Source organism: Strongylocentrotus purpuratus, unplaced genomic scaffold (assembly GCF_000002235.5).
Source record: "Strongylocentrotus purpuratus isolate Spur 01 unplaced genomic scaffold, Spur_5.0 spur5_scaffold_5, whole genome shotgun sequence".
Lineage (NCBI taxonomy): Eukaryota > Metazoa > Echinodermata > Echinoidea > Camarodonta > Strongylocentrotidae > Strongylocentrotus > Strongylocentrotus purpuratus.
The window spans coordinates 6757482-6812524 of NW_022145611.1; the positions used below are offsets into that span (position 1 = coordinate 6757482).

Here is a 55043-nt window from a genome sequence, read left to right on the forward strand (position 1 = left end):
AGCAGCGTAAAAGATTCAACCATATTTGTCACGCTGCCAACAAATTTCACACTCAACATGAATTTGTTATGATTAATGTTTTTGTCTTCTTTCTCCAGGTCGCGATCGGCATCCACGGCATTTCGACTCCATCTTTCCCTCTCTCTTTCTCTCTCCTTCCAAAACACACGTCTGACATTGACCCGTAACTGCCGTTGTCATGGAAACGGCGTCATCAACCTCACGCGGGTCGGGGCGGCAGGTGAAAATAGATCGGAGTGCTCCCCGACAGGAAATTTATCAACCAAACACAGGACTATTTTTATCACACACTATCACACATCGGGGCAGTCCTGTACCGATGTTTAATACAAAATGGCATTCCGCTGTACTATTAGATGATCTTGGCAAAAGGTGTAATTTTCGTCTATAGATTGTTTTATTAGCGGAGATAGCTTTAGAAACACAAATTGTGCATCAAATACAAATTGCCGTAAATAAACTTGACCTACATTATTCTGTATAGGTCACCAAAATACGGGTCACAAGTTTTAGTGAATGCAGGTATTTGTGTGACAGCGAGCATCAAAATATAAATGCAAATCAACCGGAAATTCGTTGTTATTATTACCAACGGAGTTTTATGACGAGTATGGTGACATAAATTCTAAAATATCTAAATAAACATAGGTACATTCAGAAGGTGGGGAAAAATGGCTGCGGTCACCCTAAATATTGAGAGAAAAAAAGAGAGACATTTTGGGCTAATAATTGTTAACATTTCGGGGGGGGGGGGGGATCCCGCCCTCCTCTTTTTGATAAAGAAAGGACCGACGATGTTCCTGATATTTATTTATTTATTTATTTATGCATGTTCACAATTTCACAATTCATTGAAGTTAACATCACATGAAAAATGAATATAATATAACAAATCATTTCAATTTTAGTTTACAATCCATTTGAATTGACCTCACATGAAAAATAATATAACAATGATTTATCAAAGACATGTTGCAACTAATAAACAGTTTGAAGAAAGAACACACAAAGGTGATGAAGCATAAGCAAATAGAGCTTGAATCGTTACAACACCTTTCAAATATATAACATATGACAAATAAAATTCCTAAAGTTTTGTAGTAAACTATTTACACTATTTACAAAGAAAAAAAAAATTGTTAAGCCTAGTAAAACAAAACAAAAACATGTTCGATATAATTTGAACTGATATATAGATTATATAATGTAAGTAATATCTTACATCTGTGAAATGATAATACAATTAAGTGCTCTTTTAAAGGAGTTTGTTGACTTTATAATTATTTCGAATATCATTAGGTAAAGAATTCCATACATCTGACCCTCTATGTCTGAATGATTTCTGGGCTAATGTAGTGTGAGGATTGACCACATGTAAACTCATTTCCCAAACCTAAAAATGATAACAAACCCCCTTTTCTTGCATCCTTAGTTCCGCCCCTGTCCATGACTATCGTGCATATATACTTCATCCGGATATCATAAAACCTGGAGTATTTTACATGTTTCTGTAAATCCTCTTCCAGTCACGAATTATCGCCTATTTCCATAAACAACGAATAAAATAATTTTATAAAGGTTGTAATAATAACAGACGTCTGCTCCTGAATGGCAATAAATGTCTGCAACACACTTTAACACCCTATTCAAAATATCTTTTCTTCTGTCAGAAAAGTTGGGGAATTTTTAAGATGAGTCGCTAAATGAAAACGATTTTAGGCCCTACTTTCTTTCTTGTTAAATATTTCGTCATGAAAGAGGAAATTTTCTGAAATCTTTCATTAGAAACTTTTAAAATTTAATTCTTGTTCTTTTGGTGGGGTAATTTTAGCCAACCTCCTCCCCAATAGATTTAATCTGATTCCCTACTCAAATTGTCTCCCAATGCCGATTTTATTTAAACATTACATGGATTCTGTGTCTAGGCTGGCTATAGCAGTCTTTCCGGTATAGATTTTATTTAAAGTGTTTACAGATCAATATGGATCTTGTATGGAATATTCATTAAAGCTTGCATTTACCATCTTCGCTGGATCAACTGATTAAAGGAATATCGACCGGCCTGTCTGATATGGAACTAAGGATGCGTCCATGCCACGAAGTTTTTTTCCTTATTCATTTTATGAAAATTCGGGAAATGTGTATGATTCCATCGGAAAAGGGGTACGTATGGACAGCAAATAACACTAAATCTGATTAAAAAAGAGAGAATTATATGTATCTGGCCATATTTTTCTCATAGGTATTGCATTTTTCTTTGCTGGAACATGAAGTTCCTCATCGAAACTCCTAAAACAGCACTTATCAAAACATTGTTTGAAGTATACGTTCTTCGAAAAGTGGGTATTAGCGGGGCGTAAAATGGGGTGAGCTTTGTGTCTTTTTCAACTTTGGGTGAATTACTACCGTCTGATGTATTCTTACCCAGGCGCGTACGCAGGATTTTTTCAAGGGGGGGGGGGGGCTTCAAATTTAAAATTACGCCGAAAATTTCGCAACGACTCAGCCAGCCGCTGAATAAGCGGGGGGGGGGGGGGGGGGGGGGGGAGGGTTAAGAGGACAAATTTTTTTTTGTGTCCCAAAATTTGAAAATTTGGCCGATCGGTCTTGGGGGGGGGGGGGGGCTTTTTGGGGTCACCCATTACCATTTTTTTATTTTAAAAAGGGGAGGGGGTACGCGCCTGTTCTTACCACATGACAAGCCGTCAAATTACCCCATTTCGACTTATTTAAAATGAAGGACGTGCACTCATGTACTTATAACCAATTTTCAATTTAGTTTTCTCACAGTGATCATTTTTACATTACAAGAATATTCTTTAATTACATTCGAGAGACAAATTCATCTTCTCCACCCCAGAAATTTATAATCTGGTATGGACAAACTCGAAGTCTTTGTAAAGAGATAATGAGAGATGAGGAAATGGGATGTGTACATTGAAGGACGGGGGGGGGGGGGGTGGGGGGAGGGGGATGTAACGGGTCGGACAAGTGGAGGGTTATTTTCTAAGCTATTACACTATAGACAATAACCCGAAACCGCTAGTTGGAATAAAAAATGATTTTGTTTTCTTTATTTGACCTGTTAGTGAAATCACTATGCTTACCAGTTTTGTCTAGCAATAATATTTGTACGAGGAGGCTGCAGCCCCCTAAACACACTGAACATTTTGTATTTTTTTCTTCTTCTAAATACCAAAATTCGGGCAACGTGATGCCCGAATTATGATCCGATTCCGTCAGCGGGGTGCCGTGATATGTCATTTTCAAAAGGTTTATATAGTGTACTTTAGGGACAAAGTGATGAATTTAACAATAACAAAGTGCACGTCGGATTTTAAAAAGTATTTTATTGTTCATCTGCAAAATAAATCCTTACACAACTTAAATCGTAAATAGCTTATGAGAACTATTTGGACAGACATTTGTCTTTTAAGCGAAAATCTATTATCTTCATGACATAAAAGACTAGACAACTCGTAAAATCAAACTACAAATAAATGGTTCCTGCGGCTAGAAACCCCTTTTTAATGTTCTATCAGCATGTATATGTACCTGTGTATAAACGACATTCACGCTTCGGCCGCCCCCGCAGACTTAACAACATTGAGCTCGACCATCGCGCGTTGCCTAGCAACCGCATCACATTGTCACGTATGTACATGCATCATGGCTATACTGGAGTGTGGAAAAAGTATGCGGTGAAAAACAACCTGCCCTACTTACACGCTCATCAGATTATGTAAGTCCATCTGTGGACTCTGGCCGTACCTTGGATGAAACAAAATAAAGGTATGTTGTGAATAAACAGCGTGCCCTACTTACATGCTCATCAGATGATATAAGTCAATCTTTTCGATCGCGTTGACCGCAAGCCACTTTCATGATTTTGGACCCAGGGACTTCGCCTAAGGCCCCCTACTCATCAATTTTACAATTAATTCGTCCTTATCATCATTACTTTACACTTGTATCAATTATTAAACAGGTGTCGGGCAAGGCCGGGGTGTATTAGGGGCAGGGACGGCGATCCCGGGACACGTACCCCCTTCAATTGTTTAGGGAGGGATCGTCCCCCCCCCCCCCCCCCTGGGAGATTTGAAAAAGTGCCAACAAAAAATGTATAGCAAATACTGACTAAAGACTGCAACACACTTTTAGGGCCCAAGAGTGCAGCGTTTAGGCAAAAGAAAATGCGAAAATCTTCTCGCTCGGTAGCTCCGCTCCCTCGCATAATATCCTTCAAAATATACAAGTAAATTTGTAGAAACGTAAAGTGTGAAACAATATATTGCTTTTTTTTATACTAGTGTTTTGCTAAGGAATGTAATTTTTAATATTATAAAACTTCAAAAAAACATGTGAGGGGGTAGAACTTCCGTCACCTTCGCCCTCTCGTTTACTATGTTCCATCGCATTGACGTACTGATGGGGTTGGGGGAACTTGGGGGCAGTCGTCTCCCCCAAAAAAAAACAAAAACAAAAACAAAAAATTCAAACGTGGTTTATTTCAATTCAATATCAGTGATTTACAAATGTTGCTGAAATGGCATAGTTTTTCCCAGAGCTTACGCCGATTTACGCTTCATTTGCTTCGCTCAACGTGATCGTAAATACTTCCCCCCCTCCCACTTTGAAAAACGTTCCACGGGGCCTGTTTTTAACATGTAAGAGTGGAGGTGATGCGGATTTGTTTCCTTCCCCCCTCCAAAAAAATAAAGAGTTTTTGCTCATCGCATTTCGCCCCCCGGTCATGAAAAGTAATCGCCGCCCCTGATTTGGGACAGTTGCCCCCACCCCTACCCTCATAAGTACGGGATTGGCTGTGTATTCGAACAATCAAATCAAATCAAAGTCAAATCATGTCATTTATTGATATAAAACCCGGGATTGTCTTTCTAAACAAACACAAAAACAGATGAAAAGAATTAAAAAAAAAAAAAGCCAAAACAAGTTCATGACTAACAAAACTGACAAAGGGCACATTGCCTTCCCTTATCCCTTTCTCTCCAAATTTGCTTTTTTTTTCTCAAATGACGGGGCATATGCCCCCAGTGGCGGATCCAGGGAGGGGGCCGGGCCCCCACCTCTGGGGAAAAAACGTGTAAAAACACGTTAATTTTACCCTTTTTAAAATATTATTTATAGATGGCCCCCTTCCCTGGCGCTCAAGGGGGGGGGGGGGTGCGATTTTTCAAATTTTCGAAGACCCCCCCCCCCAAAAAAAAAAGTGCTTACTACGCCCCTGTGTACTCCAGTGCCCCTTAAATCTATGCCATAGTGACTGTACCCGATATTAATTGCCCGGCTGAGGCTGGCTCAATTACACACACACAAATCTTGTTTTCCTTATAACCATTTCCCCCAAAGTATCATCTCTCATTTTTAAACTGTTCCACCGTCGAACCAATTCATATTTCTTAGCTTGTGTTGCGCGTTGTTTACAGTATGGGTGCATTTAGTGTCCATATTGTTGTTGTTGCTTTCTAAAGATTTCTGGACTAACATTTTTGTACTTATATTGCTGGTTGTTTGCCAAATATCATTACAGCAAGCTTTACGAAAGCATCACCTCATAATCGATCAGGTTCTATTCAACCAGCCCAACCACAAACCAATATCTTTGGGACGACTCGCAAAACTCTCCACACCGCGAATCAAAGGATCGACAATCCAAGAAGAGAGTATTAATTAATTTCCAAGATTCAACAAAACTGCCCTAGATCATGTTTATTTTTTAATTTTGATGAAAATCTAGGATATATATTTTTGATTATGTTCCATTTATGTTGCGTTTTGTTTTGTTTTCGTTTTTGTCTTTAACCATTACGCTTGCCCCAACCCCCTTCCTTTGCAATTTTGTCGACAATTATAAATTACCCGGCATTTATTTCCTTGGCAGACGAACCAAGGTTGAACCCACGCTCACCCATCTTAAGAGAACACGGTCAATCAATTTCAATTATCATATACACTAAAGTAATGGGAGCAGACGTGACCGTAATCGGATGATCGACAACTTTTTATCGATCGCGTATTAGTTCATGGTTAGGTTAAGGTTTTGGCGGTTTTATGGGGATGATTCATAAGTTGCGCTCAGACATTTGCCCCGACGCCTTGCGCTGGACTTTATTTCGTCGAAAGTATAGGTTAGGGTTTGGGTTAGCATTGGGTTTTCGGTTAGGCTTAGGGTTAGGTTTAGGGGTAGGTATACTTTTGGGTTCAGTGTTAAAATTATAGGAATTAGGTTAGTGTAGGAAGAAATTAACGCGGAGCAAGTGTCGTACAACCTCCAGGGTTGTTGTATGTGACGTAACAAAAGATGGGGGTCACTGCACGGATAGTCTGGTCAATGCCGGGTCCTTTTGTTTCAGGTTTGTTTATTGGAGTAAATCAAGGACGTGTTTTAAATGCTGGCTTTGTATGTCTGTAGACAACCGTGTTAACAACCAGCTTTTACGTGTTGGGGAGGGGCGGCTCCTGACAAAATGTATTGACCAACAGGGAAGGTTGTTATGCAAGTGCTAATAATCACCACGTGATCGACACAACATTTTTTTCTAGTCAATGATGATTTTGATGATGGTGGTGGTGATGATGTTAATGATGAAGTTGGTGATGATAATGATGAGGATGATGATTGTAATGAAAACACAATTTTCCCTTTTACATAATTGACATAATTGAAGAAAAAAACCCACATAAAACCTTCCTGAAAAAAAAAAATCACCACGACCCTCCCCACTTCTACCACCATTATTATCATCATCATCACCATCAGCATCATCACAACCAGCACCACCATCATCATTCTAACAAGCATCTGGTCTGGGCTTACACTTGCATTTTCAAGAAATCGGACGTCTAACGGGAACAAGAATTGTCTTCAAAAGAGAGAAAAAAGCAAGAGTAAAACTGACATTTACAATAGCATTTATAAAATGACTTTTATTTATTCATGCATTTACAAACAGCATTATGCGAATATGCTCAATAACATGGAAGTGCTCTGAATATCCGTAGTGATGAAAGTATAATAAATCTATACATTTTGACAACAAAATAATAAACAACGCTTTCTTTGGTTTCATTACATGAAATTGATCATGATTAACTCAATCAGCGCCAAAGCCCCTCTACAAGACGGTATCATTGGGCGTCCCTGGCTCTAAGAGGGTTAATAAGGAGCTCACCACACACCTCCCTTCATCCAAAAACATACAAACAACATTATTATTGACCGAAACTGCTAACGGTGGAATTAAATCTTCATAGAAAATGTGCCTCAGTTGGGGAGACCCCAAGAAACTGAGTAGTGAAAGTTAGAGCAAAATCAGACAAAGACTAAAATAAAGTTATCACTTTTTTATTCTATAGTCAAGATGATGAAAGATAAAATAAATCTTGCAAAGAACTGTGTGAACTCTTAGAGGGAAATCTGTCAATTTTGTAAAAGCAACTTTCTATGAAGGCTTGACCTAAATTTACTTGAATGTTACACTGCACTGGAAAAATGTAGCTATTTGCTATCCTCATAATATTAAAGAGACTATTTGCAATACAAGACAAATACATTTATAACCACTTTTAAAACAAATCAATTTTGAATCCCAGGCAACATATACTTGAAAAGATAAATACGTTTAATTTGATTAGATCACAAGAAGGTTGGTCAGCGTGTGGTGTGCTTACAATCTACAAATAACAACAATAATAAATCATTCTTCATTCCAACTTTATCATACAATTTAATTAATAAAATATACCTCAGATTTTTAGATTACAAAATCATGGTGCACTATAACTGTTTCTTTTTTTACTTTTTGGAGTCAGAGCAGCATTAATTCTGAATTAAAAAATAAGAAAAATGCAGCAATTTCTGTACATGCACGCAAAACCCATTTCTATATTTATACGCAGGAGAGTACAGGGGAAGGTATATATCTGCTTCAATCTGGTATACTTGGTATTTCTCTGAATATGGCAGTAGAAATACATATTCCATAATAATCAATAAACCAAATTGTCATACAGTCATTGCGAAGATGAGAATTTTACTTTGAAAGTTAAAGGGGAGGTCAATCCCGTCATTAAGTTGGCCTCAATAAAATGAAAGAAACAGATTAATAAAAGCTTGAGGAAAATCTGACAGAACTTGTTTTAATTTGCTGCTACTTATCTACCCCCCCCCCCCCCTCCTCCCCCAAAAAAGTATAACAGAGTGGACTTTCTCAGTCACACATATGCATGAATAATAATTTTCACCTTTCTTATTCAACACACATTATGCAAAGCTTTTCATTTTTATATTATTTCACTGATAACAAAAACAAAAAAAACAAAAACAAAAAACAGAAAACAAAGATGGCTTCAAAAGTCAGGGAATTAAACAAAAAGTAAAAGATATCCTTCTATATAAATGATAAGAGTAAGATATCCAACCATCATTAACAGGAATGATTTCTATACAAAATTAATGGTAAAATTTACAGTTCATTTTGTTTAAAGTTACAAAGGCTTGGAATGTGTTCTCAATGTGGTCATATCAGTCCTATTATATTACGTACACAGAAATGGCGTTTTGAAGTTTACGTGTGTGAATGCATTAATGACAAAATGAAATCTTTGATGACCAGACAAATCTGACAGTTTCAATCATATACCAGTATATTGTTTCTGGTAAGAACTATAGGCATGATTCTGCCTAGTAAAAATAAAGGAAGAGGTGCATTAGATACAGCTCATCTATTTCTGAGATAATGCACCATACAGAAAATACATGATTGTGTATATGCATTATAGTAAACAATAAGTAAGATACATGTATGTTTATGTACATGAGTAAGAAATGAGTAAGAAGTTGGAATAGGTGCCTATTTTTGTTTTGAACAATTGGCATAATATAAATACTTTGTAAATATTCACAATTTAGACACGATTTGAATGCAGTAAATAATCAAGATTTTGAAATAGCAATAGCACTCTAAAATCAGGATAGAACACAAACTGAAAATATAAAAGCATGAATATCAATGTTACTGTTAAATGCAAAATAATTTTAAAAAAAAGAAATATCAGGTAATATTCATATTTCACAATGATGGAAGAAATGCAGAAGTAGATTAAAAAACAAATGTTAAGCATTATTAATTTTAACCATTATTTCACAATTCTTTTTACGACTGTCTGCCTTTGCACTTTGCATGATTTTCTAAATAAAGCTTTGAGTGAAATATTTACATATAACATCTCAAATTCAAAGTTATAAAAAGGAGAAAGAAAGACAATAAAAAAATAACAGAGGAGAGGGGTGACAAGTAATTTAAGTAGGACATACCCCAATAATAGTTGGAAGACCTTTCCTCTTGTAACAATCCACACTCATGCATTGCTAAATGAAAGCAAGGAGATCTAGAAATGATTATTTAGACAAATAAACCTTAGCTTGTGGAGTATTTTTACACTATGATTTGCTTTAAAACTAACTTGATAGTCACACAGAGAGTTGTCAGAACAGAGTTGTTTAATGTAATGCTAAAAAAAAAGGGTAATGCTAAAAAAAAACGGCCCCATGCATTATTTCTTATGATAACAACAATGGTGATGGAAATTTGCGATAAAGCTCTATTTGTCTTTTTCTTTTTTTTTTCTTCTTCCAAAAGGCAACTTTACCACTGTAAGATGGCCTTACTTCAAAAGCTATCCTCACATTTCAGAGGAATATACAACAATTCTATTTAAAAAAAATATATATTTCAGAAGCCTTTATATCATACAGAATGTTAACATCAACAAGAACATTATCATGAGATAGAAATGAAGACATAAAAAACTGCATAATTTTGGTCTTAACTTGGAAATGAAATTAAAGACTGGTAGCTGGGATAGCATTGTATGAACAGGTGGGAGATCAAGGGTTTGCCTTCATCGAGTCCTAATATCCTTCGGCAAGAATCTTGTTCTCTGATGACAAAAATGAAAAACAAACATGTAAAGGTCAACTGAAAGGTCATTTGTAAAAGAATACAGTGACGTATCAAGAATTTGGTAATCAGAGGGAAAGGGGGGGGGGGGTTGAGGAGGGTGATTCTATACCCATCCATGTCCCAAAGACTTTATAAGTTACAGAGTTAAATCTGCATAACTCAAAGTCACACAAGTAAAATCTAATTTTTGGACCAAAATATGCAAACCCACTTCCTAAATCAAAATTTGCATAAGTCAAACTACTATTTTTTTGTGCTGTTCCAACAGATTTGACATATATGCAGTTAACTGTTTTACATGAAGTTGCAAGTTTTAGTAAATGAATCTAGGCCATCTGGTGGGGGAGTGGGGGTTGGGAGGGGGCATATGCTCACTCTGTGTGTTCGAAAGTGACCTACAAGCACTCATTAATCATTGCAATCATACAATGTAGAAATGACCACACGCCCAACGCAAAATTCCCTCTGAACTACTTTAGAAAGTGGAAGCATATTGTCTGCCCTGAGCCAGGAGGGCATTTCACAGTGTTAATGTATAAGATGATGACGTGGATCCTAATCAAATGATTGTTTGTAAGCGTACACGTGACCAGGCATTTATTTTGTCTACCGCGTAATTTGGATAATGACCGGTCATTATCAATATCATTTTATCAAACAAATAAAACACAATCTCATAAAATCTTACAAATAATACAATGTAATATAATGTTTGGGCATTAGTGAGAATTACCCACACTCGGTACCTTCAAAACAGTCCAAACACCCTCGGCTATCGCATCGGGCGTGTTAGACTGTTCCAAAGGTACCTCGTGTTGGTAATTCTTACTAATGCCCTCACTGCTGTGTATTATTTGTATACTAACACCTGCCTGGCTCTCAACGTTGGACACAACTAAAGATTTAGAGCAAGATTAGGCATACCTGATCAAATATTCACGAAGCGGTATCCTCTCTCTTTGGTCCATCGGTCTCTTCCTTCTCACCTTCCTTGTTGTTCAGGTTCATCATGGAATACTGCTGCTGAAGTTTACTTACATCTGTTACAAAAGAGCCAAGGTACAAACAACTTAAGTATTGTGGAGTTTGGGTTGAAGAAATAAAATGATCTCCTAATATTGCTAAGTTTAACAAGCTAGGTACAAGCAAGGAATGGTGAAATCCTGGTTAAAGAAATAAAATGATACATCTGTTACAAGAACAAGGTAAAACTTCAAAGAAGTGTCGAGATCTACTGGGCCCTTGGGAATAAATAGGGAGTGAACCTTTAAGGGTAGTTGAATTGTCTAGAAATACAGTGTACCATCGGAAATATGGGGCCTAAGAACAAAAATTGAAAATTCCCAAGGATAAGGCTCTGTTCAATGGGAAGAGCCCAACAGTATTCATAAGTAGTATCCCCCCTCCCTTTCAACCTCCATTTATATCATTTTTGAAGAAAATCAAGCTGTGGTTTCTAGCAGTTTTAATACACCATTTTCGAAATATAATCAGATTTAATGCATAAATCTTTGGTAAGTGACAGGTTACAAATAACGTCATTCACCTTTTAAAAATAATTGTATTTCAACAATCAGAATGCAAATTGCATAGGTAGGACAAACATTATTGCATGTCCTACCAAACAACACTGAATGTATGCAATTCGCATTCTGACTGTTGAAATATAATTATTATTGTAGAAAGATTTGTGCATTAAATTTTGATTACATTACAAAAATGACCTATTGCAAAGAGATATTCTTTCTGACCTTCACTGGCTTCCGAGGTGGCTGCCATTCTAGCCTCTAATCGCTCATGTTTGTCCAGATACCAAACTGTGATGGCATACCTGTTGATAAAAGATTAATACAGAAATTTAATTCAGTGGTCCTCTTTTATACATAAATAAATTGAAATTTGCTCTGTTTTGACATGGTATGGACTAATAAAGACGTAGTGATTATTTTAATGCAATCAATATGTTTGACAATAAACATTGCATAAGAATATAATTTAAAAATAAGGCACGTGATATTCAAATTCTTTTATTTTATTTTCGGCCTAAGCTTTCAGGATAACCTTTGGTTACCTTATATCTAAACCCCTTTTATAACAACAAATTAAGATACATGTATAACTACCGGTACCAGTTTTCAATAAGGCAATCTAACTTTAATCCTTGTCTAAACCAATAAAGTGGGCCAAGTTACTCAACTGCTTTAATCAAAATTTAGGCCTAAACTTTAAGAATTAGGAACCCGATCCAAGGACTTAAGTCAAGCTATTAAAACAAGGGGAAAAACTTATTCCTTGGTCTTACATCCTTTGTTATACCCCATTTAAGACCAAGCTCAAACCCAGTTTAGGATTTAAATTTTTAGTAAAATACAGACCTTAGTGTCAACTACAATTCTGCAAAAAAAGCCTATCTGCACTGGTTTAGCCAGGAGGGATAAGACCTCCCTGTGTGGTCACTGGCAGGTGGTTATCTCATCAAATCAGCTCTCAATTAACTAAGTAAAACTGAAAAAGGGGACCATGGGGATCAATGGGTACTGCTTAGGCATTGTTGGCTATATAGAGGGCGCAAGTAGCTACATGTAGTGCACTCCTGCTTTAATAAAAAGAATGCAAGTCAATATAATGTGAATTTCTCAATTTTAATTCATGACTGTGTGCTCCATAAGTCTGCAGACTTGGTCAAGCACAGTAATACAATTAAAACCACATGCATAGATAATCTGACAACAGACCTGGTCTTGAAGGCAGGCTGAACCTCATGCGGATTCCTCCTGTCTGACCAGAAGAAGATGGCTCTGTTCAAGATGGGTTCTACGTCCACGTAATCATCGTTACCTTGGAAGAGTCTCAGCAATCCACCACTCTCCTGTGTAATACGACAATGCAGTTTCAATAAATATGAAAATAACTGGTTAAAGAAATAAACACTGTTTTGTTTCCATTATTCGATGTACATGTACATCTTATTTCCTTACTTATTGACCACCCATACATTTCTTTCAAATAAAGTAAAATATAATAGAATTAAGTAATATTCATAAGTGAGTAAAATCAGCTCTTTCTATTTATTTACTTAAAGATATATGCAGGTTATGCTCATTGATGTACGAGAATACTTTCTTATGACTTGGTATCTTTCTTTTTTGGGGGTTAATTCCTAATAAAGTGAAATGAACAAGTTGACATGAGCCTTGGGTCTTCCCTTGAATGAGAGAAGCACAAGCTACCCGATGTGCAGCAAGGATCCAGCCAGACAGTGCCGAGGCAGTCCTGTCAGTCGAGTGGGGCACCAAACTTACCTGGGGAGTGTTTCACAAAGACTAAGGTTGACTTTAAGTTGGACTTAACTAAGGCAGGCCGTTCATGCCACTGTTTGCTCTCACCATTTACTGGCATTGGTTTCTCAAGGGACGTACAAATCATTGTCACAAATCTACAGAATTTGGGAGAAAAAAAAACATTATCTAAAGATCATAATGGTGAAAGCAAACATTGTCATGAACGGCCTGCTAATGTTAAGTCCAACTTAAAGTCGATCTCAGTCTTTGTGAAATACTCCCCAGGAGAATGAAGTGAACTAAGACAAAACCATCAAGCGAGGGGAAGGTAAGGAAGGGGTTTTCATGATGCCTTTCCCCTGTCCTTTTGTTATCATTCTTTCTCCCTTTTTCTACCCCCATCAAATATTTTCTCCCTCGATTTGCCATTCGATATGGGGGTGGGGGCACATAGCCCCCATGAGCCCCTGTAGCTATGCCACTGCTTCCATTGCTTACCTTGACATCCCAGCCCTCGTTGAGATAGAACAGACAGGTGATACAGCGTCCATCTCTGTTAGGGTTGTCAACATGGCAAGCGTAACCTGTTCCATTGCCCGGATAGCAAGCAACCATGGCCTAGGATACAAAGGAAAAATACAGGAGGATCAACCTTTGATATTTACTTGAAGTAGGCTGAAAATTGGCTTTCTTTTATTGACAAACCATCTCTGTTAGGGTTGTCAACATGGCAAGCGTAACCTGTTCCATTGCCCGGATAGCAAGCAACCATGGCCTAGGATACAAAGGAAAAATACAGGAGGATCAACCTTTGATATTTACTTGAAGTAGGCTGAAAATTGGCTTTCTTTTATTTCCTTTGTACATCAATATCATTAAAATCATAAAGTTACTCCAATGTCAAAATTCTCAACGTGCCAAGAGTTTACAAACAGGTCTAAAGACCCAACACAAGTAAAATAGTAAATATGTGAATCAATTAAAAAAAATCACATTGTCAGCTTTTCATAGTTCATCTTCATACCATATAAACAATCTATATTCACATCATTACCCTTTTTGAATTTCCTGGAAGGTATGCAATCATTATCTTTTTGTCCAGAATATATAAGATGCAGTATCAAAATCTGAGTTCTATTAAACTCCTACAGGACTAAAAAGTTTAAGTGACTTATGTCCCACCAAGAATGTTGCAAATAAAACTTACCTACAGCATCTACAAGCACATATAAATTGTGAACAAATTCACAAATTGGATAAGTTCAACTTTTGAAAAGAAAATGTTGTACTTATTTATTATATTTACCTTTGTTCTTCCTCCAACATCACATTCCCCTTTCAAATAGATGTTCATTTTGGAGAGTAATCTATCCAAGGTCTTCACCAACATGCAGATGTACGGGAACTGCTTCTCGTTTCCCTCCAACCACGTGATTTCATCTCCACGAATAGTCTTCTTTGTGACGATTGTGTCGCTGCTGTTACGCCTCCCACCGCTCAGCTGCCCATCGATAAAGACGCCCGAAGAATGCAGGTCGATGACCTCCTTCAAAACCTCATTGGCAAGGGTGGGGTTGAAGATACTGTCCACGACACAGATATTTTTGCTTTTCAACTGGCTGGTCACATGCTGGGCGAGGGACACCAGGTCCCTGCCGGCCGGTTGGGGATGCGTCCTAGGCTTGTGGGGGCGCTTGTCGAATTCAAACGAAAGGTTAATGGTGGCACTTTGGTCAGGGTTGCCATCTTGGCTGTCCGTCTCTTTTACTTTTAGGGGGGTGGAGTTACTGATGGGGTTGCTATCATCGTTCTGTTTCACTTTTCTAAGTTTCTTGCAATTCTTGATATGTTTTTCCCAGTCTTGTACCTGGTGATCTTTGCAGCAGTAAGCAACCGACAAGCACTTGGCACACTGCTTGAGGTTGTCGATCGACCCGCATGTTCTGCAGGAATCAGTTTCCTTTTCAGCACTCGGCGGATCCACTTTCACATGCTTCTCAGCCATTACAAAATCTCTAAAGTTACATTTCACTGTCAAAGTACGCAATATGAAGTGTCTAGTGCTGTACAGGCACTCATGTATGTGTAGTTTGTCAGTTTTGTGTACATAGGTTTACACATATATTTCTTGCAGCAACCTTAGTGATTTCCTCCTCCTTTGTTTTGAGTAATTACAGCACCTCAACAAGGAATGCATAACACCTGAAATTGAAGAAAAAAAGGAGTAAAGAATAAGTTATTAAGATTAAATACCGGTATTGATTTCTCACTAATTTCAAAAAGAATTAAATCAATAATTGGTGTTAAAATTGGTGTTAAAAAATCATAAATTGTCTTAGGATAAAATTTGACATTTAGTAGTTCTATGTAAAGAGACGCTTTGCTAGACAGAGGCTGCCGGCTGAGCTAGACCAAAATATTCAGTCTCTGACACGACGGTTGTTCTGCCGAGACTGCATCTGGCTCCACTGATCGCCTCCAAACAGAGATGAACTCACTGAAGTATTAGTGAGGGAGGTTTTGCAATAGTGTATTTCAACACCACAAGGTTGCATTTCCACCATCAAGTCTCCGTTTCATCATCGCGTGAGCCCCTTTAGATACTCGTTATTACCCGTCATTATTTCAATTGGACTTTCGACATCATTTCTACTCGGTCAAAAGCTTTATTGATTCACTATACATTCATTCATGTCCATCTCATTTATCATTGGCCAATTTATTTTTGTGCAATATTCTCAATCTAATTTCTCATTCATGTCATTCTTATTCTGATATTCATTTTTAGGGAGTCGGGCTAACTCGCCCCACGGGACATCTCGCCCCAGCCTCAAAGACTGGGGCGAGATGTCCCGACGGTAGCACTAGCAGGTGTCTGCTTATTTACGGCCAGGACGAAAGAATGTGAACAAACATCAGCCATCTCGTCTAAAATGTAGTACATTCGACTTCTTAATAACAAAATTTATACCAGGAATCAAAAATAGACCTTCATACATTATGAAAATGATATTTTTGCAGTGATTTACTGACAAAAACATTGCTCGAATTTCAGTGATCCGAGTCGATACAACGCACATTTAATGTACGTGTGGCAATCGAATTGCGAGCTGTGAGTAAATTGTCCGAAATGCCATTTTTTGGTCATTTTACCTAAAGAGAAGTTATAGATTGTCTTCAATAGTTTCATTTAACACAATTCCATTACAGATTGTGGTTTGAAATGGCATTATTAAGTCACAATGAGCACAAACATATACATTGGTATCTCTCGATCGGTGAATCTTGTCTGGACATCTCGCCCCAGTCTTTGAGGCTGGGGCGAGAGGTCCCGTGCCGTGGGGCGAGTTAGCCCGGATTCATTTTTAGTTGCCGGACGTGAACACGCAAAACAATCACATGATTAATTTACAATACACCACGCACTGCACTGGTGGTAATGTTACACTGCACTGCACTGTCTGTGACTGTAGGTCTACACTGTGCATGGGAAAGGTTGACAAATGTCAGTTTCATTAAAGAATTCCCCATACCAGATGGTTATAATACATTGAAGTTAGCATTGTGGTGAAATATAGGAAACCACCATTCGCCCCGTGTGCAGTGTCAGTAGCCTAGCGCTTCTTTGGGTCACATGCAAGCAATATACGCATTGCATTGCATTGCCATTGCCGTCTCGTTGTCGAATCGATTACGCACAAGAACGAGTGGTTTCCAAATCCACGATGTAGCCTTCAAGTTTATGAAATTTAGAAAACGAAACAGATGATAAGAAACCTTGAAACCATGAAAACTGTTAAATGACTTACCAAATATTGGCGGTAGATATTGAAGGTAGATATCTACGTTTATTTTCACCACTTTTTGCACTGAAACCAAAATTTCGAAAACAGTAGACTTTTCTATGGTATCTCAGCCAGCCAAATAGAAATGGAAAAAAAATGAGGAAGAGGATTATCGCTCTCACAGGAAGAGAAAGATATAGAATCTAAAAAAAGACGAACACGAAGAAGAATAACAAGAGGAACAAAAGTAAGATGAGAAATAATTATTAGAAAAATTATCCTAAAGGAAATTACAGCAAAGGTAGATGGGAATATGAATATAAAGTTATTAATTCTACTAAAAGAATGAAACATTCGAAAGTCAGAGTGAATGTTGAAAAAGCATAACAGTAAAAGAAGGAATAGAAGGAATAGAATCCGGAATATAATATAATATAATAACGAACAAAACAACACGGAGAAGTTGACACATAAATTTCCAATATAATGAGGAGCTTTCTTGATCTTATTCTTTTCTTCTTACTCTCTCAACTCCACACTACCTCCTCACAACTTTTATCATTTGCTTTCACTCTGAACTTTATTTGCCACTCAGATCAGTTCTTCATTTAAAAATTATAAATCACATGAAGTTTGCGGGAAGTTTGTATTTATAGCCTTATAGGCGCACAGAGTTTGGCATTTTGAACACATGTTTTGGTAGATATCAATAATATGTTTTTATTAATTTTCTGATACAAACAACTTACATTCAGGCTAGACTGCGAACAAAATACAATCAAAAAATTGAATACGATAGCAATTTTAACCCAAGGACAATTTTAATACACTAGCTGTCGCATATCCCAGGATAGATGACTTTCGGATTATGTAATACCTTATTGTAATGTTTGCATATTACAACAGGTGATAGGCACGTCTATTGAAATTTCCTTAGTTTGTTCTTCAAAAGTCTTAAATGACGATTATCTGTTGAAAGATATTTGTTTAAGGTACAAACAGTAGTTTGAGAAAGGTGGGAATTCAATTATCATTATCACTTGACCTTAGTTCCGAATATTCATTACGATTAAGATTGTGAGTCAAATTATTGGTATAAAACAGTAAATATGTACAAAATAAGCACATTAGTGATAAATATATGCATAGCAAGTTTTAAAGAAATCTGCAAGGACATAATTATATACAAATTCAGTATATAAACGATACAACACAAATATAATACACATAATGAAAACAAAAGTGAGATGGCGGCATATTGCCGTGGACTTCATCGAATTAATTGAATTAATAAATAAAATGAAATAAATGACTTGAGAGTGAGAGAGAGAGAGAGAGAGAGAGAGAGAGTAAGGGATTTTAATGCAGATAAGTAATGAGTCAAGGATATACTGTATTTGCTGTGGTATTCACTATCCAGTCATGCTGTCTGTCAGGGGGGAGGGGGACTCTTCTCTCTCTCTTCTCTCTCTCTACCTTCATCACTCTTCACTCCCTTGTTTCCATTTAAGGGGTGGGGCATACTATATATATGCATAAGGAAATGTTACGATACAAGTATTCATGAGTCAAAATCCTACGGAAATTAATTGTTACAATAACTATTGCACGTGTATGTCACGAAGAATATACTTCCTACCATGTCAGCATTATATATCTCTTGAAAGTCACTTTAACAAGAGAAACAGAATCCAACATTATTTCGTATTTATTATAAAAATAGAATCCTTTTCCACTACTTGAAATGGATATACATGGCGTGTTATGATATCGAAATGTTATTACATGCCTGTACGCCTATTTACAGCCCTGCGTGAAACTTACTTTTCAGAGAAAATATTAATATACAAATATATACAATTCACATTGTCAGAAAAACGTTAACAAAGTTGTTTAAGTTATATGCCACGTATATGCTTTACTAAACATAAACTCTATAGCGATTCGTAATTAAGACTAACCATTAAATCTATTCCATTATAGAATTAGCCAGATTCATGTTCATAAACTTTTTTTTTTAAAGACAGACAGACTGAAAAAGATGGTTCAATGATATCAAGGTAATATCGCAATGCAGCCTTTAATTTAAAAAAAAAAAAGGTGCCACGCCCATTTCTGCAACGCCCACTTCTACCACGCCCACTAATGAACCATGCAGTCAAGAATTTCCGTTTTGCATCTGACTCTGAGGCATGGTAGATTTTTATCATAATTATCCTCCATTACCAGATAAGTGTTGTCAGATGTTATCTGTTGAAGACTGTTGTACCCAAACAGAAGGAGGAGGAGGAGGAGGAGGAGGATGACAAGGTTATCTCTAGGTGAAATATAGAGCTGTGTCCACTGCGGTACACAGGCATTTTGAATGGTAGTATATAGCTATAGTAACAAACAATGTTTATGGCAACCTGTAAGGATTGTACAAAATTATAAATTCACCATCTTGACCTTTCAGGACTCAATGTGGAGCTTCGAGAAAGACCCGTTCCGATTCACCACGTTCGGGATCTCCATCACGTGAAAATTCGGAAACAGTCGTTCCAGTGCATAGACGGCTTCGACATTTTTCATCGACTGATCGGCAGAGCTCGCCAATTTCCGGTCCTCTCTCTCAACGTACATCTCGACGTATCCAAGATAAACCTTCATCTTCGGCAATTTTGTCCGCAACCCATCTAGGAGCTGATCTATGAAGACGAGGCAATCCTCGCAAGGGGAGAAGTAGGTGAAGAGGTACAGCGAATGTTGGGCGTGGTCGTTAAGGTGTACGAGGTCTTCGAGATTGGATATCAAGTGGCACAGAACCCGTTGCTCGGCGTGCTGGATGGTACCATTAGGCTCTCGGTTGCTGGTTGCGACAGCGAAGTCCCAACTGAGGAATCCTCCGCCACCGAACGGGGGACCTCGGAGGATCGGTCTTTCGCTGTACAGTCCAGCCATGTCCAGGGAAAAGGCGGCAAACTGTTTGCGACCAGGCGATCGCATCATGAACTCATCATTGAAAGTCAAATAGAGCAGCTTGAAATATTCCTCCACACTCGTTGCTTCATAAAATGCCATTTTCCCCCTGGTCTCCCGCCAAATTTTCCAAATCAAGATTATGCCCGAAGTTATAGTAGCGAATAGGATCCAAGCTTCAAAATATTTTCAGATGTCAGTTTTATTCGCTCAAAAGCTGAGTTCAGAGCCGCTCGTATGAATTGAGAAGATTTCAGCACCACTTATCTTTGTTTGTGTTGATGAATTAGCTGTAAAACCAATACAAACGGTGCCTCGACTAGACTCAACAAAAGTATGACGTTGATCAGTGTCAAAAAAGGCAGTAAGAGTGTAGTTTCCAGTCATCTGCAAATCTGCAATGGTCGGCTTGCCACAATATTTTCACTTGCAAATTGTGTTCAGTCACTTAATATTTATCCTGGCTGAATTGTCATATGACACTGCTCTAAAACTGAGGCAAAACATCTAAACGTTAGTAAAGTCGTTCGGGGAGCGAATATCAATATTTCGTATGTTCTGGATGGGGAATCCCACGTCAGCTTTGTCACACGGTGTTTCTACATTGCAATCTATTTCGTGCACAGTGATCGAATCACGGTCAGTTGCGAAACATTAAAATTGTCCACATCATAACATTTTCTGCATTACGCAATAATCTCATTGTTACTATCAAAATACGTTCACATATAGACTAATGAAATAAAGTATTTCGCAATTTTCGTTTATTATGGGGCTTCAATATTCATCGCTTGAAAACATCGTCGTGTTGTAGCAGTTTCAATAATATGATGGTCTATTTGAGGCTAAATTATCCATACGGTATTCGTATTTATCGAACGGAACACTGTTCCATTATAAAGTTGCATATAGATACATAGGCAAAACCAATTTTATGTTTATATGGCAGTAAAATATGCAGTGGAGTGAAGAGAAAGAAATAAGAATACCATTCAAAAATTGTAGAGTATAAAATACGGCATGCATGCAAATGAAGCATTAGCTAAAAACATCTCAACGCAATATATAACTCAACACTGTTATTCTGTTCAGAAGGAAAGAGGATGCAGTGAAATGAAAGGGACAAGAAAGTATGAGAGAGAGAGAGAGAGAGAGAGAGAGAGAGAGAGAGAGAGAGAGAGAGAGAGAAATCAACATAATTATGTTATGTTTGTGGACAGTTATTGTGCAATGTCTGTAGGTGTCGGATGCAACTCGGGTTACGCACATTGTATTCTATTGTGTGGGGGATTCCCCGAAATCGATTCAATGACGTCATCGGGTATTACACTAACATGCAGAATATAATTAGGTTCAGGCATTGCCATCAAATTTTTCTCACACCTCGACAAATACCATTATCTGCTTGATTCATTTATGAACATAAAGGCATACAAAATAAAATGCGGTCACAGTAATTAAGTTTGAAAATAGGAGATCTATTGTTTATTCGTTATCAAAACAATAAGTATATATTTGAAATGTATTTCAGAATAGTCATATAGAAATCTTAATCACAAAATCAATGTAAATCAAAACATCATGTACTGTACATGTGTCACGGGCCAATATGACTTATATATGACCATACATGTATATTTTATAGAGTTGGCGGCACAAGGCAACAGATCTGTGGCAAAGATTTTCATGAAGAAAAAACAAAACAGATATGTAATCTAAACAATGACACTGTCGCACATTACCTCAATTGCTAATCAATGATGGAATAGCAACATCAACAAAAAAGAGATATATTGGATATAAAACATATGATGATCCAACCATTTTGTAACTTGCTTTCGTACTTATCCATGTTATTTTCTTGACTTTATTTGCAAGAAATCTTTATTTTGTATCTTTGACTATGTATGTTTGAAAAAAAAATGAAAGTAGAGATGTATTATTATTTCAACTCAAGACAATTAGATATACCTGTATAAACAAATATCTGATTTTACAGCCTATTTTCATCTTCCCAAATTTTATTATAAGAATCTATTGCAATTGCAAGCAGATGATTAACTATTTGTCACATTGTTGCACATCCTAACAGTATTCAGATGACACCACAGAATTTAGTATCAACTATATAGATGCTCAACAAGAGATGGGGCTAGAGTATTATTGATTCAATTCAATTTTCAAATTCATTTTATTTTCACATTAGAATAAAAGAACAATCACAATAACATATACATTAAAAGAGAAAATAAGTATAAAACACAAGAAAATTCAAATATGGAGGGATTTGCAAAGACCATAGGCCTATCAATTACAAACCCATTACAAAAAAATAAGATATGTAGTTGTATGTGTATATGAAACAAAACACACACAAAAAAAAAATCTGCTCATAGTCATCTCCATAAGTTTAGCCAACTCAATTTCAATTCTTTTGTATGCTAGTATTTGCTTTAGAGTCTGAAAACAATGCATTTTTGGTAAAAAAAGGTTTCACATGTTGCTATGTTGGGCAAGCATACCACAGCAGAATATGCTCCATGTTGTATCCAACAGAAACAAAGTTTGCCAAATTAACCTGCTACAAAGTTTGGCCATCCAAAAATCATTACATCACACCTTATGGTATATATGTTGTCTGCTGTATCCCAGTATAGAAATTAAAGGGAAATATACAGATAATTCTGCTAGTAAGAGTTCTGTATCAGTTAGAATTTTTAAAGGCAGTGTATCAGTGATGCCAAAATGAAGGCCATGTGAATATCAAAAAAGGAATAGGGTAAATTTGAAAGTCTATTACATAACATTTCTAACAGAATCTTCCTAGTCTATCTAAATGAAAATTTGAATACAATAACAAACATGAAACTAAGTAAACAGGAAAGATAGTTTACAATTCCTGAGTTGCATCATTTACAAAATAGAAACAACACAAAATCTACAATACAAACATAACAAGGTTTTATATAATTCCTTTATATGGCTTTTCTTCAATTCTTATCCTGTTGCATTTATGAAAACAGAACTTATTTCCCACATCATAAATAATACTAAAATTTGAAAGCTGGGTAAAATATAAAACACATTCACTGGTTTTGGAAGACAAATCAAATGAAATATGAATACGGGATTAAATAATCAAACCTTTTTAATAAACATTAAACTAATAATTAAATTCTTTTTCCCAAAATATCAAAATCAATTACAAGTACCGGTATCTATTGCAATGTACAACGTTGTATTATGCATATCATTTATGAAAAACAAAGCATAACAGAGTTAAATGAGATGTTATCAGTAACAATATGACTTACATATTTCAATGGAAACTTTGTTCTACCGTCAAAGCCATCACTGGCTTTTTATAATTTCTCCTTTTGCATATCATATATATTGTAAACTGAAATATTCTTTACAAATTGCCTACATTATTTACTTGTGGTTACCTCACTGTTTTACTAAGTAGATATTTGTATATTATTATTATTATTATTAACAAAATATATTAAACCAATTACCATAACACCAATGTGTTAGTATCCATCTAAATATATAACAAAAATAATCTATCTGATTACAATGTTACTTTAAAAAGATGTGTATTTATTTCTCATTTCATTAAAAATCTATAATAGGATTGAATTTATTTCAGCAAATTCCTGATGAATGACTATTGATTGATATTCTCTTTTGGACCGGAACATAATTGTCCCCCAGAGCATATGTCTGGTCACAAAGCACACTTGTGTCTTGAGACAATGCTGTGTTGTCATCATGAATGCAGGAAGCCATGGCACTCTTCTGGTACGCTATCAAATAGACCTAAAACATTAAAACAAACAAACAAACAGTGAGAAACAACTTTTAATACGCTATCCAAAAACAGACAAAATAATTAGATATATTGGTACTGATTTCAATGATGATTTCACTCTTGGGGTATTATAGGTGGTAAAAATTGCACAGAATTAATTACTGTTTCTCATATTTTTGGACAAATCAAAATAACAACTTCCTGAAATTCAAACAAATTAATGAATAATGAGGCTAGAGGTCATAGAAAGTGGGTCGCATCAAGATAAACAATGACAAGAAGCAACAAACTTTAAAAATTGTCTCTTTTAATTTGTAGGATTGTTTGTAAACCTGGTAGTTCTATAAGGATAATTGTCTGTAAAACTCACCCTTTTCTTTGAGCCAAGTTCTGTTGAAGAGCCTTGCATAATATCGTTGACCTGTGTCACACAGGCAGGAAGCTACTACATGTCCAGGTCCGAGTTGCTTAGCAACCTAAACACAAAGTAAAGAAACACTTATGAGGTCAAAGAAGTAATGGATACAAAAGGTTTTGGCACAGTGATGCAAATAATGAATACTCTTATGCTGAAATTCATTACCATTCACAAATATAGGTACATTTGCAATATAGTTACATAATAATGATAATAATAATGATAATAATAATAAAAACAATATTAATAATAATAATTAAACAAGTAATAACATTAATTATTCATTTTATCCTTTAAAAAAAAAAGAAGCAAAAATACATAAGAAATATTGAAAGACTAGGATCTTATTGTTATTATTTTGTTAGTAATAATATCAAGTTATCAACTTACTACCTTGATCAACAATGCCATTGACATTCTGAGATAAACATGCATGCGATGTGCAATGCTGCCCTCTTGTGTTACTTAAAGATTACCATAAAGGGGGTTTATAAAAAAAGGAATGCCTCCCCTCTTCACAATGTAATATATTGGCAAGTGCTACAAGTACTTTTAATAGGTAACTTAAAATATACCAGTAATTAAAAAAAAAAAAAAGAAATTCAAGGTTTTCACATGATTATATATTAAAGATGTATCCTGTAGGTTTCATGATGAGTTATACCAATACAATAAATTAAAAAAAGAGATTCATGAAACAGTTATCGTTTACACTCACTGTTGAAAAATACTTTTATATTTCAACTTTGCATATTCCTTTCTGCTATGCTTACAGTTAGACTTGAGTTCCGGCAAAACAACGGCAGTACAAGAGGACTGGCATAGAGTCTGTCTTATAGTGTTTATTAAGCAGTATATATAAATGTTGTATCAATATTGCTTAAGATTTCATTGACTCAAATGGAATATCAAGCAAGAGGTAGAGCCAGCGCACAATCTCTCCCTCCTTTGTTTAAAAACCCCAGAATGAAAACAAATAATACTAGAGAGATAGCAGGGGGCTAATTTGTTTGTTTTCTAACTGGCAACACCTGCACAGATTGAAATCAAAAGTATAATTAAGACAGAAGTGATTACCTCACAGTGACTATAGGCCATAAATTGTTTTGCTACCACGTACCAAAGAAGCCTGTTACCAAATAAGTTATTTGTTTAACAGTTTATCGTCAACACATCCCCTTAAACAAATTGTTGGAATATAAAGTGCTACTTTATAAGGCAATCAAAATACAACAAGCTCATCATCAAGTAATTATGTGCCATTCGAAGGTAAATTAAGCCCGGTTCTTGTTGATTTTTGACATTTACGATCATCACATCACGCTGTGTAATCTCGGTCAAGGGTCGCTAGTTGGAAAGAGGCCATCATTTGCTCAGAATCATTTTGACATCCTCCCACAATATTTGAAATACTTCAAATTCTTTCTTGGTGTTTAAAAATCTTTCATTTTATTCAGAAGAATTAAACAGTGAAAAAAAAAGTTTAGAAAGTCACCTTCAACAGAAATAAATGAGAAAGAGCATTGAAGAAATTAATAAGCAAATGGCTGAATCTATTAGTGAATTAAGAACTATGTCTTAAAACATATGAAAGTCAAATTTACATGTACTGAAATGTAATTTAGAATTCATTACCGTATAATCTGCTTCTTTTGATTTTCCTGTCTTACCTTTTTCCCCTTTTCATTACCGGTACCTATTCTTAGTATTTTTCATAGAGCATGAACGGTCAGTTAAACAAACTGCTTCTATGCCATGACTACTATCTCCTGGTAATTACTTATCAATTATCACCAATTGTTAGTCATGTTTACCGCTCTTGAAGCATCTTAACATACTGGTATTGTCATGGTAACAAATGAACAACATCGTTGGCAATATTTGCCGAATCCTTCTCATGCAGCCTTGCTACTGTTCCAGTATGGCTAAAAAGCTGTTCACAGAAAATGCAAACTTTGATGATTTCTGCTTCAGCCTTGTAGAGTATTAAAGCACATTTTTTTTTCTTTCTAATCTGATGGACTACAGTACAGTTGAAGAAAAAAACTACAAAACTACACTTACAAAAAGTAACCTCTAAATTCGTTAAGCATTGGGATAGGATAACAAAGAAATGAAAAGGAATAAAGTAGAGAAGTCTAATATATCTGATAAACTCTCTTCAATATAAGTAAAACAACCAAAATTTCAGCATCCATCGATTTGTGTACATAATTTCTTCTTTGTTGTCCATGTTATTTTCATAACATGTGTAGGAATTGGGGAGAATAAACAATAATCACTAATTATACTGCATTGGTAGGATGCGAAAGCTAACGTGCTTAGATTAGCAAGTGTGCGCTCATAAAAATGATGCACTGGCTGGAATGCTCCCCAGGGAGTGGAGAATGTGCATACATTGTGTGCGGGTAAGCCTGAATCCGATGACCGGGGTAATAATATAATTGCAGGGCCCTCAGGGAGAACAGTATGAATACTGATGAGGCTACCCTGGGTAAACAAGACATATTATTATTATTATTATTATTATTATTATTATTATTATTATTGATCAAAGCTAACTGGGGGTACTATGTGAAGATTTGTTAATATCACTGGGGTGGGGGGAGTAGGTCAGCTTACCTGCACTGCGGCTACTACATTTAGACCAGATGACGCCCCAACAAAGAACCCTTCATCTTTTAGGAGACGGAACGTCTACAAAGAAAGACATATAATGGGCACAGAAACAAAGAAACAATTGATAATGGCTCCACATCGATACGCCCGACCAACCACACACTATGAAAGCATCAAACAAGAGATAATCAAATATTTATGAACAAACAGATTTTTATATTTGCACATCCAGCTCGGTATTTGTTATACCTATCATTATATTGCAATTAGTCAAGACGACTGCCCTAGAACATACCAAATCTTGGAGACATAACCTGCAATAAAACAATATTCCATCCAAAATGGGAAACAAATATTTAAAATTGGCATTTAATCTGTTTAGTTAAGGCTAATCATTTTGCAATCATTGGAGTTGTAAAGTCATTTAATAAAAGCTTACCAAAGTTCAAATATATAGATAATACTGGTAATGATATTCAAAGTGAAATTGTTGAAATGCCTACTCAACCGAAATCTGAGTGCCTTTTTAAAGTCATAAGACCTGATACAGGCCAGATATTTCTTCCTGGGAGTCAGATTCTAATGTACAAAAGACATATTTGATACTGAGAGGATTGTTTTCAATCAAGTTTGATACAGAAAATGCCCTCTATTTTCTTCTTCTTCAAACCCTACAAACACATGTATGGATGTAGACAACTGTGCTAGCCTGTCTAGGGTACCCATAATTTGCATTTGGATGCATTACATTTTGATATAATTTTCTTTAAACAAAAATACTTTTAACAATTCATATGTTCAATTTCTCTTCTTGTATAATGTTCTTTTCAGCCTTTGCTGCCAGTACAAATAGACAAAAGGAGAAATTCACAAAATACTGAGGAAATACTTCTTATTAAGAAAATGTAAAGATAAATATAACCTTTCCCTACGTCATACAACAATTAAAATAGATCTCTGATTCACTTAAGAGCACTTAACAGGTATTAAAATACATTTCAGTGTTCAAAGCTGTCTGTCGCCTAAAACTTCTAATTTAGAAATTGTAAAGGCAGAGTATAATTGTCTCTCCATTAATTTCATAAAACAGTTGAAATTGAGAATCTGCAATTTGATTAAGAACAATCAACACTGATTTTCTTCATTATGGCTGGATGTTAAACTGCAACTTCTTATCAATAAATTGTAGATAACCTTTCCTCTATTTCATAAAACAATTACAATGGAAGATTTTTAATTGAATTAAGAGCAATTAACAACAAGTACCTTTCTGTACTTATGCCGCCTGTCACCTAAACCTTCCAATTAAGAGAATATAACCTTTCCTCTATTTCATAAAACGTTTCAAATAGATCTCCAAATAATAGTGAATACCTTTCTGTATTTACACTGACCGTCATCTCAAAATTTCCAATTAAGAAATTGTAAAGATAGAGCATAACCTTTCCTCTATTTCATAAAACAGTTAAATAGTAGGATCTGCAATTGAAATGGGAGTAATTAACAATTTGTTCCAATTGTATTATTTGTTTCAAGTCGAGTGTTGATAAATAAACATTTCACACCAGCGATTTAAAAGCTCTTGCATTTGAAGAAAAGATTGACAGAATGCAACCTTTCACCCAATTTCTAATTGATTTGAACAAGATTTGTATATTTGCAGCAACTAATTAATTGGCACTTTGATTTGATTTAATTGGTGTGCATGTATTTCTACAAATCAGGTGTTTTATCATGACTGCAGCCTGTATAGCCCAATTAAACTATTTAATTAAGAGTTTAGTAGGTGAAGTGCAGAAAATGCCCAACCCCAGTTTGAAAAGCTTGCAGAATTTGTTGGAGAATGGGGAAAATCAATGAAACTCTTCATTTTTTCATATGTGTGTCAAAGTTCAAAACCTACAATGGGGAGCAGCATTTCAATCTCTCGAAGTTTATTAAGCAAAGTTCTTACAAAAGAACAAAATGGCATCAGAAATAAGCCAAAGAATTGCATGAAATTTGTATCACTGAGAACAATATATTGTTCTTATAATCTTACAAATCTCATACATTATTATTATTGTTATTATTGCAAAAATATAATACACTATAGTGTAACCAAGCAAATCTTGAATATTTGACAAAAGCAAAAGAAAGTTCTAAATAGAAATAAAAAGACACAATTATATGACAATCTTCTTACAGTATTCTTAAGCCTCATTCTTGCATGCACTGGCAACCGCTGGGACATACTGACATACTACGTTTTATATTTCTGTATCTTATAAGACACAGATAAGTGGGTAAATGTATCTAACCATTGTTGCATACAGATATTTTTTGTTGCCTACATGTACAGGTGTATATATACGAGTTAGTTAAAAAAAAAAACTTTAATGCTACGGGAAACCCATGTGACAAGCCCTTTAAAGCCTATCTGTACTAGTTTGGCCAGGAAGGATTAGACCTCCCCAGCATGGTCACTGACAGGTGGTTATTTCATCAAATCAGCTCTCAATAAACATAAGAAAAAGGGGACCATGGCTATGTAAAGGGCGAAAGTAGCTACAAGTAGTGCAGTCCTGCTTTAAACCTTTTTAGCTTTCTCTGTAATTATTTTCCAGAGATTTCTTATTGGTTCAATTCCTTGTCATCTATGCCACGGTAATCAACATTCAAATCAAATTTCAAACTCACCATACTGACAGCATCGGTGTCCATAATGCACAAGGCCTCATCAATGGGGGCGCCCTTGAGGTTATCTGTGACCCGACCTTGACCTATGCCCTCTGTGATGGATGACCCCGGTGACCTCTCCAGCTTGCCATGGGTGAAGTAGTTGTAGAGGACGCTGCCCTGAGGGTCAGCTAGGATGACCTTCACATCCTTGCTCATCTCCTTCATGTACATCCCAACTCCTGAAAGGGAGATATGAAATGAATCGGTCAAGTAACGTTAAGTCAAGCCATCCATCCATCTACCCATCTATCCATTCATTCATTCATTCATTCATCTATTCATCTATCTATCTATCTATCTATCTATCTGTCTATCTATCTATCTATTGATCGATCGATTGACCCATCCATCCATCCATTCATCCATCCTTCCATCCATCCATCCATCCATCCATCCATCCATCCATCCATCCATCCTTCCCTCCATCCATCCATCCATCCATCCATCCATCCACCCAACTATCCATCCATCCATCCATTCATTATCTATCCAGCCATTCATCTATTTTTACACCTATCTATCTATCAATTAGTCCATTGATGCATTCAATCATCCATCCATCTACTCATTCACCAGTACATACATGTACATCCATCCATTCTTCCATCCATATATCCCTCAACAAAACGATCAATCAATCAATTAATCTATCATCACTGTTATACCCTGACATAGCACCACATATTATTCAAAATTTAGGGTGTATTCATATATTTTGGTGCATAAAAGTCTACAAAATAGTGACCATAAAGATTTAGAGTTTGATCACTTAAAGGGATCCGGTAACTCTGTCTCAGATCCTTGATTTAGCTAATGCTGCAATAATTATTAACCTTTAGGTCAGTCAGGAACCCCATGGCTTTTACAAGCCGATCGCCTGTCTGATTATCAAGATATTTATGATTAAAAATCGAAATCAAATTTTGTGTTTGCCAAATGGTTTTCATAACACAACAGTCTAATGGGGAAAACGAGTATGGTGAAACCAGTCACTCAAAGGTTTTTACTTTTTTGAGGCACTTCTTGATCATTTTTCTTTAGCATTTCAATATAACACCATATCGCAGACACTGATAACATGTAGGGCCATGCATCTCCGATTTAACATTGTTAAACGATGCCTTTAAGAGAGACTAACCTGCCAAAGTGCCACCTGTTCCAGTGCCAAATGTGACAGCATTCACCTTGCCCTCTGTGGAGAAAAAAAATTGAAGCCAAGACATCATCAACAAATGAGAAAATAATTGTGGAGAAATGTAAATTTTCCTAAACCCTCCCCTATATAATGATAGTTTTTAAATGATATGATGGACATAAATTAACGCATGATTTTGTATATGGAATTATGATTTCAGGTATAAAAACAATTTATCTCATTCTCATTCTATTCTTCTCTTCAAGGGTTGCAAATGGTATTTGTTATTTCAGGGCGAGTTTTATGAATTCCTCATGGTGTGTTATATGATGGAGACCTTACTAAACAGAACTAAAATAGTTGTTAGAATAGCTCAATTCTTAAAAACATCAATATTCAAGACCTAGCAATGATTGATAGTGACCTCTCTCTCTCTCTCTCTCTCTCTCTCTCTCTCTCTCTCTCTCTCTCTCTATATATATATATATATATATACTGGTATATGTAGGTATTTACAAAAATGTATGTCAAAGAAAATTACAATTTAGTGACCATTCTGTAACTGTCTATATTGAACCTTCTTTAAATCAGTTATTTTTATTATCATCAGTGAATTAAAACATGGAGAAAATTTCACCAAAGCATATTGTCTAATCATTGTTCTGGTGGAGAGAGAGAGAGAGAGAGAGGGAGAGAGAGAGAGAGAGAGAGAGATAGGGGGGAGGAAGAAAGATAAGATCTTACCAGTCTGTTGCCATATCTCTGGTCCTGTGGTCTCTATATGAGCTTGTCTGTTGGCTGTGTTGTCAAACTGGTTTGTCCAAACGGCATTATCTAACGATTCAGCATGTCTCCTTGCCTAAAATGAATAAACAGATGAGTCCAATTATAATTAGCAATTTTCTGTTCCATACCTCTTACCACCGTTATGATAATAGTAAACATTTGGCACCCCCCCCCCCCCCTCTTTCTTCCTTCAGCATGGTTTACAAAGCAAGAGATAAAAGAAAGACAAGGCAAAATATTGAAGGTGTAAGATGCAAAACTCTTCATATTAATTTAAAGATGAGTTTAAACTTCTCAATCAAGCACGCTAAAAAGAGAAGAAAAAGAAAAGACTAGTATTGGAGATGCTTTGAAAGAGAGAAAGAGAAAGAGAGAAATAAAAAGATAGACAGAGAGGGATTGGGAAGGGGGGGCAAACAAACAGACTGGTAAACCATTAGAGAGAGAGAGGGGGTAATGAGAGAGACAAAGAGAGAGCCTGGGAGAGAGAGAGAAAGAGGGAGAGAGAGAGAGAGAGAGAGATAGAGAAAGAGAGAGAGAGAGAAAAAAAAGAGAGAGAAAAAAAAAAGAGAGAGAGAAAAGAAAGAGAGAGAGAGGGAGAGAGAGAGAGATTTTTTTCTAAAATGCTCCTATTTGTTCTATTCTTACTCATGAGGCAAATATTTGCAACAGCAATATTTTGTAAAACATATCTAATAGATCTGAAAACAGAAAGTAAACTCTAAATAAGGCTTTTTCTTTTTAAAATCCCATTAATTATAATACCAAAAGATAACAATGACATCGAGTAGTCATTAATAACATAATGCTAAGACTCACACCCGAGCAATCCTGCAAAAAGTGTTTGTTCAACTAAAATGAATAAACTAAAAATCCAGAACTAAAACGATACACTAAAATGTAGGTAAACACACAGAAACTTTGGACTTCAAAACTTTTTATTGCTTACATACATGTAGCTACACTATGGACTGCCTTATTGAGAAAGAAAAATGTCACTAAGAAGTTACAGTGTGAATTTTATGAGCTCATGTGCGAAATGTGTGAAATGTCATTGTCCCAACAGACAATGCTCCAACAGAATTTTAACCTATGCTCTACTGAGCAGAGAGAGATCTGAAATTAATGATCCCGACAGAGAATGCAATGTGTAAAAACACTGTGTCTCTCTGTCATTATTATCTGAGGGGTCCACAATTAAGCTCTGCTTTTTAGTGGACCTCTCCAATTCCTAAAAATATAAATACAGTCAAATTTAATTTTCATCTTCCTCAAATGTATAAATTGCTGTAAAAATTTGTTTATTACAAATGTAACTATGTTTTGTATATATTTTATATTGTATTTGTTTTATGTATTGTATTTAATCAAAAATAGGGGGTATAGTGATTTTTCTACCATTGCCAGATGGGAGGGGGGGGGGGGTGGAAGGGCATGGGATAGATGCCCCTGGCAAAACAAAATTTGGTATAATTTAAGTACACGCTATATGTAAAAGAAGAATGAGTCAACGAATGTGTGCCACTGCATCAAAAGGCACCTGAATTATGTGCTCAAATATTTGCTTGTCAGAGGTTTTCTGGAGTAAAAGGTGAAAAAACAAACATGACAATCACTTTTGACCATCCCCTTTTTCAATGTTTGTTAGAGAATTACGGAATTATAAAGCACCTTAAAATGTGATAACTCTCCTTTGCCTGTCAAATTATTTTTAGAGATTTCATGATGTGTCCTACCATCCAGGTAACACCATACATATGACACAGATAGTTGTACAATATACTACTATATACAATACAATTGGAGGAAATGAATAAAAAACTTGCACAACATCACAAGCAGCTTTCGAGGCGAAAAGGGCGACTTATATTAAAGAAGTAAAACTAAACTACTGACCTGGTGGTTGTAATTGTCGGGATCGTCGAAAGGTACAACGGGGACGGGAAACACTATGGCACCAAGGAGCCGCAACATATCAATCTTTTCTTGACTCTGATTGTTCGGCATATAGATCACACACTTGAAACCCATGGCGTTACATAAATGAGCTAGACCGATGCCTGGTAGAGAGTGGTAAGAAAATCAGTGTGAATAATTACTTCTTGTTTTATGAGTAATGGTTCTTTAAATCTTAGGCCACTATCAGATTACTCCACATGAATTCAAGCTAGAAGCAGCCCCCCCCCCCCCTGTACTGCTTAAATTAGGTTCAAATATCATAAATGGAACAGACTTTAAAGTTTAGATATAAATTTTGCTTTAATGTTAGATTTTGCATAATATGTCTTCTTTGGCAACAAACGAGCATCTATTCAGAATTCAATAACATTCAGATGTATTGAGAGCATGAATATAACTGGTTAAAGACCGTCAATACTACTGGGCCAGAAGGGATTAGACCAAACAGCGAGGTCACTGACAGGTGGCTATCTCATCAACTCAGCTCTCAACTAACATAAGAAAAAGAGGATCATGGGGGACCAACAGGCACCAATTGGGGAAGTTTTCTTTATAGAGGGAGCAAGTACCTACAATTAGGACAGTGGGGCTTTAAGAGTTGTTACAGATTATTAAATTATCGCCTATTGGTAATGTTTTTACATAATATGATTCAAATTGTGTGCAATTTTCTTTGTGCATTGACTACAGAAACTGCTTTAGCACATATATATGTACCCTATACTCTTACGATTTATTCCAACAGAAAGTGAATGAACCCTTTGTGGAAAAAAGTTTATTGATTAAGTTCACTGAATTTTAACTAAATCATATTTAGCTGAACTATTTCTGAAAAAGAAAAAATGATAATACAAACAAATTAAGAGGAGGCATTTACCTGTATTTCCTGCAGTTCCTTCCACCACTGTGCCGCCAGCCTTAAGTCGACCTAAAAAGAAAAAAGAAAATCAAAATCCAAAATAAAATAAATCAAAACTTAACATGTTGTAGCCTGAGCTTTATTATACAAGTTTAATAACACATAGACATTTTGTTATGACTTCTGTTGGAAAAATCTGCTAGGTAAAAAGATGGTTAACTCTAGCCGTAAGGCTGTTCCAAATTTCAAATTGTATTTTGTTTCAGGGCTAATTCCCAAGGTCTTCCTTTTCTGGCTATCTTGCTATCCCAACAACCTAATGTCATTTTGAATGGTACCTTTTGAAATTGCATTAGAGACTACTAACCTTGATCAATGCCTTGTTGAATGAGAAAGAGGGCAGCTCTGTCTTTTACGGAGCCCCCTCCATTTGCAAACTCAGCTTTGACCACAATGTCACATCCTGTCTCCTCGCTGACTTTATTCAATCGAATCAGCGGCGTCCTAAAAAGAAATTGAAAGAACATATCGTCGCTGTTTTCACGAAGTGACGGTAGTGAAAAAAAATTGTATTCACTTTGCGTGACGATTTTGCTCACTACCGTCACTTCGTGAAAACAGCGACGATATGTTAAAATAATAATAATAGTCAATAATAGTTCGTCATTATATAGCGCATTTCAGGACCGCAGGCCCTCTCACATTAACTTGGCAGGGAGAGTGAGAAAAAAATGTTATGTGTTTAAAACTGATACATGAAGAAGTTTCTCACTTGCTGCATTGATTTTCATGAATTTTACAGATTGAAGTCAACAACCCAAACTTTCGTCATTTTTTTAACCTAATTTTCAATACCTTCTCTTTAATCAAATTGAAGAAAAAAAATCAAGAGTATGTAATTGCTATCAAACATGGTCAAATGTGCAACACTTTGCATATCAATAACAATTGTAAATACGTTTTTGAGTACCCAATTTAAAAAAAAATTGTAGATTACAATGAAACTTTTACAAACAGAAATAGAAACAAATGTGTACAAAATATTACACAAAATACATATTTTTATTGAATAGTAATACAGAGTTACAAACGATTTCATGGAAAAGGAGAAAAAGAGAGGGACTTAAAGTTGTAACTATGTAAGCTACATTAAAAAAACACTTACCTGCCAACCATGCCAACAAAACCCTTTCGGACATCCTAGAAAACATAAACAAATTAATATCAGAATATTACAGAATGATCATGATTTGATCAATTTTCTTATCTTTTGGGGAGTATTTTTTCTAAAAACGAAGACATTATAATATTCACTTTCTCACAGATGTCACGGCAAACCGCTGCACATTTACAATACAATTGCATACTGTGTCGTACTGACGATATGAAGGGGTACGGGCGCGCGAGCGTGCGTGAAGTTAGCGACTGTATTAATCAACGTCATGCACGCTCACGCGCCCGCACCCTGGCCCTTTGTTGGGGTGGTACAGTATGCAATTGTATTGTAATTGTGCAGCGGTTTGCCGTGGAACCTGTGAGAAAGTCAATATTATACTGTCTTCGTTTTTAGGAAAAAATACTCCAAAAAAGATAAGAAAATTGACACGAAAGGGGTAAGAAATATAACAAATTTATATCATGACCATTATTTGAAAAATTGAAGAAGATTTAGTTGATTTTTGGTATGTTTTAGTGGGAGTAATGGGTCAAAAATGGATACGAAAGTATGTCACTAGCGCCCATTTAAAACAAAAAAGATACTTGCCTCTTTTTATCTTCATCATAAACCTACACACCACATCATTAATCAAGCACAATACACGTACACAGTCATGGAATAATATGAAATGAAAATCATATAAAATGGGTTTGACCTTTGCCCTATATGCCATAGCATAGGGCATGACGAAGCATTTTCATTCAAAGAATCTAAACCAATATCAACAACAAAACACAGATAAGAGCACGTGGGACTGATATATCTGGCCTATGTTTTTAAAGATACATACAAAGCACGAATTGAATACAAATTCACATTCATGTAGATACATTTGAATACTCACATTAGAAAGTAGTCGTTGAAGTATATTGTAATCCCTTTTGCAGTGGGATAACAATATTTTTTGCCCTATTTTACGCAAAGACGAAGCCATGTTGTTGAAGACCGTGCACTCAGCCGAGAGTCGAGTGGGCGGGGCTAAACAATCAGCTGTTTACCTCATGCCTTGAAAGTTGAAGTCCAAGGTCATCGTGTTTTTTTTTTTTTATAGAACATTACTAGTCTAATGGATATTTCTGCCAAAGAAACGTGAATAATTATTCAATTCAATTCAATTCATATTTATTTCATTTCCAACAGAAAGATAAACAAAGGTATTACATTTGTTCATACATAATTCATTTTTTCTTGGTAACCATAGAGAAATTCTTAATTTCTGAGGAAATGGGGGGGGGGGGGGGGGGGGGGGGGGGGTCCATTAAAAAGCATTGCTTGTAGTTTGTGGATCCCCCAGAAAAAAAGATTGTTTCATATTGTGACCACGAAGACTTGGAAAACAATATTACAAAACAATGAACAAACAACCACGAAACGACTAGAAGAAGTAAAACAGATATAAGGAGAAGGAAAATGGAAAAGGGGGAAGAAGGAAGAAGGAAAAAGGAAAAAGCAGGACAAATCGTGACCGAAGAAGAGGTATAAATTGGTGTTTCTGGGAAGTTAATTTCATAAGACCAAATGAATGTTCAATTAATCTAGCAGATGATGAAGATCTAACTAAAAAATTAAGATGATTACCAACTGTTATCAGATTATTATTGTATATTACTATAAGATTTGAGCATAAGTGTATTTTTTTTTCTTGAAGAATTTAGGGATGATATGATCACTTAGAAAATTCCAAAATCTAGGACCATCATAAAACTCGTTAGACCGTCTAGTTGGGTAATCCTGAAATGACCGATTTAGGGGGAACATGGCGTCAAATATTATATGTGGAAGGATTTTCTACTGTGGATCGACGAGGCTCAGATAAAAATATATTGAATATGGAAGAGGAAGACCAACAAAATGAATAAATGGATAAATGAATTGAAGAAAAAAAGCCTGATTTTACTATAAAGGCAAGATACGCTTACATCTTATAAAAAAAAAAACCATGTATTCTTATATTAAGAATAAAAATCAGATTATCTCTTACTTAATTTGTTTTACTTCATCATTCCAAATCATTTCCTAGTGTGCTGTGTAAATTAAAATGTCCTCATCTAATTCGTCTTCCGTTTTTATCTCGTTGCTCTTATTGTATTATTACTGAACATATTATAGTTGTTGTTCTTGTCTTAATTCGTTGTTGTTTTTGCTGCTGCTGCTGTTGTTCTATAGGCCTATTATTTTTCTATTTATTCTTCTTCTTCTTTTTCTTCTTTCTGTTTCTTCTTCTTCTCTTTGCGTCCTATCATTCTTCTTCTTCTTCTTCTTCTTCTTCTTCTTCTTCTTCTTCTTCTTCTTCACGAGTTTTCCGGAACATGAATCTCGCTACTCGCTAGGCAGTTACTTCCCCTCCGCCCCAGAATTTCATTTTTGTTTCTCAACTAAACAAAAAAGAAGGGGGGGGGGGGGGGCTAAACCTTTTTTGCGCTGCGTGCTCAGATCAAGCTTAAGTAGTCCATTAGCAAAAATAATTGTTAATTAAGATTATACTGAAATATATGTCTGAATCTGTCTCACTTGAATGTCTCACTAACGTCTAAACCATGAAGAAATATTAGCTTTCATGGCTACTGAAGCAGATTAGTTTTGCCATTCACAATGATTAATCGAAACGCTTCTCTATCAATGTCTTGATCAAATGAATCAATTAAACCAAGTTTACTTTCGGATACATGATTTGTATAGTCTTACTGATGCTTACGTGAAAGTTGTGGTCTAGTGGATAAGTCACCATACCCAGTACATGTAGATCACCGGGATTGGTTTGTTTTTATTGATGTACCTAACTGCTAAGAAACCATGCGTGTGCTTAATAATTGTAAGTAAGCAACCAGAGGACCGACGGTTTAAGTCCTCTCCAACTATTCGGTAATGAGGATTAATGCCTTAATTACCAAAGGGCATTAGCGCATCGACTAGGTTTCGAACCGGAGACCTCCCGGTTACGAGACCACTGCTCTAAATACCACTGAGCCATCTGTTCGAATCCCTACCACGACACAAACATCTCTTGGCAAGTATATTTATCTACATTTGCCTCTCTCGACCCAGACGGGTATAGTAAGTGGGTACCTGGTATAGTATCTATTTATTGCATGCACTGTGCCCTACGGTTGATGAAGCTAAAGTAGCCGGGTTGATTATATCCAAAGTCCTTTGGAAAAATACACGCATATTGATACGTAAATATGTTGTTTCTGATTTCAACGTGACTATTAAAACATTTACCTTCAAATTCTTTTCTAGAGATATTGTGATATGCGCTATACAAGTACAAAATACATCATACAAAAACAATAACTTCGTCCGTTCAGAGCCAAAAGTGCATTAACTCTCTGGGTTAAAGTATTTGAATAAACACCCTTCTGCCGTTGCAAAAGGACTTTGGATATCATTAACATATGGAATAATTATAGAGGAACAGTCTATAAGGTGAGGGTTGATTTTGTAATGTTCCCAACATGGACCTATTATTCAATAGGTCCATGCTCCAACACACCATAGGCATATATTTAGAATTCTTGAAAAAGTTAATAAAAATGGGGAGGGCACCATTCCGAAAATCTTCCGGCAAGCAAAAACAAAGGAAGAGGAGGGAGAAAAGTAAGGATGTATGTTATCACAGTTTAGTTTCTAATTTATTCTTCAAAAATATATATGCACCTGAGGTCGAAAAAAATCGGAATGCATGGGATTTTTTTCCCTTCATTAGTGTATGGTATTAAATACTTGGGATGGGATTTAAATAGGTTGTGCTCCCTGAATTTGTGGCGGATAGGTCTGTTCTAACATATCCAGCTACACGACATTGGTGTATCCAATATTGGATACGGCGTACGCCTCCGGACCCCCTCTCCCGTGTTAAAGAGCCTGGATAAACAAGCAATACAACTTGCACTCTTTCCTGTTCTGCAGGATACTATATGCTACATTTAATTATATATCATTTTATAAACATGTATATACACTTGCAAGGTTTTGAAAGACTGAAATTTATCACCCATTTCAGATAAAATCTCCCTAAAATATATCTAAATATGTTGCCTTTTTTCATAATACGAGATACAGACTTTAACCGCCCAGTATACGTCTGACTCCCTAAAGAATTAATATGGCTTCGTAAAAGGGAATGAGAATGTATTTTCCCTTCAGATCCTTGAAAAATCAATAAAAAATAGGAAGATTGGAATTGAAATTAAAAGGAAGACACAAAAGACTAAATATAACTGCGAAACAGCTAAGGATGTCTAGATAAGGATTTCGTTGCTTGTCATAAAACTGTTCACCCCCACACCTTGTAAGCAAAGTTTGATTGTGAAAAGTCAACGCTGGCTGTGTGACAATGATTTATGAGTTAGCTACACACGAACCAGTCGCTCTAGCTTCCCCCCCCCCCCGCCGATATTTGTCATCGAATTCGAATAAATACCGAAGTATTTCTGCAAATGCAGAACGAGATTTGTTTCATTTCAGCTTCGAGAGTTTGGTTTGATCGGTCATCCGTGCGTCGATTTGTTAAGTTTGACTTTTGCTTTTAACAGAAAGAAAAAGAGCTCTTATTTTTAGATTCAAACTTCCTTGGTCAACTGGAGAAGTTGTGTAACACCGACAAACCTCTATCCGGAGTCTTGCAACCATCAGGTCAAGCTTTTAATTAGTGAAGTCTGCTTTCACCAAACTGAGTCCGTCCGCTTCGTTGCTGTTGTATTTCTTTTCTTTCAAAACAAAGTGTAAGTCATTTATTTTATTTTATTCGATAAACTTATGATTTGATTTGAATTAAATGTTACTGAATTTATTTGAATCCGAAGGTGTAGTTTGCTTAAATTGATTTTTAGAGAAGTCAATCAGATTGCATTTAATTAGATTGAATTTAATTTGATTGGATCGAATTTAATTTAATTGGATTGAGTAAAATCTACATGAATTGAAGTGGATTGAATTGAACAGAAGTTTAGAGGCAGATTGTTGGGGTTATTAATGTCTAGAATTACAGCGCTCATAAGGCACATCAACATATTCCAAAAACACTTTTTTCATTTCTATTGTCTATATAAGACGTAATCATTTCTTAATTGATTATATTGTTTTTATTTCATCAATATTCCTTTCCTCATGTAATGTGTTTAATAGATTATAATTATAGTTGACCTTTATATTTTTAAAAGAGGGAGGACTGTTGTGATAATGAAAGCGACTTACCAAACAAAAGCATTTTCATCGCTAGCTTTTATAGGTACAGTCAAACCTGTCTACAGCGACCGCCCAAGGGAAACACAAAAAGTGGTCTTTGTAGACAGGTTCCTTTAGTACATGTTTCAATGAGAAACCATTTTCAAGGGAAACAAAAATGTGGTTGTTGTAGACAGGTGGCCTTTGTAGACAGGTGGTCACTAAAGCAGGTTTGACTGTATAAGATATATTGGTATAAGATATATTTCTTTGAAATCCAGAACATTTCAATAAGTATATTTTACGACGAATTAACAAATAACAGTGTCGCTACTAAAAAACTGTCAAAATAATGCTTCTTTGTTAAACTTGCTCGTGATATTTGGAAATTAAAAAAAAAAGAATTTGGGCAAGAGAAATAATTTCCTTGGCAAAAATTGTGCCCTTATAAATATATACGCTTATTGTGTAAGCCAACAAGCATTTTACTTGAATGTCTCTTCTCTTTTCACTTTTATTTATTGGCGCGTTTTATATACTTGCCGCAAAATCTTGACTTCTTTTTGTCTTTCACCAATCTACGGACTAGTTTTATTGTCCGAGTAATATAGACCTATACCCGGTCAGACATGCACAGGCAGCACAGCAAATAGAAGTAGTTTGCACAGTCAAGTAGAGTTTTTGAAAAAGAAGAAAAAATACTCTCCGCTTCTTCAACCGACAAAAGCTTTTCTGAACTTTGATTAATGTTAAGCAAGCACAACCACAATAACCATCAATGTATGCTCACCACTTATATCCTGGATGGCCAACTCTCCCATACTTGAGAAATATTTCAGAAATAAAATTATTCTGGAAGACATTGACATTGAGCAAAATAGCAAATATTGAGCGAGACCAGTGCTCAAATATTTGAAACAAAAGTTCATCAAATTCATGATGATCTTTTCTCCCCATATCATTCTTTCTGTAATTGTATACAATCAGTTATTTATTTTACAAGATGTGAACATTTGAATCACCGGTGAAACTATTTATTGCTTATAATTTTAAATTATTACTTGTAAGATGAACGGCAGCGAGAGAAAATGTTGATACGTTCCGATGTGCTCGTTTGCTTTAGACATTTTACCGCAAATTTATACTCAAACAGAATGGTTTGCTGATGTAAGAGAAATTTGAATTTATGTAAATGTTTTTAGAGTCTATATTTTAGTGGGCTACGAATTGTAAAGTCGATGGATTACAAAGAAGTGAAATGTATAATCACAGGAATGTTAAGTTTCAGAAAGATATGTAAAGGTCACATTGTGCGATTGTATGACAACGTGACGTAAAAACAAATTAGATTAAATATGATCAATCGGAGATTTTAGGAAATTATAAAATTCCTTGCTCTAATATTGATACATGCATGCACTCAGCCATTTTAATTTAACATACATCATCATTCGAAGTCGCATCATTGGTCTGAATAAAGAAATACAACTGCATAAACATTATCTTTCTTAACTTAAATTGTTGAAAAGCAATGTTTTGAGGAAACATTCCACAAAATGTAATCAATGAGACCAAATCATTATCTGGTAATACTTGGCCAATCCACCAGGTATACAAACTATGCGTCACGGTGCAGTTATATCGTCTCACATAAATTCCCAAATGAATTACATCCGATTTACTCCTGTTTCTTGTATATACATTACACAAAGTATATAAAAGGCCGAAATATATACGCTTAAACATCCCGTTGTAAACTTGTCTCACAAACTCACCCACCAGGTGCAATATACGAGTCAATTAAGACAGTGTGCATCATCAGAGTCGGAATTTAAATCTGTTAATTGCTCTCGAATTGAGCATTTACAGAAAACCTCATCAGTATTTGCAAGCTTAAGTGTTTTATTTATGACTCGAGTAGTGCTCTTCATATGTATGCTCCTGTAAATCTATGTTAAAACCGAAAATAGAATCTGATGACTTTTGATGAGTAGCATATCGAAGTAGAGACTGATTTTGATATGGCGCTCCTGACTGATTTTTTTTTTTTTTTTTTGGTATGATAATGAGGATTTTCGTTAACAATGCAAATGTGTTTCGTATCAAAAATTGAAAAGACATTGCTACAAATAGTGACCCCGAGGCGAGGAATAGAAATACATATATACAACTTATAATGTTATTCAACCTTTTTATTCTTTCATAGCTTTTTGAATTCCATCAAATTATGTTAATGTTTGTTAGAGGTGCAAAATCAAAGCAAATTAATCTACAATTCCAATTAAAGTACAATTAAAGTAAATCCTAAACGTATACAAAAGTCATGTAAAAGATTTTTTTTTAATTCTTTCATACAAATAATAATCCTCCTTTCTGGGTATGGTTATTGTGAGTATTACTCTCATTTAAAGTGCAGTTCCTATAAAGTGATACAATTTTTCCTTAAATTGATAACTTTTGTATTTAAAATCAATGCCATTGAGTATTTATACAAATATTATACAAAAAACATTATACAAAAACTGTTACAAAAAACCTGAAATCTACCTCCCCCCCCCCCCCGATCCTCTTGTCGTTCGCTCTATGCTAGGTCTATGTCTCAACCGACTCGATTTCATCGCTCTTCTAGTATCTTTCTGTTAGTCGGCCCGTCTGTCACTTGTTCTTTTCTCTCCCTCCTATGTTTTTCCCCCCTCTTCCTTCTATTTCTATTTCCCCCTAAGTTCCCAAAATGACCCTCTTCTCTCGTGTGCAGAATTATTGAAGCTCACTTGTACGCTATCAAACTCCTATCTATTCTGCTTGACCATGTTGGAAAGTCTAACATAATTAACTATAATATGACTGAAAACTCATGCTTGTATTTTTTCGTTTTTTCCTTATAAAGCTTGGAAAGATTCTATTGACGATCAACCATGGCATCCAATTCATCGTGCGTTACCTCCGAACCGACATCGCAGCAGTTATTCGATTGTACGTATAATTCCATTTGTTTGTTTGTTTGTTTGTTTTTCTCATTATCATTTTTGAATACTCTTAAGGAATTATGGTTGCATCAAAGACATCATAATAAATCAGAGATACCCTTCTACATAAAATTGTGAACACTTTATTTTCTTCTTATTCCTAGATTTTAAACTTGGACAATTGGAATCTTTAAAAAGATATGGCAATATAAAAACGGTTAAACTAAATGATATCATTATTTTGGGAATCATTGTTATATGAATTAATTCGTACCTTGAACATAACTCTTTTATCTTACTCGTTTATGTTGAAATAATGGTTAGTGGTTGACCAAAATCATACACAGCGCTATAAATACCCCAAACGCTTGGGAATCTTTTTGTTTTACCTTGTCAGAATATGACCAATACAATGTTTCGGTGATAAGGGTGGAAAGGGGCTCGTTGAACAATTCACACTTCTCATAACTAATATTGTTTCGCGACGCCCCTGAGCCCTTGTAGGGAGGGGGAGGGGTGCCAAAATGCGCCAAATTATCAATGAACATTTCCTTTATATACTAACATCACGGCGTTACAAAAGAAGCTTCCAAGTATGAAAGCGTTTACATGAGTTATTTCATTTTTGTCCTTCTAAATCCAGATTATAGTTCGAACTCTGCGGCTATCGTGTTAATTGTCTTCATGTCCCTGTTCAGTGTTGCTACCGTCATCATGTATCTCGAGGCTTGTCACTATATCAACAAGAAAGTCAACGATAGTCGAACCCGTATTAGACTCACGGTTATTATGGGGATCTATCCGGTAAGTCATGATGGACAATCCTTTACAAGATTGCATAATGATAATAATGAAGATAATGATGATACTACTACTACTACTACTACTCCTAATACTACTACTACTACTACTACTACTACTACTACTACTACTACTACTACTACATGTACTTATAATAATACCTTGTAGCTACAATTATACTGCGCACGTAAAAGGCACCAATAAATAATATTGCTACATAAAATCTATAAATTATCCGTCAGTGATTCGTCATAATCAGTGATTCGAAATCAGTATCTGATCAAAATGTAATAAAATTAACTTACAGAAACAGCACTGGGGAACCGACACTGCTCAGACTGTAGACAACCACGGTTACAGAGTCCCGAGATGAAAATATTGATAAAAATAAGCCCCCCCCCCCCCAAAAAAAAAAAAAAAAAAAAAAAAAATTAAATAAACCTTTAGGCCAAATTATTAAAAAAACATGTTTAGCATCCTGCCCTTTTGAAAAATAGGAAGGAGGAGGCCCTTTTTTTTCTTCTTCAAAATGGCCGCTCAAAATGGCCGCTCGGTACATTTTCCCTGAAAGTCGGGCTATTTTTCAAAATGGCCGCGGGTAATTTTTTAATTTTTTTTAAAACCAGAAATAGAACATTTTAGCAGTGTCTTTCATGTTTTTTTTTCTTTAAAAAAATTATAACAAATTTATTTAAAAAAAAAAGAAAAAAAAAAAGGAGGCGGCCCCAAAAAAGGAAGCGGGCGGGGGCGCTAAACATGTATATTTTTTAATGGCCTTACTGCGAATGGTCTTTACCTGTCTCCTTTCTCTATTAACCCCTCCTTTTTTCAAAAATTACGATTAAATTTGTTTTGAGCCTAATAAGTTTGCTTTTACTGATTTATTTTTATATTGATCATTAGTCATCCACTCTCATATGATATCTACGACATTTGCTCATGTTGTTGCTATTGTTGGTTGGTCCGTATTTGATCATTAGCATACACAAGAAGCCTTGAAAGACTATTATTTTTTTTTCTTTTATTTAGGTTTACTCATGTACATCATTGCTCGCACTCTACGTTCCGAGAGCACATCTGATTACTTACCTTACCGCTACACTGTAAGTATAGTCTACCATTTCATTATTTTGTTCTTCTCTAATATTGTTTATGTCCCTATATTTGTTAAATATGTTTATTATGATTGTAAATATAATGTATACTTACGCTGTAAACGATTTCTCAATTTGGCCAAACATTTCAATTCGATTCAATTTGTACACGAACATGATCATGACGGAGCGTCAATTTGATTTCGTTAACGTTATTATCTTATCTGCGTTTTTGAAGCCCGTGAAGGAGCTTAGCGCACACATCAGTAAAACAAAACAAAAGTTGCCAGTTTACCTTGCATTCGCATTTTGTTATACACACTCTGAATAAGTCTGAAACATGATCATCAAACTATCGCATTTCTATTTTCGAATAAAGAAAATGTTTCAGAAGCATTATAACAATTCATCGTAAAGTGTGTCCCATGAGTAAATCTGAAGTTACCCAATTTAATCGTTTATATATTACAAAGCTTATCAAATGATTAGGCAACTTCTCCCATTACTACATTTTTCAACACCTATAGGGTAATTTGACTTCAACTTTACATCGGATGTAGGCCATGGCAGGGTTTCATGAAATCGTCATAAGTACAAGTTCGCCGATATATATTGGAAGCGTTTCACATGATGGGATGTCGTTAAACTTGTAAACGGTTTCGTGAAATGTGGCCCAGTTAGCCAAACTAATAATAAACAAATTGCAAACGGCCTCGGTCATTTTCTCCTACAGGTATTTCTCGCTGGCCCTCTTTCAGTTCCTGATGCTGATCATGAGTTATTTTGGTGGGCGGGATCAACTGCTCGTCAAGCTGAAAGGCACAACGATCCCCATCGCTAGCCCACCTCTGCTCTGCTGTTGTCCTTGTCTTCCACGGCCCGAAATGAATGCGTAAGTTCTCATTTTGGATATCTCTAAGTGTTGTTTGGAAATCAACAACGTAGCCAAACAAACGTTTATGTTTAATTAACAACTGAAAGACAATTTGATAGCTAATAAATCAACCAATAAAAGAATGAATCTACCGACAAACCGACCAACCACTGAGTGACTCAACCAACCACGTAACCAACTAAACAACCAATCAACCAACCAAATAATCTAAACAACTAACAAACCAACAAACCAACCAACCAATTAACTAACCAACCAATCAACCACTCAACCAACCAACCCCATCAACCACTCAACCAACCACGTAACCAACTAAACAACCAATCAACCAACAACAAATTAATAATCAACTAAACAACCAACTATCCAACCAACCAACCAACCAAATAACTAACCAACCAATCATCCAACGAAGTGACCAACTAAACAACCAATCAACCAACCAACCAAGTAACCAATTAAACAACCAATCAAGAATCAACCAACCCCAAACCAACCAACCAATCAATCAATCAATCAAATGACCAATGAACCAACCAATCAACCAACTGACTCTTTTCAGTTAATCCGAGGATCTGATCACTTTAATCTGATCACTGTAATTTCTGCTTCTCCCCCAATAGCAAGAACCTGCTCCGACTTCGTCGTATCGTTCTCCAGTTCGTCTTCATTCGACCCATCTGCAACTTCATTGCTCTAATTCTATGGGCTGACGGGAGCTATGTTCCAGGACTTGTAAGTACCATGAATTCGAAAAGTGGCGAGTGGCATAGCCGATTCCAGTTGGACGGGGCGGTGGGGGGGGGGGGGGGGGATCTGGCCACATTAATTCGTATAAGTTCTCCAGTTCGTGTTCATTTGACCCATCTGTAACTGCATTGCTCTTATTCCATGGGCTGACGGGAGCTATATGTTCCATGACTTTTAATGTAATTAAGTACCATGAATTCATAAGTGTCGAGCGGAATATATAGCCGATTCCAGTTGGACGAGGGGGGGGGGGGGGGTGGGGGAATCAGGCCACACTGAGGAGCGAAGCTACTGAATCGGGGATATAAGAGGAGGTCAGAAGGCCGCAAGAGCAATGATGTTACGTCCATGGCAGTAACGGCCAGTGGCGGATCCAGGGGGGGGGGGGGGCCGGGGGGCCCGGCCCCCCTCCCTTGAGAAAAAAATCATGCAAAATCACGCGATTTTTACCTTTTTGGGGGGTTGGGCCCCCCCTCCTGTCGCTCAAGGGGGGGGGGGGTGCAAATTTTAAAATTTTCGAGGACCAAAAAAAAAAATAGTGCTCACTACCCCCCCCCCCCCCCCCCCCCCCCCCCCCCCCCCCCCCCCCCACTGAGCGACTTTTCGGCCGGCGCGATTTTCAAATTTTCGGGAGCAAAAAAAAAAAAAAGTTGGGCCCCCTCCCCTAAGAAATCCTGGATCCGCGCCTGGTAACGGCCTTCTTACGGGGACGCAGCCGACGAAATGACCTCTATCCTTGTCCTTCAATTCTTCTTGTCATAGACTTTCAAAGACAGCCCCCCATCAAAAGGAATTCCGAAAAAAGAACGAAATAATAATACGAACAATGAGAAAGAAATACAGACTCTGGCATCGCCCTAAATACATTTATAATTGATTAATTACTTTTCTTTCCCAAACATAGTTCACGATTGACAGCGCGTACGTGTGGCTCACCGTGATCGCTCTCTGTTCCACCTTCATCGCCCTCTACGGCGTCATCATCCTCATGCGAATCTCCAAGGCCCCCCTAGAGGGCTACAACGTCCAGTCCAAGTTCTTCCTCGTCCAGCTCGTCCTCGTTCTCATCACCTCTCAGCTGGTTATCGTCGGCTGCTTCGTGCTTACTGGCTTGGTCCCCTGTGAATACCCGATGGCGGCGTTGACAAGGGGGTACTGTAAGTCACCACACCTATTTGAGAGGCTCTTCCCTTATCCTTCCCCTCTCTCTCTTACTTCTCTCTCTCTCTCTCTCTTTCTCTCTCTCTCTGTGTCGCTCTTCTCTATATCTCTCTCCCTCTCTCTAGCTCTCTCTAGCTCTCTCTCTCTCTCTCTAGTCCGTCTTTGTGTCTTTTTTCCCACTTTGCGCAATTGCCTGTCTATATAATCTGTCTGTCTATCCGTCTCCCTCCCTCCCACTCTCACACACTATTTCTCTCCCTCCCTCTCCACCCTCTTCACCCCCTCTTCCCCTCTCTCTCTTTCTCTTTCTCTCTCTCTCTCTTTCTCTCTCTCTCTCTCTCTCTGTCATGTCTGTCGATTATGTCATGTCTCATCATCCAGTCCGCCATGTACTTGGACAATACTTAACTACTTTCTTGAAATCACAATTGAAAAACGATTTGCCTTCATAGCTTTCCCTAATTTGTTTCAGAGGCGATTGCATTAATAAATTGTGATTTTTGTGTTGTCCTCTATAGATGACAATACCCAATTATTTAAAACAAATTATGAGTCAAATTGATCTTTCATAACGATGAAGCATTTACTCTCGGTTTAGATTTCATTTAACACAATCATAATCAAGCATAGTATAACGACCCTTGATAATGATAAGTTAACATATTATTTTTTGTAATCAATGCCGCACCGCAACAGAAGCTCTAAGATATTGACAAGACCGTCGAATTAATGTTCCCATTCTCTTATTTTTCATCCAGATTACTGCGATCTGCTGACAGTCGCAGAGATGCTTATCTTCATCATTTTCGCCCGCTTCTTCTTCCGCAAGCGAATCGGCCGAACGCCCTCCGGCAAGGACCATCCCGACCACCACTTCAACAGCAGCAAGCGCGACTCCGAGTCTGCTCTCAACGACATCAAACACCGCTACCGACATTTCGACCACCCGACCTCCGAAACAAGCACGAAGATGAACGGCAACGGTGTCAGCTACAACAACAATAACAGCGGGTCTTACGACAACGAAGGGGCGGACGCAGTCGAAGTCCACGTGGAGGGCGGGCTCACATTGAAGTCGTTTAAGGTGCACGAGGAGGATGAGAGACGCCAAGAAGAAACAGAAAAAGACGATGCCGTGCACGGTGACGGACGTTGAAGTCAGTGTCCAAGAAAATGTGTAGCTCTGTATTGCTACTTGACTGGACTTTTATATAGATTGAAAGAAATGCCCGTTTTAAAAAAAAATGTAAAAGGACTATCTTTAACACTAAAATTACATTTTTTTTGTATATACATCCGTCCTAGTATTATACCATCTTATGTTCTATACACTATATCAGAATGGCACTTGTTGTAGTCATTTTCAGGGAACTACTCGTCTCTCTCTCTCTCTCACTCTCTCTCTTTCTCTCTCTCTCTCTCCCTCTCTCCTTCTCTCTATACTGTATTATTATATACTATACTATTGTATTTCTATATTGTATTGTTTGTTTATTGTGAACGAATAAAGAAAAAAGCAAACAAAATTTTTTAATAAAAAGCTTTGGAATTCCTATAGGCCTACAACCATCATATCCCACGTTTCAAATATACTTTGTAGAATTCCCTTTTTTTCCTTATTAATATGTATGCTCTTGATATTTCAATGTAACTTGTTTGTGTGTTATATGTTCCACCTCATAAATATCATTTGATCATGTTGTACCAGAATTTCAAGATGGTGTATTATCTACGCTGTTATCACTGGATTCACTTTTCTTATTTGCATTACATTCCAATAGGTGTAAAAAATATATGTTTGCACGAGTATTTCTATATTTTCTGTAACATGTTTGATCTGAATTAGTAATTCCAGAGAATAGCAACTCGTTGACTGCTGAGGCTTATTTATTTCATTTTATTTTAAAAGTTCTATCCATGGTGATAGCCTTTTCCAACATTTAACTAAATATTTCTGTCTAAAATGTAAATTCCCATGCCTTAATTTTTCTATTATATTTTACTATCAAACCCCACAGCAGATGTTTTAATCAATGTCAGCCTGTAGCGAGATTGGTACCCATAAAGCTACATGGAACCTATTTAGCTTATAATATTCATTTGATTTTAAGAAGATATTTTAAATGTATGCCTATTATCTTATTTAGAACGAAAGGAAGTGATATTTTTTATATTAAAAATCGCAAGAGGCCTGATGTGTATTAACACAAAAAGAGTCTGTTTCATATTCAAACTTAGAAAAAGATATTTTTTCCCTACTCCGAGGTTGATTTTGAAAATGGACTTTATCATGTAATCATGAGAGTGTCGTGCCGAGTGTTTTAAGGCGCTTGACTGGAGATGCGAAGGTCGAGGGTTCGAATCCCGACACGGCACTAGTATCCTTTGGTAAGATATTTAACCTGCACGTGCTACTTTCCACCCAGGTGTTACCCGGTAGGATACGACCGTCATTGTTGGTCAAACAGTTTTTGAGCGTCAAGTAACGCCTGGCTGGAATGCTCCCCAGGGAGTGGAGATTGTGCACACAGTGTGTGCGGGCAAGCACTGAATCCAATGACCGGGTAATAGTATATTTGTAAAGCGCTTAGAGACACTATTAAGCGTTATATACCTCACTTAAGAAATCCAGCCATCTGATTGGTCGAATTGCATTCATAAACTTCAACTGTTCCTGTAAAATTCCCGGTAACCATGCATAAAACATTTCAATATTTTTAATAACCATGGTTATTAAAAAAATAGGTCAGTCTCCATGGTTACCCCATAGGTTTACATGTTAAAAAATGGTTTGAGCGATGGAGGATACCATACGTGTGCGAAAAATTGGTCGGCAATTTCAATACAATTGAATCTCGATCGATCTTACCGACAATTTTATCTTGCATTGTTGACATGAAGACGAAAATTAACTCTCAAAAACAAAAAAAAACATCTGCCGATAGATCTTGATCTAAGTTCGTGCCAATATGCATTGCAAAAGTAAAAGAAGGGTCCGTTTCATGGAGCTTTTGCGAAGCATCCCTCACGCGGAGCCGTTTTCAATCCATTTTAATGTATATATTGGAGAAAACTGCCAAGCATGTTGACGGCGCGCTATAGCCGAGTGGTCTAAGCGTTGGTTTTCGATACACCTCTTGTTGTACGCAAGAGTTCGAATCCCGTCTTCGACAAAAATGTAAATTATTTTTTATTTTTTATTTTTTAGTCTATTTTTTTTCGGCATATAAAAGTATTAATGACTGCTTTAATATTCGAGAAATAGTTGTTTTCATACGCTCTCGGGAAGGTTACAATTGGGCTATTCCCCTCGGCAAGCCTCGGGGAATAGCACAATTCTAACCTTCCCTTGAGCGTAATAAAACAACTATTTCTCTCAAAGCAGTCATTAATACTATACTATATAAGCGGAATGTTATTATTATTATTATTATCATTATATTCTACTGTGTCATCATTACCATCCACAGCCATTCGTTATCATAAAAATGTAAATATGGAAAGGAATAATAGAATATGTACATAAGGACATTATTAAAAAAAGTAATTTAAAGTTTAAATAGAAGAAGGGAAGAATTGAAACAAACGCGACGGATAAGCTTCATAGATTGAAGAAAGAAGAAGAAGATGAAGAAGAAGAAGGAATATAGAAGAAGAAGAAATATAGAAGAAGAAGAATAAGTAGAAGAACAAGACGAAGTAGAAGAAGAAGGAGAAGAGGAGGAGGAGGAGGGAGGAAAAAAAGAAGGAGAAGAAGAAGAAGAAGAAGAAGAAGAAGAAGAAGAAAAAAGTAGAAGAAGAAGGAGAGGAAAAATAAATGCCCCCATGTTTGTAATTCGTTGGTGTCAGAGATTTTAATAATTTGATATCGGTATGTTAAATCTTATGATTGTATAATGAACCTGCTTGTATGTGTAAAAACTATTTTGGTAAATACAGTGTATTCTTTCAGATATTAGATTACTTTATGGGAATAAAATTTTGTAACATACACCAGTTAATGTGCGTTATGGTTCTTATTGCCCGGTGATATAGTGGTGGTGGTGGTGGTGGTATTGTTCTTTGATGTGATGATTATTATTGACAAACAAACGATGGAAAACATAATACTGATCAGTCACCATCACGTCTTCTAGTCCTATATTATTTTATTGTCATTGTTATTAATTCAACTTCTACCCCGCCTCCTCGGCGCCTCATTTTCCTCCTCCTCCTCCTACTACTGCGAAGGTGTATGGTTCATTCACGTGACTCTCAATCCCAGGGCTGAGGGTTCGAATCCCATCTCGGCTCTAACGTCCCTTTAATTTGCAAAGCCGGGCATTAATTTCTATTTGCCACTCTCCACCCATGCGTAACTGTGTACCTGACAAATGCCGGGGTAATGATAATATAGTAGGATCCTCAGGAAGAACAGCATTGATGTTAATTCTGGGTAAACAAAGTTACTACTACTACTACTACTACTACTACTACTACTACTACTACTACTAACTACTACTACTACTACCACTACCACTACCACTACCACCACTACCACTACCTCTACTACTACTTCTACTACTACTACTACTACTACTACTACTACTACTACTACTACTACTACTACTACAACTATCACCTCAACCTCCACCACCACCACCTCCACCACCACCACCACCACCACCACCACCACCACCACCACCACCACCACCACCACCGTACCACCACCACCACCACCACCACCACCACCACCACCACCACCACCACCACCTCCACCACCACCACCACCTCCACCACCACCACCACCACCACCACCACCACCACCACCACCACCACCACCACCGTACCACCACCACCACCACCACCACCAATAGCTACCGGGTATCATTCCATCGGAGTGTATATGACATGCAATAAAGAGTTAATGGTCAATTGAAATTTAGAAATATTTTCCTGCCCGTTCAACCATATACATATTCCATGTAAAACAGAATGAGAAATTTACTGCAGTAGATTGATGTCTAGCGGGTATGGCTGTGAATAGCTCCACCTACTGGACTCGCTGTGCACATTGGATGCACTGATCTCTATGTTAAAAGAAGACGAAGAAGAAGAGAGATAGAAGGAGAGAGAGATAGAGAGATATATATAGAGAGAGGAAGAGAGACGGAAAGAGAGAGAGAGAGAACGATAGAGAGAGAGAGAGAGAAAGAAAAAGAGAGAGAGAGAGAGAGAGAGAGAGAGAGGGGGGGAGGGGGGGGGGGGTGGTGTTTGGGAGCAATTCTCAAAATACCAGGGGGGTGTTTCACAAAGATCCTAAGTAGAACTTAACACTAAGTTGGACTTAAAACTTATGGACAGCCATTGGAGCCTTAAAATGAAATATATATTCAAAAGCAGAAATTCAAGTATTTTAGACTTTTTATAAATTCCACAACAAGAACATGAAATCTCCTTGATAATAGAAAATATGAATGATTTGAATCAACATTTTATGCCTTTCAAAATAACTTTTACAAAATATTTTCAAAGATGCTAATGGCTTTCCATAATTTTTAAGTCCAACTTAGAGATAAATTCAACTTAGGATCTTTGTGAAATACCCCCCAGGTCATACAATTACGAAGTTGTTTTACCCAGTTTACCTGACACAATGAAATTCTACAATAGTTAAAAGTTCAGCCATACTTTGGCGATTTTTCATTTTTTTTCTCCTAACCTCTTCGCACCGTTTTATTAAGTTATTCAAATACAGTATCTGGATGTTTCTTTCCTGTGGACCTAGTGACGAGTTATTCCATTGACCCGTTTTTAATAAATGAATTACAATACTTGGAACCCAATCTGTTTACATTTCTTGTTGCTTTGTCGTGCAAGCCTCAGGCAAGCTTTCAGGTTGTCAAGAACAAACTTTGTTTAAAGGTATATAGACTAGTTATGGTCATGCGATTGCATTGTGAAAGAAACGTTGTTGAATCGATCAGAAAAGGTTGATCATCATCTTGCATAATAAGTAATGGTGTGTACTGCAAGGTTCTGGAATCATCAAAATTATAAGAAATTTGGCTCAGTCTTGGTAAAGTTACAAGCACTGTTCACAAAGAGATGTTATGGGACTACGGGATATCTATCTAGTCCGGATGATAAAAAAATTACCAAATATATCATTTAGTAGGCGGTTTCCCGGAAAAATTTGTATCCTCACGTATTAGTCAAAACATAATTTTTCACATGATTGGTCTTAAGAGCTTCCATTTCATTTTTGAGAGGGGTGCGTTTCTAAAACTGGTCTATATACCTTTAAAAAGTATGCATAGAATTTGAACACGTTAGTACACCGGTCTATAGAACCACAACCATCGCAATTTGTCATTTAAAGAGGGAATCGCTCAGGGAGGTCTGAATTGTTATACATAATATGAAGACGACCGTGAAGATTTTCAAGATGCGATGTCAGTACCCTATTGTATCTCTGCATGAATCATGTTTGGGTTACGTAATATACCATTCTCATGCATGCACATTTCGCTTAGCAAAGCGCATGGCTATTGAAATTGCCTTATAAATTGATTTTAACAAAAAACTATTAATGATGTTGTTAAAAATGAATGCTTCTTTCCTGCTCTGATAATGCTCACAATCGCTCTCTCCAACTTAAATTCCACAA

At 36.4% G+C, this 55043-nt stretch overlaps 4 protein-coding genes across 4 annotated transcripts; 1 reads left to right on the plus strand and 3 right to left on the minus strand.

Moving 5' to 3' along the window:
• Positions 1 to 9665: 9665 nt before the first annotated feature.
• LOC587363 (egl nine homolog 3) lies at positions 9666 to 17183 on the minus strand. Its single transcript, XM_030999476.1, has 8 exons — positions 17098 to 17183; positions 14595 to 15490; positions 13994 to 14063; positions 13787 to 13836; positions 12743 to 12876; positions 11759 to 11838; positions 10932 to 11047; positions 9666 to 9984 (listed from the first exon to the last, which is right to left on the minus strand). Exons 2-7 carry the CDS (start codon positions 15291 to 15293, stop codon positions 10944 to 10946), a joined length of 1137 nt encoding a protein of 378 aa, XP_030855336.1. The 5' UTR covers positions 15294 to 15490; positions 17098 to 17183; the 3' UTR covers positions 9666 to 9984; positions 10932 to 10943.
• Positions 17184 to 18618: 1435 nt separating this feature from the next.
• LOC115929474 lies at positions 18619 to 20695 on the minus strand. Its single transcript, XM_030998459.1, has one exon. The coding sequence runs from the start codon at positions 20131 to 20133 to the stop codon at positions 19525 to 19527; it is 609 nt and encodes a 202-aa protein (XP_030854319.1). The 5' UTR covers positions 20134 to 20695; the 3' UTR covers positions 18619 to 19524.
• A 3108-nt stretch (positions 20696 to 23803) lies between these two features.
• LOC587322 (cysteine synthase-like) lies at positions 23804 to 36509 on the minus strand. The gene is given in 11 exon segments (NM_001242684.1): positions 23804 to 23853; positions 24216 to 24321; positions 26886 to 26960; positions 29562 to 29782; positions 30742 to 30795; positions 31483 to 31597; positions 33421 to 33584; positions 34361 to 34411; positions 34710 to 34846; positions 35508 to 35542; positions 36406 to 36509. Coding segments are annotated over 11 exon segments (1098 nt in total). The 5' UTR covers positions 36496 to 36509.
• Positions 36510 to 43563: 7054 nt separating this feature from the next.
• Positions 43564 to 49629, plus strand: LOC100889175 (organic solute transporter subunit alpha). Its single transcript, XM_030998365.1, has 7 exons — positions 43564 to 43700; positions 44337 to 44497; positions 45524 to 45597; positions 46322 to 46480; positions 47107 to 47218; positions 48138 to 48390; positions 49153 to 49629. Exons 1-7 carry the CDS (start codon positions 43643 to 43645, stop codon positions 49548 to 49550), a joined length of 1215 nt encoding a protein of 404 aa, XP_030854225.1. The 5' UTR covers positions 43564 to 43642; the 3' UTR covers positions 49551 to 49629.
• The last annotated feature ends 5414 nt before the right edge of the window (positions 49630 to 55043 follow it).

Coding starts and splice junctions, on each gene's coding strand:
- LOC587363 (XM_030999476.1), bottom strand. CDS start 15,293: ATGGCTGAGAAGCATGTGAAAGTGGATCCGCCGAGTGCTGAAAAGGAA. Junction 11,839..12,742: donor CAGCCTGCCTTCAAGACCAG/GTCTGTTGTCAG, acceptor TTTTATCAACAG/GTATGCCATCACAGTTTGGT. Junction 11,048..11,758: donor CACCTCGGAAGCCAGTGAAG/GTCAGAAAGAAT, acceptor CTTTTGTAACAG/ATGTAAGTAAACTTCAGCAG.
- LOC100889175 (XM_030998365.1), top strand. CDS start 43,643: ATGGCATCCAATTCATCGTGCGTTACCTCCGAACCGACATCGCAGCAG. Junction 44,498..45,523: donor TTATTATGGGGATCTATCCG/GTAAGTCATGAT, acceptor TCTTTTATTTAG/GTTTACTCATGTACATCATT. Junction 46,481..47,106: donor CCACGGCCCGAAATGAATGC/GTAAGTTCTCAT, acceptor CTCCCCCAATAG/CAAGAACCTGCTCCGACTTC.
- LOC115929474 (XM_030998459.1), bottom strand. CDS start 20,133: ATGGCATTTTATGAAGCAACGAGTGTGGAGGAATATTTCAAGCTGCTC.